Source organism: Lacerta agilis, chromosome 5 (assembly GCF_009819535.1).
Source record: "Lacerta agilis isolate rLacAgi1 chromosome 5, rLacAgi1.pri, whole genome shotgun sequence".
Classification (NCBI taxonomy): Eukaryota; Metazoa; Chordata; class Lepidosauria; order Squamata; family Lacertidae; genus Lacerta; species Lacerta agilis.
This window is the reverse complement of record NC_046316.1, coordinates 60,798,995-60,865,902: the sequence shown is the minus strand read 5'-3', so window position 1 is coordinate 60,865,902 and position 66,908 is coordinate 60,798,995. Positions and strand designations below refer to the sequence as shown.

At 42.1% G+C, this 66,908-nt stretch overlaps 1 protein-coding gene across 2 annotated transcripts; it reads right to left on the bottom strand.

Annotated features, from left to right (window-relative positions):
- Nucleotides 1-8,099: 8,099 nt before the first annotated feature.
- Nucleotides 8,100-41,377, bottom strand: RYK (receptor like tyrosine kinase). Of its 2 annotated transcripts, none has more exons than XM_033150137.1 (15): nucleotides 40,965-41,377; nucleotides 32,520-32,641; nucleotides 30,384-30,483; nucleotides 28,281-28,415; nucleotides 26,411-26,467; nucleotides 25,375-25,519; nucleotides 23,982-24,082; nucleotides 21,973-22,107; nucleotides 21,026-21,112; nucleotides 19,772-19,841; nucleotides 14,717-14,849; nucleotides 13,582-13,691; nucleotides 12,281-12,440; nucleotides 11,311-11,447; nucleotides 8,100-9,236 (listed from the first exon to the last, which is right to left on the bottom strand). In XM_033150137.1, the coding sequence occupies exons 1-15, from the start codon at nucleotides 41,176-41,178 to the stop codon at nucleotides 9,125-9,127; spliced, it is 1,818 nt and encodes a 605-aa protein (XP_033006028.1). In that variant the 5' UTR covers nucleotides 41,179-41,377; the 3' UTR covers nucleotides 8,100-9,124. The 2 variants fall into 2 exon arrangements, with proteins under 2 accessions (XP_033006028.1, XP_033006029.1); XM_033150138.1 differs by having other exon boundaries at nucleotides 21,973-22,098.
- Nucleotides 41,378-66,908: the final 25,531 nt, after the last annotated feature.

The window sequence follows — 66,908 nt, the reverse complement described above, 5'->3', positions numbered from 1 at the left end:
GCAGCAGCACAACTAAATGTCTTCATCTGCCCCAGCTTTAACAAAGCATGTCTCTTCCACATCGGTCTCTACATCCACAGCTGGCACTGAAACCGCCCACAGCTTGATCTCACCCCCAAATGCACTCTCCTCCATTGTCTCCCGAGACAGACGGATGCCAATGACTTATCCTTCACTGGACCCCAAGGAAGCAGAAAGGAATAAATCGTTATTTATGTTAAAAAATGGAATCCACCAAAGACTAGTATTGAGGTCTGTGCTTTTTAAATAATCTAGTTAGGGATAAGCAGTGAAATTCCCTATTAGCTGATGATGCCCATTCATTCAATGTTGTTAAAATGAAATGGAGTTGTGGGAAGCTCCAAAATGATCTCTCCAAACTGGGTGAACAGCCAGAAAAAATGGCAAATGCAGTTGAATGTAAACAAGAATTAAGTGACGCATATTAAGTGACACATATTGGGATTAAAAAACAACAACCCATCAGCTCCAGCTATCTTGGCCAAGGGTCAGTGATGATGGGAGTTGCAGTCCAACAACTTTTGGAAGGCCCAGATTCCCTAGTCCTGCTGTAGCTTCTCAGCTTTCAGCTACAAAAGGAGCCTGATTGACACCTCATCTCTTAAGCCTTTGTGCAAGCTGTATATTTTACCTGTGACTGTACCAGACTTACTGGTAGTTGCCCATTGGATGTGCACAAACAAGCCCAACGAGCACTAAGTTATGCTGGTTGCATATCCGATTGGCAGCCAACATACATAGTCCATGCCAAAGACAAGTATGATCATAGTGTTAGAACCTATAATGTATCAAGAAGTGATTGTGGTGCCAAGTTATCCCAGGTCACATCATTCCTCTTTAAGCATGTATATTTTGTTGCAGAATGATTTATTCCATTGACGTGCCAGCACAAACCACAGGTGCTTACCACACCACACCACAATGCTATTAAAGCAAGAACTTTGGGTCAGTTCTAGCTACCCAAAGCAACTGTTCCTGCAATGTTGAAAAGCAAATCTTATTCCCCACCCCCTTTCTTTGCACCACTTGCAAAAATATTTACCTCTTAATATTATCTTTCCTTCCCCTGACTAACTTGGCCTCATGATGTCATAATGCGGCCAAAATCTGATTGGCTGAGCATGAAAAGGTCACTTCGTTCATTGTATGATTCCAGGTTTGCTGGGTCATCTACATAAGCAGTTTGGAACTGTTTGGAAGCTACAGCTGTTGCAGAATGGTTCTGCCCAGTTACTGAGTAGTAAGGTAAAGGTAAAGGGACCCCTGACCATTAGGTCCAGTCGTGTCCGACTCTGGGGTTGCAGCGCTCATCTCGCGTTACTGGCAGAGGGAGCCGGCATACAGCTTCCAGGTCATGTGGCCAGCATGACTAAGCCGCTTCTGGCGAACCAGAGCAGCCCAGTAGTGTGTGCAGATACCTGTCCTAAATATACCCATCAATATCATGAGGCAACTTCATTCTAGTATTCAGCTCACCTTCCCCACAGCAGACATTTTACAAACCACCTCCTATACACCTTACATCTTCCATTATAGGGAAGGTATTAGAACACTGATAGTTTGAGACACCATTTTCTGCATCTCTATAGCAGTAGTGCACATGATGTTCCAAATGTAGCAATGCCCTTAAATATGTTCTACTATGGAATTTGTTTTTGACTGTCAACACAGGCAAGCTTTCCTCTGAGCTGTCCACAATCAAAAATTCTTTCTTTTTTCTTCTCTTTCTTCACTGCCATTTCAGACGTCATCAGTGTACACATGGAGTTTGTTTTTTTGACTGCTATCTGAACAGCATTCCATTAATTTATACTGAATTTGAGTTGCTATTTTGTTGCCCATGCATTCAGCCTGGACAGATGTTTTTGGATGCCTTTGCCAGCTACTTGGGTTTTCACCATCCTGAATTTTTTTCCTTGCCAATTGCAAGCTTGATCACCACACAAAGTACCCTTCTCATTCCTATAGGCGGATGCTTCTTGAGAGGCATCCAGTATTTCGTTCCTTTCAAGGTAAGAACTGCTTGCTTACTTTGACCCCCCCCTTTCCTATTGTTTAATCAGTTACGAATCCTAAACACGTCATATTTAATGTATTCTTCCTTAGTATAGCTAATAGTCACAACAGTCACACAGTACCTAAATGAGAACCAAAGACAGAGAGCAATGGCTTTTGAATATTCTGTAGACTAAAGCAATCAATCAGCTGCTACAAATGCTTCCTCTCCTTGAATAGGCTAAAATAATAGCCCTTTCTTTCAGTCAGGCCCTCTGCAATAACAATTTCCTGTGTTAATGCTGTCTAGGAATAAATGGATTTATGGGGTAATTTATCATTGCAAGGAATGTTTTTTTAATTTCAAAAAAGCCCACGTCTTAATTTCCACTTAAAAGAAGAGGACTGCGGGACCCTGATCCTCTTGATAAAAGTAGCAGCGTTAGTTGCCATTGGCATCCTATCCTAAAAAAAGAGAAGGGGCAGTTAACCTCTCCTGTCTCTGAAATAGCTTCCAAGACACGAAAAGGCAAAAGAAAGAAAAAAAGAAAGAAAGAAAGGCTTGTAAGACATCCTGTATGGGGCCAGGTAGAAGTTAACAAATGTTAACCTAGCCTTCTGGACAAGTCAGTTTTCTGCATTGAGAGGTGCGTATTTATTGTACAACGCAGGTGGGGCAGGGTGTGAAAGCCCATCTATGTTCCCATATCTGCTGCCCCACAGGGAAAGTCCCGCACCTTCATGTTGAATAAGGTTTACAGAGGTCTTTTACCCATGTTTGCTTGGTGATGGGTAGAACCTTCTACATGGTCAAGGACCCAGGGTCCTCAACTTTACGTACGATGTGCCCAAAGGGGTTGGGGGCAGGGCTTGCATGCTTGCCCCTGCCACATGTTGAGCCTTTGCCTGTTGAGGCAAACACCTGAACACACCTAGTGATTAGGCTACAGTCCTTGCTCACCTCAACCATGGTTTGCCCACTGGCAGCATGTGACCCTAAAACAGTCTCCTGCCAGTCTACAAAGCTTAACTTGTGATAAATTAAGTTTGGTCTGTTTTACTTCTAAGGGGGGGGGGGGAGGCAAGGAATCTCGATGTATTTGGTAATGTTTTTTTATTCCTGTATCATGCACTCTTTGGGAAGTCAAACAGGCATTACCAATGTGTCTCTTAGGAGCACAGACCTGTGTGAGGAGAAGGGTCACAGCTTAGTGGTTCAGCATCTGCTTTGCATGCAGATGATCCCAAACTCAATCCTTGGGATCTCCTCCAGTTATGGCTTGGAAAGACTTTGCCTGAAACCCCAGTGTGTGTCTGCAAGCAAGTATAGACAATAACTGAGCTACATAGACCATTGACTGTGTACATAATGCAGCTTCCCATGTGTCTTATGCCACATCACACAATTTATCCATTTGGTCCAGTCTTGTCCATTCTGTCTCACCGGAGTTTCAGAACAAATGGCTCTTTTTAAGGGATCTTCCAGGAAGTAATTTGTTGCTGTTCCAGCCTGCCCCCCCCCCCAAACTGATGAAATACCACCCAAGTGCAAAACCTTTACTGTTAAATCATGTCAACTTATCTGTAGAGCCTGGTTATTCCTAAGTGAGTTGGATTTTTCCAGCCCTTAGACTAGAAGCTGCATAATAGAGAGGCCCTCCACAATACTAGGCTAATAACGTCCTCTGTTTTTATTTCAATGTTGTGGGGAAAAGCAGAGATAAGTAAGGCAAGCAGTCACCTTGGTCCATTAATGGCTACTAGTCATGATGGCTATATGGAATGCCATGGATACATTTGGATTTTTGAGAGCCATGGGCATCACTGCCTCTGGCAACTTCCCACCTTTCCTGGATCAGCCACCTGCCTGACAGATATGGGCAAAAAACTGGATCTAGAAGTATTAACCTGAGCCTTGAAAAGCACATAGAGCTGAAAGGGGACATGGGAAAGTGTTGCTCTTTCAACCTCCTCCTTCAGCTCTATGGACTTCTCAAGGGAGAAGAGAGTAACCATCCCCACCACCTCAGGACCAAGGGGGAAGTGAGTGGTGGACAGCTCAATGGCTTTGTGGGTGCCGGGGAAGACCTCAAAGGTGTGGTGGTGCCCACAAGCACCACCTGGCAACCCATGCAATGTGCCAAGGAATACCAATTACTGGGGAGCAACTGCTAAAGGTTATGGTCTTCACATCACATATGGTCTTTTTTCTTTGTGGCATCTGGCTGACTAGCAGAAACAACCTATTAGACTAGATGGGCTGTTGGGCTAACCCAGCATGTCCTTGCAAGAGCCAGGCTACTTGCCACTGGCTGATCAGCCTTGTGTTCATCTGGCTGCCTAGGTGAAGCTGGGCTAACTACACACAAAAAAATCCTTTCCCCATATTTGTCCCGATTCATGCTGTTTTTGCAAAACCCAGCGCTCTGGAGTTCTGAATCCGTTACTGCCAGTGCTGTGGCCTGTGAGTCATCTTTGGAGATAAGGACAGCTTGTTTTTAACAGGCACTCCCTGATTTTTGCTTATTGGTAAGATTTGGAAGTAGCTGTTAATGAGAAATTGGCAGCAGGGAAAATTTAGCCAGGAAACAAGCAGAAAACTGTGTTTTGCTCAAATGACTAAGAAAACAAAAAAACACAAAACCATTCCAAATTGTGCTACGTCACGAGACAAATCTTGAAACAAATCTTCAATACAGAACCAGAACTATGGTGTCTATGTGCCCTACTTTACGACGAGGCTGAGGCTGCAATTTGTTCACATGCTACACTACAACCTACCTGCACAGTTCCACATCCGCACACCTTCTTACTATCTTGTGGGCATCTCAGTAGTATAATGACCACATATCTATCTATCTATCTATCTATCTATCTATCTATCTATCTATCTGAAATGCATCACTGCTCATTTATATGTATAGATGCAATTTTCTATAATTTAAGTAAAAATGCATCCAACTATAGTGGAGATTACAAGTAGGTGACCTGTGAACCTACTAAAGGTACAATATAAATCCCCGGGAGCTGGAGGGAGCTCTGCCAACTTCTGCTGGTATGGAAATCTTTGTGGAAGTGCTACCAACAGAACAATTCTTAGGGAAGCAGGTTGCCTTTATACTAGGTAAAAAATAAGGTATATTATTGCATTTTCAACTCTGCAACAAATCATCCCCTATAGAGTACCATAATATTCTCAACTCACTAAGAATTGATTGCAATCTAAACAAAACTCAGGTTGTGGAGAATTTGTACCGCTACTTATCAGTGTAGTACAACCAACACATTAGGCATTGCAGCCTTACTGAGCTGTACATTAATCTGAACACAAAAAGATAACCTTCAGGGGTTTTCTGAAAAGGTATCAATAAAAAGGTAGTTTGAAATGGCCTAAATGTGGGCATCTTAGACTAAGGGAGGAATGGCTGGTGCCGTCTTTTACCCAAGGTCTGCCCCAGAGATAATGAGGCAGTAGTTGGAGTTAAGTGCCCATCTACTTGAGCAACAAAAACACTCTCAAGCTACCTCTCATAAACTCTTAACCCACTTTGTAGCCTCTCCCAACAGCATTTGCCAATTATTTGCCCAATGTTCTAGCACAGAATGCAGTTAAATATTTTTGCTATTTGACAGCTTAATCCAAAGCTAGTCTCACTTGACTTCAATTGTGATATTTCTTTTTTGCTCATCCTTCACATCAGACTTTTGGGATCTCATTTTTCTTTCAGCACCTTTCTGGATGTCTTATTAAAACTAGAATAAACTCTTCTATCATGTTCAGACTGTACCAGCCAATTTGCTTCAGGTATTAAAATCAAAGGCATAAATCAACAATGAGAGGAGTTTACCAATTACAGATTGGACTTCTCATTTAAGTTGACTGGATGCCATTGTGTGAACTGCCAGAAATGGATTGTGCAATTTTCATGTACATAATTCATTCTCAAGAAGCATTGCTGCCCTGGAGCTAGAACTAACCACGTAGGATGGAATTTTTCAGAAGTGCTTAATGTTGGCCTAGGTCCATTTCTATTAAAGGCAATAGAAAAATATGTTGACTAGAGCTTTAGATGAGCATTCATTACTCTGGAAAACCACAAATTGCAAATGCTCTCAGATGTATTAGGCTTCTAAAGCACAAACTCACTCAATACAGCTTCTGATCTGGATCCTTATTCATAGTACATGAAGTAAACCATTATAGATCTATGTGCTCCATCTCTCTTCTCCCGTTCATTGAATTTTGTTCTACAACTCTGCTATACCACAACAAATGTACAAAATCAGAATATATTCCCTATTGCAATTACAAAGTATAGGACTCCTCATCTTTCTGATTCAAGGATTCCAAAAAGAGAGACTGCTTCCTTCAGATGAAGGAAACGTTTGGGCCTAGGAGGTGAATTTGCCCCCTCCTGAAGGGGACTTTTGTTCTGCTCTGTGGTTCTTTGGCACATGCTGCATATCAGGACAAAGGATTAAGAGAGAAGATGTTGATCAGGCTCCTGTTCCAGTTGAAAGCCAATAAGAAGCTACAGCAGGACTTGGGAATCTGTGGACCCTCCAGTTTTTGTTGGACAACTTCCATCACTCCAAAGTGCTTTGTTGCTGTGTATAAGCATAGTCCATATGTAGCCTAGGTTCTGTGCTATTGGACTTGTCTGGTTGCAAGTTTGAGTTTCCAAAGCAGGTGTTCTTGTAGCTCTCAACTCTGTTTCAATTTCAGTTGCCAGAGCTTCTTTCAATTTTCTGATGAGGTCTGAAATGACTGAATTATTTTGCTGCTGTTCTTTGTTGTGTTTTATCAGCATAAGATCCCTCAGTTTGTTGCTGCTACTGTATTGTAGTATTAGAAAGTAAACCATCTTGTTGATGCAATATAGTTACGGGCTCATCCACAGGTCAAGGGACAGGTCCCTGTGCACAAGTCCAGGTGGTTTTTCATCTGCCCAGCTGCTTTGGCCAGGAAAACCACGTTTACTGCTGAATTATAACAAATGTCACTCAGGTTGTCTGCAGATTGACATTTGTTCCGATTCAGCAGTTAACAGTGAGTTTTCTTGGCGAAAGCGATGGACCAAATGAAAACAAAAAAGAACCCCAGACCTCTGCCTAGAAATCATGAGCCAAACAGAATAAAACACTGACCAAACCAAAGTGTGGATGAGCCCTGTATCTTGTTTAATGGTGCTGTATTTTGCTGGTGTAATACTGATCTTCAGCCAGTATTCTAGCATGGGCACCACTAATAAAGTCGTACCTTGGAAGTAAAATGGAATCCGTTCCAGAGGTCCGTTCGACTTCCAAAATGTTTGGAACTCAAAGCGTGGTTTCTGGTTGGCTGTAGGAGACTCCTGCAGCCAATCGGAAGCCACTGAATCCCTGTCGGACGTTTGGCTTCTGATCCGGCAGTCATTTCTGGGTTTGCAGCGCTCAATAGCCAAAACGTTTGAGACCTAAGCTGTTCAAAAACCAAGGTATGACTGTATAGGAAATTTGAAAGAAAGGTTAACTGAAGATGATTCAGCAAGTAAACACTCTGACAGTTAGACACTGGGGGAAAAGTAAACGTGCATAAGATGAGGGCGGAACAGCAGGACAATACCAGATATAAGCCTGTCTCTGCTAGTTCTTCAAGCTTTTCTGTGCACAGTGGCACAGCACAGACTGAACAGTTTGACCAGCCTCATTTGGGTAGCTGTTTCACAATAGCGATGATTTATCCGTAATAGTCTACAGTTTTAGAGTTTGTCCATTTGTGCCATGTGACTGCAAGTCTTTCAAACAAAAGGCAGAGCAGTTATTTATATAGGGGGGGGGGAATACTTGAGTCAGCAATCAGCATACATTAACTCTGTAGGCATAATCAATCAGTATAGGATCAGAGAAATAACATTACTCATTATCTGTGATGGCTTCTATGCTCAAGAGATGATCAAGTGCCTTTACAGCCATCCCCAGAATTTGCATCAAGTGCTGATTAATGCATATCACATGGTAAGCTTGATACAACCCCACAGTATCAGGGATGAAGTTTCTCATTAACTCATAATATACAGATATTTTTACTCTTCAAATGCGGATTTACAAATATATTTATATATTTATATCCTTTTCAGGTCATAAAAAATCCTAAACACATAAACCAGTACCTTTTTAACAAGAAAATCTGCATTCTACAGTTCGAGGTGAAAGGCTCCTAATAGAGGGCTGCTTTGGCACTTCTCTGAAGGCCTCTAGCACTTTTTATTTTTTCCATAAAATTTATATACCGCTTGATTACAGAAAAAAACCTCTAAGCGGTTTTAGCCTTGCAACATGAGGCTCCATTTTACTCTTGAGGTAAACTGGAAACAGCTTTGCAGAACCGTCTGTCACTTTTAAAAGGGGAATAATGCATCTTGGAGGTAAGCTCCCCCCCCCCCCCCAGAAACCATTGTTTAAGATTGGGATTAAAACATAATAAAAAGGCCACTTGTGGTTCCAACCATATTGTGCTGTCGTCTTTAAAGAAAAGCAATTGATACTGTACTTTAAAAAAAGGCTATTCCAACTACAAACCTGAACACCAAAACCAGTCAAGTCATTTTAAATAGTTTAAGCTGCAGCACACGTAAGTCTTTTTTGGGGTGTGGGGGAAGTAGGAATTATTTTTGCCACTTTAGATTTTTACACAAATGCCCCTATACTTCAGTTCAAGCACCTATGAAATTAGGTTTGCATCTTCTTTAACAGTGCCAAAAATCCATCCAATTCACGTTCCAGTCTCTTATACTTACATTTCAGGTTGTGAAATTAAAATGTCTTATTTCCACTTAAGTGACACGTAGAATAAAACCTAACCTTACAAAAAACGCCAGACTGCTTTATTAAGGCACAGTGATTTTGGAAGAAGGCAATCTTCTAGTTAGTGTCTCTGCTTCACACACGGGCTCCCTGATCCTACTCGCATTATGTGAAAAATCCACTGAAATCAGTGAAGCCTACTTCCAAGTAATGTGTTTTAGACAGACGTTATAGTGTATATAAATAGATGCAAACGCCACGTTTCACTGTTGCATGGACACAGCGTCCCTTTCCAAGTAGAGCAGAGTGTGTATGCCTGGCATCAGACATAGGCTCCCAGTGCTGCATGGAATTCGGTGAGGCACTGTACCAGCTGCTGGAATTTAGGTCTCTCCTCGGGGTCCAGTGCCCAGCAGCAAGCCATCACAGCAAATCTGCACAATAAAAAAGCAAACGAAGGTAAGTAAGCTTGACACAAGTGGTAAGCCACAGGTTTAATAATAGAGTAATAGTTCCTTATTTATATGCCACCCATCTGACTGGGTTACCCACAGCCACTCTGGGCAGCTTCCAACAAATTAACACACAGTAAGTAAAGGTATTGGGACGCGGGTGGCGCTGTGGGTTAAACCACTGAGCCTAGGGCTTGCCGATCAGAAGGTCGGCGGTTTGAATCCGCGCAACGGGGTGAGCTCCCATTGGCTCGGTCCCTGCTCCTGCTAACCTAGCAAGTAGATAAATAGGTACTACTCCGGTGGGAAAGTAAACGGCGTTTCTGTGCGCTGCTCTGGTTTGCCAGAAGCAGCTTAGTCATGATGGCCACATGACCCGGAAGCTGTACGCCGGCTCCCTCAGCCAATAAAGCGAGATGAGCGCTGCAACCCCAGAGTTGTCCGAGACTGGACATAATGGTCAGGGGTCCCTTTACCTTTAAGTCAGGGCTCAGCAAACTTTTTCAGCCATGGGCCAGTCCACTGTCCCTCAGACCTTGTGGGGGGCTGGACTATATTTTGAAAAAAAATCTGAACAAATTCCTATGCCCCACAAATAACCCAGAGATGCATTTTAAATAAAAGCACACATTCTACTCATGTAAAAACACCAGGCAGGCCCTACAACCCAGAGATGCATTTTAAATAAAAGGACACATTCTACTCATGTAAAAACATGCTGATTCCCGGACCATCCGCGGGCCGCATTTAGAAGGCCGCACCTGGCCCCCGGGCCTTTGTTTGGGGACCCCTGCTTTAGGTAAAGGTATTAAAAGTGTGATTATTTCCACCCCCTGCCACACACTTTTAATGTGTGGTAAATACTGGAGACTTTAGCAATGTGGAAAGTATTTCACATTTTCACCTGGGTGAAAATTAGAAATCTATGGCAAGTGACATCTAGTGAAGATACTCCCCAAGTTAATGTCTCGTAGCTGGTTACCCTTTTAAACAACATGGCTTATCTTCTCTGTTCTTTTCAGATTTCTTTTCTTTTCTTTAAAGTGTTTGCAGTTTTTGCGAGATATTTAACATCCACTTTAAATTTATGTGTTTTGTTAGAAACATCTTTATCAGCAGCTTATAGCAAACTAACTTTAGCACAGCCTTAAAAATGACTGCTTACCTCTGGAATACAGTGGGCAGAAACTGAACCAGGATAGGAGTCTATTGATGAAGTTTTGCTTCAGCGCATAACAGGCTCAAAAATTAAACCTCAAGTGGTCAGATTAGTATAGTTTTTGAGGGTTACTAAGTAAGAAAGTATAATGATTTCTCAGAAAATATAGTGCTGCGTATGTGCATGTATGCATGGGTGATTTTAGAAAATGTAAAATTACATGCAACTTCACAATCTTCCTTTTAAAAGCAGCCCCAACTCCTAACGGAGTAGTCCCAAGGAGTATGATAAAAAAAGAACCTGAAACACCACTATCATCAGTATGCGTCAATTTAAGACTGAGATTAACTGTTTATGTCCCCAAAAGAAGGAACCATGTAGTGACAAAACACTTCAGCAATGAATGGAGGGATAGAACTTTATTCCATAGCAACAGAACAAGTGGAACAGGAACCACAGACTACTACAACGTCAGCCACAGTAATCTGCATCACACATATAACAGGAAATATTCTCTACCTACTCAGATGTTCTCCACATGGTCCTCACTGAGTCAAGAGTATGAGTTGCACTTTACTGCATGTATCTAATATCATTCTTTTGATCGCTTCTGAGGACTTCACTAATCACACCATATTTCCCAGTCTTCAAGACACAGAGGGATAAAAATGCCAACATACAGGCAGCTTCCCATTTATGAGCATCCAATTGATGTGTTACCACGCACACGCACATCGTGCAGAACCCTACTATACCCAAATGAAGTCCAATTAATGTAGAATGTATAATCCTTTCAAACACAGTTCTTATTAGTTCGCATTGACTAATCATAGACATTATTTTCTGCCTACATACAATATCTTAAGAATTACTATGCAACTCTTAACAGTCACTTACAATTCATCAGGACAGTTGATTGGCTGAGCTATCCTGTATCCATCTTTTAGATAGGCTGCCATCTCAAAGGGGTCAATATCTACATATGGGGTTTGTCCCAAAGTCATCAATTCCCATAAGGTTACTCCAAAAGACCACTGAAAAGAGCATCACATATAATAACTGGTTAGATTTTAAGGACGTTTCACATTTCTTTCAAACGAGTATCAGTTTCTTGCAAATAAGGGGCTCAGTCCATCTTTTATTTCAAATAAAGCTTGAAAACAAACAAACGTAAATTGCTGTAGTGTAAAATGGCCTATCAAACCTACTAATAGTTACCAGAGGTATTTGTGTTACTGCCTTTACTCAGGTATGACTCCAAAATACAAAACATGTGTGCTGGATGTCTCAATATGAATTGTACATATTTTTAAAGGATTCAACACTTGTGGTGTGTGTATTGTTTCCTATTATCATGCCACTAAACTCCAGTGGTCATACCTAGAGTAGGCCTACTGATTTCAATGGGTCTACCCTGGGTATGATCAACACTGGATATCACCCCCAGTTCTATTAGCCTCAAATTTCTGTTTCTACAATCTCCTCAACTTAACTTATTAAAATGAATACTAGGATATTCAGTGTGGGTTTGCTGTTTATCCAACGGCTGCTTACCTAACAAGTAAGTTGTTCTGTATGCAGATTTTAACAACTCCCATTTGTTGTTTTAATTCAAAAATCTACTAGAGGAATTCTAAATTGTGCAATTGTTCAATCAAGGCAAGCATTCTGACTTGCAGGACAGAATGATTCCCACATCTCCTTTCCTCACTTGCTGTTCTGGGGTTCTCCTGACTGTCCCAGAGCCAATCTTGGGGGTTGTGGGGAGGGGGGGAGGGAGGAAGCACTGTAGCACAAGCCAAAGCCTGATGGCACTCAATAGCTGATTCCTGCCACGTTTTTGTTCTGTTACTGTATCTTAACTTACCACATCACTAGCACCAGAAAACTCATTGTTAACCAAACTTTCAAGAGCCATCCACCGCACTGGCCTGTTTTCATTGTCTCCGAGGCAATGATAATCCATGGGAAATAGATCTCTGGACAGGGCATTGTCTGTAATCTTCACCTGAAGTGCATCATCAATGCTGTATATTAAAATACACACAGACAACCACTTAGATGGGTAAGTTAAGCTTTTTACAGTCGTATTATGTAATGTTTGCAGCACTACCCAGGTGACACTCAGAAAATGACAAGGCATTTTTAGACATACTCTAGTCTACTATGCCTGGTGCAAAAACAATTTGGAGTAAGACATGTATCAAGAACCTTGATGTCATTTTAAAGTGTTTTTTCTTAAAAAAACAAAAACAAAAAACAAAAAATTCCTGACAAACTGCATATTGGTAGCATGATACCTTTCTATTTCATTGCTCCATTTGTCAGTCAAAATATAGAATGAAAGCATGTGCAGGAATGTATCCTATTGCCAACCATCTACTACTACAAATTCTTAACAAATGATGGATGGATGGACAAAAATGGTATTGCATAAAGGCAACTGTGAACCTTAGCTTTCCCTTTTAAGACAAGGGGGTGGAGTTGGTATACTGGCAAATATTTTGAATTAGTAAGGTGCCTGACATTGGGATGGGTGCAGAGTGAGGGCTTGTAAGTTGCAAGTAGCTCTGGGGGTTCAATCCCCATAGGATTCTTGTCAGTGAGGGCTGGGCCATTCACTGGAGGGGCGGCTCTGCCATCAGTGCAACATCAGCCTCAGGTGGAACTCTTTTATGTTCTCCAGGTGAGTGAATGGTTGGCCACAACCTCTTTCCTGCCTCTAGTGGCCCAATTGCTAAGAATCAAATCACCCCCTGTCTACAATATCTCAAGCATAGATTCTGTTTCTTGTCACATTACATTGAGAGAAAACATTTGGAATTGGCTTTTTATGGAATAATGGCAAACAAAGACAACAATTCATTTGCATATAAAATCTAAAACAACATGGTCATATTTTCCACAAATATGGTAGATGTTGGCCAATACCTACTAAGTTCTTCTAGTCAATTTCAGTGCTGCAGTACCTCGTACTTTGATTTCTGGTGCTCTCTGCAGGCATCTCTTTATTATGCTGCACCTTAAACATAAAACTAGCTGTGCCAGACTATCAGCTTGCAATGGGAAAGAGTGACTTGTACAGCAAATGAACAGAAGACCAGTTAAAGGAGCATTTTACATTGCCCCCAACTGAGCGTCTTTAGCACTTTACACTTCAGTACTTACACACAATTTCTAGCAGCCAGGTCTTTGTGAATGACCTCTCTCCGGGACAAGTAGCTCATTCCACAGGCAATCTGAATAGCCATATGTACAAGATCTTGTTGTGAAATTGCCTATAGAAATAGAGATTACAATTATAAACCTCCTTGAAATGAAAAGGTGGAGCTAATTATTTTAAAAAATAAATATGCCTGAATAAAAATTCCTAATTTAGTCATTATTTGCTTTAAAAAGTACAAGCTTTTCTTACTGTCAATTTTCACTGAAAAACTGGGATCCAAAGAGGTTGTCCTTCCAATAAAATGAAAACTGCTGGTGCTTATCCCAAAACTCAGGGACGCCATATCTAATTTGCTTTCATAGTGGCAAAAACCAGAGTTAACAAAATTTCTGCTGCATTTCCTGGAACAGAACCCTTTGTGTGTTAGGTGCAAGTCACTGTGATCTGCTCAGTTCTAGCTTTGGTAAGGCACAGAAGTCTGATTATATGTACTGGGCACATAATTCAGCATTCTAAGATGCAGGAGTATGTTAACAAGTGCATACTGTGAAGCTCTTCCTGCTAGATGACACCTACTGTGTCACAAGCCTCTTGTGATGGAATTAGTTTGTACAACAACATATGCTGGTGGCCCTCTGGAGAACAATGCGGCCTCTGAAAACACAAATGTTGGCTTTCCTAATCTGGGAAGCAGAAGAGATTAAGACAATTTTGAGAAGCTGCCGTAGCAGGAGTGGGAATATTAGGATTACACCTGCTGTTTCAGTCTTCCCCTTGTTATTACACTACTTTCCTATGTTTGTATTTAAGAAGCAACATGCATTTAAGCAGAGAATGAAACATTAAAGCAAATTGTTTTTAAAATATTGTTACCATGTCTGTTTCCCACGGCTCTACTGATGCAAAACACACCTCTGGGTGTTTTGGACTGCAACTCCCATGAGCCTTGGGCTGGGGTCGATGGGACTGCAGTCAAACACTTCTGGAGGGCACCAGGTTAGCAAAGGCTGTTCTACTGAATGAGTTTTTCATACCTATGAATCCCTTGGAAATTCACCATGATCTCGACAGTTTGAATTTTAATTAAATCTAAATTGGTGACCAACTATTTTATATTCTAGATTAGCCACTTCTTACCTGAGGATTGTTAGCTTCTACCAGTTTGCACTGTCGCAAAAACAGCTTGAGATTCCCCCAGTTCATATAAGGCAACATTACCATTGGTTTTTCTCCTTCCTCTATACAAACATGAGTAATGGGGAGCAGATTTCTGAAAGAAATATAGTTCTGGTTGGTTCTGGTGGTGGTGGAGATTTCATTAGCTGTTCAACCAATAGTCCCACAATTGTACAGTGGACCCTTGGGTTATGTTACCTTTGGATAAAGTAACTTTCAGGTTGCGAACGCGGCAAACCCGGAAGTCTATACTTCCGGGTTTCACCACGCGCGCATACGCAGAAGTGCTCTATCGCGCCGTACGGAGAAGCGGCGCCTCTAGATGCAGACTTTTCGGGGTAAATACGGACCCCCGGAATGAATTAGGTTCGTGTCCGGAGGGTCCACTGCACTGCACAATTACCACCATGTATCCCATTTCCTTGATTTATAATTTAGGAAAACGTATACCCCCTTTTTAAAGTACAAACACTGCTCACAATCATAGCCAAATAGCTTTTCGCAATTGCATTATAGGCCAAATTCATTATTTGAGAATTCTTGAATGAAGCATATGCAAAGTACACTTCAATTCCAGTCACCTTCAAGTTTGCACTTTGCCCGACTGAAGATGGTTCACATGAAGACTGAAACTGAAGTCTAGTGAAGTGTTTTTGCAGAATAAGTATCTAATAATTAATAACTGTTTTCAATAGGCTGTTGTGAAACTAAACCTTAGGTAATAAGCCATTTTTTTTTTTAGAGTTCTTTTATTAATTACATAAAAGGAGAATAAAGATAGAGTTATAGTCATGTCGTTGAAATGTGTCTCATGGAACGTAAACGGTCTAAACAGTAAGTTAAAGAGGAATAGGGTGGAATGTATATTGAAAAAGCGAAAATGGGACATCATTTGCTTACAAGAAACCCATATTTCCCAAATTCATACAAGGGTCTTAAAGAATGTAAGGTTGGGAAAGGAATTTATAGCAGCGGGGGTAGAGAAAAAAAGAGGCGTAGTGATGTATATTAATCCAGGGTTACAACCTCAGTTATTATTTAAAGATGAGGAAGGAAGAATATTAATTGTAGAGATACAATCGGAAGCTGGAAAAATTGTGTTGGTCGGTTTCTACGCTCCCAATAATAGGAAAGAGGAATTTTACAGGAACCTGGAGGAAAAACTCTGGGATTTTGCAGGGGAGGATATAATATTTATGGGAGATCAGAACGGTGTAATATCTAATGACCTGGACAGAACGGACAGGGAGAAAATAACCAACTCTGGTAAACTTCCACTATCTTTTTTTAATTTGGTAACTAATTTAAATTTACATGATACCTGGAGAACCAAAAACCCATGTGCCAGAGATATCACCTTCTACTCGGAAGCACATAAATCTGGAGGGAGGATTGACGCTATCTGGGTCTCAAAAAAATTAATGTTGAATGTGGGAAAAACTGAAATTTTAAATAAATCCATCTCCGATCATAATCCAGTCTCGATAGAGATGAAATTTAGGAAACGTACAAGTGGGAGATGGAGGATGAATGAAGAACTTTGGCGGGAGGAGGCAAGAGTGAATAAAGCAAAAGAGACATTAAAGGAATTTTTTGCAATAAATGAAAACCAAATAACGGATAATATGGTGATTTGGGACACCAGTAAAGCTTACATGAGGGGATTTGGGATTCAACAGATGAAAGAAATCAGGAAAGAGAAGAATAACAACTTTATAGAAATGAATAAGCAAATAAGAGACAAGGAATTGGAATTGGTTAAAAATCCGAAGAGTGAAGAATTAAGATCGAGCATCAGGAATTTGCAATCTCACCTCTCAGATTTGATAAATAAAGAGGTAGAAAGGAAGATTCTCTGGACTAAACAAAGATATTTCGAACAGGCTAATAAACCAGGGAGAATGTTATCATGGTTAGCGAAAGAAAGACAAGTAAATAGGGTGATAAATAAAATATTGGATGGAGAGGTGGAGTTAACAGACCCGGAACAAATTAAGACAAAATTCTGGAGGTATTATAAAAATTTATATCAGGACAAAGGGGAGGAAGAAAGGGAAATGCAAAACTATCTACAGGGGAAAGAATTGCCAGAAATTAAGGATGAGGAATATAACATGTTAAATGCAGAAATCGGGATAGAAGAGATAGAGGAGGTAATAAATAAAATGGAAACAGGAAAATCTCCCGGCCCGGACGGAATTCCAGTAATATATTACAAAAGATTTAAAGAGATAATAATACCAAAGTTAAAGGTTATATTGGATGAGATCTTGCAAAAAAAGAAGATTCCTAATTCCTGGCAAGAAGCCTTGATAACTTTAATTCCTAAGCAAGGCGCGGATTTGAAATTAACAAAAAACTTCAGACCGATATCGCTGCTAAATATAGACTACAAAATCTTTACAGGGGTATTGGCAAACAGATTAAAAAGATTATTAAAAAGGGTGATAGATAAAGATCAAGTAGGCTTCCTCCCCGAGAGACAAATTAAAGATAATACCAGAACAATAATCAATCTATGGGAATATGCAGAGTTAAACCCTAGTAAAAAAATTGCAATGCTGTTGGTGGACGCCGAGAAAGCTTTTGACAGCATTTCCTGGAATTTTATGGTGAAAAATCTGGAAAGGTGGAAAATTGGAGAAAAATTTTTGAACGGGATAAAGAGTATTTACAACAAACAAACAGCCAGATTAATCATAAACAATGAGCTATCGGAAGGCTTTGAAATTGAGAGAGGTGTCAGGCAAGGTTGCCCCCTTTCCCCATTGTTATTTATTATAACCCTGGAAATTCTCCTCAACACATTAAGAGATGACACGAAAATTGAAGGGATAAAAGTGGGTAATTATAATTATAAGGTGAAAGCTTACGCAGATGATGTAATCATTACAGTGGAATCCCCGATAGAAAGTCTGCAAGAAGCATTAGTGAAAATTAATGAATTCGGGAAGAACTCAGGTTTCAAGCTAAATAAAGAAAAGTCTAAATTATTAACAAAAAATATGGGGGAATGGGAGAAAAAAAGACTGGAAGAAGTAACGGGATTAAAAATTGAAACTAAAGCTAAATACTTAGGTCTGTGGATATCTAACAAAAATACAAATTTATTTAAGGACAACTATATCAGACTCTGGAAAGATGTTAAAGAAACACTTAAAAAATGGCAGAAACTACAGCTATCTTTATTAGGACGGGTTTCAATGATAAAAATGATGGTACTTCCCAAAATCCTATTCCTCTTTCAAATAGCACCGGTAATCGTGGGGACGAGGTACTTAAAGAATTGCCAAAAAGATCTGGCGGACTTTATTTGGCAGGGAAAAAAAGCGAGAATAAAACAAGAAATTATGTTAAGCGAGAAAGAAGTAGGCGGCTTCGGGGTTCCGGATTTATTAACTTATTATGATGCAGCTGGGTGGATCTGGATCAAAGATTGGATTACATTAGAAAATAAAGAAACATTAGAATTGGAAGGCTGGGACAAGCTCTACGGCTGGCACGGGTACCTTTTTTATGAGAAATTAAAAATGCATAGAAGATTCAATAATCATTTGGTAAGGAAAGCGCTGATTGAAATTTGGGAAAGAATTAAAACAAAAATAGTGAAAAAAACACCCTGGTGTATCTCACCGGTGGAGGCCACCTCAACTTTTAAGAACACGACTAAAAGGAGATGGCCTATCTATAAGGAATTAGTGGAAGAGCAGAAAGAAAATCCAAAATTAAGAAATTATGCAGACTTGAGACCTACTGGCATAAGCTGGCTAGAGTATCTTCAATTGAGAGCGATATTTCAACAGGATTTAAAAAATAGAGGGTTCGAAAATAAAGAAACAAGAATAGATGAAATAATTGTTTGCAAACAGAAAATATTATCCAAAGTATATAGATTAATAAAAAGTGAACAGCAGACCTCAGATACAAAAAATAGCAACATGATAAAGTGGGAAAAAGATTTTGGGCATGAAATTGAATATGATAAATGGAAGCAATTCTGGACGAAAAATATTAAATTTACAGCCTCTTACCAAATAAAAGAAAATCTCATGAAGGTACACCATAGATGGTATCTAACACCAGAAAGAACAGCCAAGATAAGTAACTCCAAGAACAATAAGTGCTGGAGATGTAGAGACCAGATTGGGACGTTGTTCCATATCTGGTGGACTTGCCCCAAAATTAAAGAATTTTGGACGATGATCCACGAAGAGGTGCAAAAGCTGATCAAAATATCGTATACTAAAAAACCAGAGCTATACTTACTGGGAATAATTACCAATGAAATACCAAGAGATAGAATAAATATTTTTCTATACGTGACAACCGCCGCAAGAACGCTCGTGGCTAAATATTGGAAAGGAGATCAGTTACCATCAAAAGACGAATGGGTCAGTAAAACTGTAGAATACCTGGAGCTAGCGAAGCTGACGAATTACATTAGAGGTGCCTCTAAAGAAATAATTAAAAATCAATGGAAATATATAAATGAATATTTGGGGAAACAAGATAAGAATAGAAGATATTGGTTGTGTCTAGAATAATGAAAGGAATTAAAGTTAGTAAAGTTTGTGAAGCGATGTTTGGAAGATTTATAAAATTTGTGAAGTATGTACAAACGACAGATAGAACAAGGTAATTTATTTAAAATATGAAGCGTTGTTAAAGCAGTGGAAGTTCTTTTTGTGTGTGAAGCTTAACCATGTATGTCAGTTGGAGTTTCTCTACTCCCCCTCTGACTTCTTTCTTTTCTTTTTTCTCCTTTCTTTTTTCTTTCTTGTTTCCTTTTCCTTTTTTTTTTTTTCTTTCTTTTTTCTCCTTTTTTTCTCTCTTCTTTGGACAATGAATGTAGACATATGTTTTGGAATGTGTTTTCTTTTTTTGTATATATTCATTCACATATGTGAGTTATGTAAGAATATTTTTAAAGAACAATAAAATTTATTAAAAAAAAAAAAAAACAAATTCCCAAACACAAATGAAAACAACTTTGCATTCATTTTAAAGAGCGCTGACCTGTGATGAAGACCTCTGAGTTTACAGCTTTCTGTTAACATCATTGTCACTTGAACTTCTGAGGCCTGATCTAAAAAGCCAAAAGCTTGTTAGAGCAAATTTGCTTGTTAGAGCAAAAAGAGCTAACAGACAAACATAAAATTCAAAATCCTCAAATAGCAAAATCACATACTAAAATATTAAATATTCTTGATGAACAGGATCCAGACCAAGTTAATTGCATTAAAAATCCTATTGAAATAAATGGGATTTAAGTTAGACTTTGTGAACTAGGTCCCACTACTTTCAATAGGACTTAAGCATGAGTCACATAGCTTAAGATGAAATTGACAAAATGTTGCAGTGTGGTGAGTAAAAAGGAAAAGGCTGTCACAGTCCCTTTTAAGAGATTGTGGGGAGAGATCACAGAGAGGAACATATGAAGCTGCCTTATACTGGGTTAGAACAACAATCCAACTAGCTCACAAACTCTTCATTATGGCCAGTAGTACCTCTCCAAGGTCAGTCTTGATACCCCAAATCTTTTAAAGAGATGCCAGAATCTGGACTTGGGGAACTTGCGTTCTGCCACTGTCTGTGGTCACTAAATCTTTATAATAAACTTAAGACAGTGGCTTGCCTTCCTTGTCCTTCCACAAAACTTCTGAGGGGACTGAGATGAGGGGCCATGAGATGAAAGCTTCATGTGAAAAAGGACCAGTGAATTCTGGCAATCAGCTGAGGATTGAAAATAGTTCACTCATTTTTAGATGCTGGAACCTATAACTTCCTCTCTCCTCAGGGCTATGAGCTTCACATTCCACACTAGACAAAATTAGCTAGTGCTACGGTCCCTCTTTACTTACCATACAGGCCTTTTTTTAATCCTGTGTCCCCTTTTATCTCCCAAGCTGCAGAGCTAACCTACTAGACTATGGAGTAGTCTTCCCCCAACCATATATTTCCCCAAGGCTCAATGGAAGCCAGCCATCTCCCAAGTATGTACTAGCTCACCAAACCAGCCCCTCTCTACTTCTTAGGGGGTCTCCATGTTTGGTTCAAAATACATACCTGAAATATACACACCCAATTCAATAAACTGAAGCCAGAGACAGAACAATTACTAGAACGCGACCTGTTGGAATTCTACGATTGTGGAAGAGGTTTTGCCCCAACATTCATTTTTCAATACCTCTAAGAAAGAACTATTTTGCAGAAGCAATGACTATCCTATAACCTGCCTAACGCTGAACAAAAGTCATGCTGAAAGCCTACCTTTTACTGTTTTTACAAACATCTGCTTTTCTTTAGTAGGGTCTTTTTCTTCTATTAGCATTCCATGGAAAATTCGACCAAATGTGCCTGAGGATGAGAGCAATGAACGAAGAAAATGAGGTCAACAGAAATTTGAACACACATTCAATAAATCAACAGTGAAGGGAAATCAAGGTTAGCAGTGGACTCTCCTCTTGTGAAACTTCACATCCATCCATGGCCTCTTTGTTCAGCATTTCATCAACCTTTTTGTAGTTGGCACTTGAACCATTATTTGCCAATCTAATTTAGAGGAGTTCAAAGGGAGATTGCCAACATAAGCAACAGAAGTTTTAACATTTTCGTGAAACCCTCTTTTGCTAACATTGTAGATTAGTAAGCTTACCTGCAAAAATTTAGCTCATAGATTAGTAGAGAAACAGATCAAACCTTAAAAAACATGCTAGTTTACAAGACTGACCAGAAGATTAGGAAAAAATAAAACGAGGCACTGTTTCCCCCAGTTTGGTTTCATTAAGCACCTTACGAAGATTTCAGAGCAATAAGATGTATTGTCAGAAATGTTTTGAGATATATTTGCCCAATTCAATTTCCCCATAATATCCCCTATACCCAGGATAGCTAAACAGCAATGAAAATGGTATTCTTTTCAAAAACAGTATGGATAAAATCATTATGTACAAAACATAATCCTCAACACCGAACCTCTTAAAAATGGAATTGCACACTTATCAGACACATTAGTCTAGATTAGATATAATGGCCGTTAGGCATCATTGTTAGAAACATGTCCATATTTTTTGTTGTCTATTTAAACAATCCACCCTACTTATAACTACCACTAGTCATTTGAGGTATCAACAATCCACAGAAAAGGCCAAGAAAAATGAAAAGCCTATCATCTGATGGATTGCATATTGACACATATGCAGAACTTTTACTCGTACCTTCTTGAAGAACATCTTTTAATGTTATCCTCTCTCTGGAGATTGCTATGTCCTTTACTTTAGCCTTTGCCTCCATCAATGTTACACTTTTAAGGTCATTCTTCTCTATTCGTAAAGTAGGATAACCTGAGGAGCCAGCAGATCCAAACAATACCAATATAAATACCAAATGTAAATAGGAGTATTCATCATTTTCTAGAGATGAAAGCATGCTGCAAATAAAACATGCAGGAAAAGAAACCTATGGCCCTGGATAGTACCTTTTAAGTATATTTAATGTTTTGCCACAGGATGCAATGCAGAATAATTATCTTCTGGTTAATTACTGAATATCATACACATTACAAGATTGAAACAAACAAGAAAGCAAACACATTGCCCTCTTCTGGGCTTTAGAAGACATTGCTACATGCAAGGTGAATCCTGTGTTTAGAATTTCTAAAAAAATGGATAAAGCATCTCAAAATTATTTTGGTTTCTAGTAAGAAATGTTCCAACGCCTTTCACAAGGACTTTTGTTTATGTAGACTGGGTGAAGCTTTGTGCAGTTGGTCAATCTGGAGTATTCACAGCAGCAAGATGAGGTATCTGCAGCAGGAGGAAAGGTTACATAAACGAAATAAACTCTCCTGCCCCAATTCTTCCCAGTGTCTCAAAGAGCTGCAGTTGCAGAGACTGAACCTTTACTTCCAAGAACCCTTTCTTGCTGGTATTCCTTTCTAGTCTAATGGGCTCAGACGAGCTAGACACTCATAGATATTACCATTTTTCGAAACCTCCTTGAGGTTTTTTTAGAATCAAGCGTTATCCTAATTGTATGAAATTGCTATAGCATTGTCCTTTCAAACAGTTTCTGATCCAGCACATCTTAATGGTTACCTTGCTGCCCCATAATAGGGAAGTGTCAAAGAGAAACTACTAACAGCAGTACAGTCTAAGGAACCGTTGCCCCAAGAACAGCAGCATAGAATATTTGGCCACACTGTCTGGGGATGACGGAGGCTATAGCCCAACACCACCTGGAGACCCACAAACAGAACACAAGTGAAACAGTAATCTCCCCGTCTGTGATTTCCTGCAATTGGCATTGCATACTGCCTCTAACAATGAAGTTAGAACACAGCCAAATCCACTGATAAGAAAGCTCCCTATTACTTACACAAGCAGTGATGATGGATGCTATCATTCAACCCACTTTGAGACCATTTGTAGTATTGTGCTACATTCTGGGAACCTCTTGAAATTGTGGGATGGGCACCCAGAGTGTAATGGGACAGGAAACATTTCTTTTCCCCCTACGCCCAAACCCACATCATTCAGGGGGAATCCCCCAGTCTTTTTGCAGGAATACGGATGGGGGCAACAAATTGTCCTTTGTGAGCTTACTGAAGTTAACTTATTTTAGGATCCAAGTCAATTGATTCAACCAATTTAAAAGTATGGTGAAAATTAACAATTATGCATTCTAGTCCTTAGATATACAGAGAAAAGTTTGAACACATGGCAACAGTGTCTGCTGCAGTCTCACAAAGGGCATGGACATGTCAATAATCTGAGGCAGCACAGAAGAACACACAGAAAAAAATGATTTGAAGGTCATCATCCTACCCTTACACATTAACTGTTTTGCCAGCAGTCTGAAAATAAGTGCAGGCTGAGATCTAACAATGAAACAGACACTCCAGGAAGAGCTACATGCACTTGGCAAAAGCATGTCATCTCTGTGTTAGCTCCTTCAGGGGGATTGAACATTTATATAGGAGAATCAAGGAGGAGCCTTTGAAGAAAGTCAGGGTGCCCTATGGGTTGAGAATCCTATGTTTCTCATATAATGTGCAGTATTGTGATCTTGCAGCCCAGGGAAACAAAGGTCACTAGGATGCCAACTCTAGACTTTTCACACATTTTCCTGCTAGTCAACGACAGTATGATCTCTTAGATCACTATGACTAACACTCATACATAGAAAGTTGAGGTGTGTGGGTATCTGTAATTAGATTAACACTTACTAGTAATTGGTGTTGCATTGTTTGGTGTGTCAGCTCTCAGGTACTGTGTTGTTTGCGTTGACGGCTGAGACAAGCCTTGAGAACTACTGCTGTCACTAATGCTGTTTTGGAAAAGAAAACACAATCATTTTGTAATTTTCAACCATTTAACTTTTGCTGAGGCTAAGATACTACTTCAGTTGTGCAGCTAAAAAAATATTAACGAAACCAGACCTCTCCAAAACTCAACTTGAATATAGCAAAAATGTCAAAAGCTTGTAATACTTCAAATGAATATCAGAACATGAAAATGCAATCAAATAGCATTTTGATTATTAACGTTTTCAATCAAATCAACCGCAACTTAAGCAATTCCACCTTTAACTACTGCAAATCTTGCTGAAAAGGAAAGCAAAATCTGTAGCATAGTGGGGAAAGTCCAAACTTTTAAGTTTGTAGATTGAGTTCTGATGTGTTATAGGTTTCAAATAAATTAGAGCAGATGTAAGGGAAACTATACTAGGCCAAGCATTTTTCCAGAACTTAGCTGGTAATATGTACAACAGAACTCAGAATGTTCTTGTTCACGTCCCCAACACAGAAAAGGGGTTGGACTGTGCATATATAGCACTTGGGGGGCGACACACCTCTACTGAGTATTTGCACCTAACTGTCTTTGTAAATTGACTATGACCACAATAAAGAAATGCATCCGTTTTCAAAAAATGAGTAACAGCCATACATTTTAAAACATATTTTCAAGTATTATTCAGTGATGTTAGAGGATCTCTCCCCCCCAAAAAAATAAATCATCCCTTGCTCCAAGAATCTTCACTTTCAGTCCAACTGTTGGGGATGTGCAGATTGTAAGCAGGGAAATGAAGTTTAAGAATATTATTTAAATGGAGAGAATCTAGGGGTGGGAGAATCCCAAGAACTATCAGCATTCCTTAACCAGTGCTATTTGGAACCTATCATGGTTAATCTTAACTCTATTTCACAGAATATGCCAGTGCCTTAGAGCAGCCCCACTAGCTAAGGCTCAACACCCATGTAGCTTCCAGTCTGTTCTCACAGAGGCCAGCCAGATGGCTATGTGAAGTCTACAAACAGGAGGACATGAATGCAATCGTACTCTCCCACTTGTGTTCCCCTGCAACTGGTATTCAGAGACATACTGCCTTTGAAACTTGAGTAGTATTAAGCCAACATGGCTAGCAGCCTGATAACTTAGCAAGTCTTGTATTGCATTATCTGGGAACATTGAAAAATAAGTTATATACTGCACTGATGTTAAGTTCTCAGTGTCAACTCTGTCAAAGCCTAGGAGCTACCTTTAGTGCATCAAGAAGTCCATATAACGTCTCAAACATGAAAACTGGAAAGAAAATTGAAGTCCATGTTTTTTCTTTACCTGTCTTCCAATTCTATTCTCTTCATACTGTGAAGATGCAGAACAGCTAGGATTATTGCTACCAGGAATATGACTGCACAGCAAACTCCTACACTGATATAAAACACACGCGTAGAAGTGGTGGGAGCTGCATTTACAGGATCAACTGAAATGGAAGAGCAAAGCATTAATGCAACAAAATGGATATAACATTTGCCAGTTTCAGCTAAGTTCACATACAAATGAATAAGTAACATGTTTATTTTTATTTTCCTATTACACTGTAGTATATAATTTAAGCTTATGGTGAAGGGAAAAAGTGACTTCCAATATTAGTTTTAGAAGTCTAAATTTAAAATATTGAAAACAGTCACTAAGAGATGCCTAGAAAAACTAAATATCATAGCCTTTAGATACAAAACCTCTACATTAAAGTCTTCTCTAAGCCTTGTTTTCCTTGAAGTACAAAAAGAGAAGACTCTGATGAGTACCAAGGACAGAGAGATGCCCTCCACTACAAAGAACTCATTAGCTAATTATGCTAATAACTTGACATCAAAAAATTATGAAACTGCTTCCACCAAAAGGCCAATGGAGTTTTTGTAATATAATATCTTCACTAGCAAGTTGCCTTCTCTCTATTTACTGTTCACAGGAATTCAATTCATATACCAAAATATGCAGCCATGTAACATGCAAATTCAAAAATACATTATATAAAAAGGCTGACAGCAAAACTAATCTCTTACAGATCCACTTGGTGGAGTACCCGGTTCACACATGATAATCAATAAAAGCATGAAATACAAAAATGCAAAAGTACAAGCTGCTGGGGATTTATCCTTTTTAATTTCCATTAATGAACAAAAAGTCTGTCTCTTTAAAAATCTGACCAATTTTCCTTATCTAACAGCAGAAGGGGAAAAAATGTGTTTGAATTATGTAGACTGATAATTTTTAAAGAAAATGACAAAGATCCTCAACTTCTCCTGTATGCTGCATACGAATAATGCTTTCAGGTGTCTTCCATTTAAAAATATGAATCATATTCACTTACAAATAGCTTTACTGTTATTTTTGTCCAATACTGGTGGTTTTACTTCTAGCTCAGGTTCTAAAGACAAAAGGGGTAAAAAAGGACATTTGATATCACTTTTCCTGTGAGTTTTACTTTTCATACCAAGACAATGAACAGAAGAACACTTTATTCCATCTTCTATCAATACTAAGTAAAGAAGAAAAAAAATCTATCATGATCTGGCAAACCCAATATTCAATGTAGTTCACCTACTATAAGGAGGAAGTAACATACCACATAGTAACACCAACCACAAGATTTCAGTAGCATGGAGACTGGTCCTTTTACTTGCCTTGAAATAAAAACAAATACAATGCTAACCGCCAATGGTTGACCCTTGTTTAAACATGTGCCCATGAAAGAACATAAGCTGAACTTTCAGATGTAAAACCCCAAGAAAAGAACGGGGGTAGATTTAGCACATGAATACATTTGTATTGCATCCTTTGTGTTTCATGGGAACACAATATTTAACTTTCAAGCTTTCCTGTAATCATTGCAACTATTCATATCCATGAGTAGATGCTATCTAGAAGAAATTTATTTAGTGTATTTCAAATCCACCCTGCAACCCAAACTTTCTCAGGACATGTAAATGTAGCCAATTATGTTAACCCTTCCCTAGGTCTCCTATTGGTTATAGGTAGCTTCTGTTTCCAGTCATGCGTCTTGGTTTAAATATTGATTTCCTGCATTCCCAATGTTAGTAATGATCCTTTCTGGTTAACAATACCCCTTTTACTGAGATAATGCTGCAAAGTTTTAGTACTGGTAAGCAAAGCCCTAAAATCACCTGCTCTCCTTAAAGGCCAGCCAGTGTACCAAGATTGCCTGGGCTTGGTAAATTTACTGAGGTTTGGCTGGAAGTGCAGCAGGGAGAGCCTTCTTGGTGGTGGCATCTCAGCTTTGGTATTGCCTTCCCTCTGAAATGCAACTGGCACACACATTGTTGGAAGCTCGACACCATGTAGAGCCTTGGTTATTTGCCCAGACCTTTGCGGAAATGTATTTTCAGATTGCATTGGTTTGGAAATGCCATGGCTTCATGTTGGTATTTATGCTGTTTTATGAATATGGAATTGCTTTTTGCAATGAAGAACAGGATAAAAAGGGTTTAAATAAATAATGTTGCCAACATCTTTACAAACATACAATAAGCCAACAAGTTTAAACATTGTATCACAATATACAAAAGAATTCCTTTAAAATTCAACAAAAATAGTATACAAGTTGCAGTTGAAGAAGAAAATACTGGAACTTCATAATATATTAAATCAATTACGTTAGTATTGAGCATTTATCAATGTTTTCAAAAATCAATAAACAGTAGCCAAGCCTTTTCAAAAGTTTGCGCTTTTCTTTCAACCCCTTAATAGGCCAATATTACTAAGTTTGCAGCAAAACTCCTGTGTTTATAGAGTACGGCGTTTAGAGACAATTACAGTCTTTACTGCAGTTATTGGGTATTATATTTTCTTTCATCTGCACTTTCCTTCAGCTTCGTAGAAATTCTTTTGTCCACATTTATTGGAAGCTATTGTTGACACATCCTCTGCTCCAGTACACCCCTGACCCCAACAGCCCTCACCTCACACTGCTCAAACAGGTCTGTCCGGGTACTCTCACAACCAATCCAAACAGATCTGAAAAGTCTGCTTCCAACTAGGCAAATTACAGATCCCAACACTGGTGGCAGCTCCTACACACTTGCTTTCTCTGGGGTTGGGTGGAAAGAGAAAGAAGAGGAAAAGGGTGGTGGTGGAGGGACTCTAGCTGTGTGCAATGCAAGTGAAAAAATTACAAAGCTGTATTACCCCTTTAATACGAACAATGAATAAAAATGTCTTACTTTTGTAGCACATTTTCCTTCGTTTGAAATTTAAGACTGTGATATTTTTGGAAGCATTAACTGTCATGTTGAGCTGCATTAGTACCGTAACATCAGAGTCTAATCTGCCTGTGCAAGACAGTTCCACCCGAAACACTGTAAATAGAAAAGCCACATACATACATGTTTTTAAAAGATAAAATGAAAAACCACACATTTTAAATCAGCACTGCAAAACTGCCTTAACTCTGGAGTATTTTTAATTCCTTTATTACAGCTTGTTTTTTGTTTTTTTTTATTTAAGGCATTTATACCTTTAGCCAAAAATGCTCTCAGGGTAACTTTTAAAACTAATTTTAAAAACTGGCATGATTTCTTGATTCCTCCTTTCATGTTCCTTATGAAAGTTAAGAATAACCCTGCAAATGAGACCAAAGTCCTTTCTAGTCTGGTATCCTGGTTCCCACAGTGGCCAACCAGATGCCCGTGAGAGGCCACAAGCAGGACATGAGTGCAACAGCCTTCACTCGCTCTTGCTTTCCAGTGGCTGGTATTCAGCTGCTGCCACTAACACTAACACTGATATTGGAGACAGTATATAACCAGCAGAATTAGGAGCTATTGACAGTTGTATTTTCCATGAATTTGGCTTGAATTTAGACAAACCGCACTTCTGCTGAACAAACTATGGCTTATATTCAAATCATCCTTTTCTCTAATCCACCTTTCAAATTAATTTTATTGTACAAAATAGTGATATACAGACCACCTTCAGTATATGAATATGTAAATGCCACCCCCCCAACACACATGTATAACACATCGACTTTATAAACATTGTATTCATGAAACTAGGAATTACAAAATTGGCACATGGTCAATAACTTACCTATCCACATAAAACACAGAATTCTTTTCAAAGATTAAGAAAACAAGATTTGAAACTTGACAAAGGCTTATATAGGGTTTCAGCTAACATACTCAAAGCAGACGCACTAAAAGTTTATTTTTATTTTAAATTTTTTCCAAACAGCTTAATGCTTAAAATCGCTAAGCAAATCTCTAAAATACACACTTGAAAACAGGTAAGAGAAATCTTGGAAAAACAGGGTCCTGTTCTACAAGTCAGGGAAAGCCTGATTTTACAACACATCTGAAAAAACTAATGGGATGGTGCTTCACATACAGTGGACCCTCGGGTTATGTTACCTTCGGGTAACGTAACTTTCAGGTTGCGAACAAGGCAAACCCGGAAGTGTATACTTCTAGGTTTCGACACGTGCGCATGCACAGAAGCGCTCTATCGCGCTGCATGTGTGCGCAGAATCGGCCCACTAGATGCGGACTTTTCGGGGTATGTACGGACCCCCGGAACGAATTAAGTTCGTATCTGGAGGGTCCACTGTATTTCAGAAGGAAGGGCATTCCATGGTGCATGTGCAATGGGTGGAGGAAATGTCCATTTTGGGGCCACCGCCTTGTGATATTCTGTAGGGTTTGGTGCCACAAGTAAAATTTCCCCATGCAATCTAAGTGAACTTACAGTTCTATACATGGGCAGGCAATCCATCAAGTAAACCTGGACCTGAGTTGTCCAGGGATTTATTTTAATTTTATTACAGACTTTACATTCATTCTTCCAAGGATCATATGCTAATAGCAGACCTTGAGCACACCCTAGTAGCTAACTGGCAGCCAGAGCAATTCCCTCAGCATGTGAGTCATAGCTGCACATCCAGGTACTTCACTCCACAACTGGGTCACAGTGCACTGCGCCAGCTGCAGTGTGCAGATCAATCCCAAAGGAAAAACCACATGAAGCACATTACAGTAGAAAATTCTTTCCAGCAGCACCTTAGAGACCAACTGAGTTTGTTCTTGGTATGAGCTTTCGTGTGCATGCACACGAAAGCTCATACCAAGAACAAACTCAGTTGGTCTCTAAGGTGCTACTGGAAAGAATTTTCTATTCTGTTTCGACTATGGCAGACCAACACGGCTACCCACCTGTAACTAACACATTACAGTAGTTCAACTGTGAGGTTGCCAGCACATGAATCATGGCAGTGAAGGTATTCCCATCAGCACATAGCATTACAGTTTGTGTAATGAAAGACTACTTACCTGATAACGTACGAGGGACTTCTCCTTGTTCAGAAATATTTGCTTGTGGCATATCCATAGCCAATAGATTATCAACTTGAAACCCCAGTTTATATTCAATCTGTAATGATATGCAGAACAAGCCAAAAAGAAAATATGCTCAATAAAAGGGTATGTATTTGCACTGATAAATTAAGAACCAAATTATCAGAAGCGTGTTGCTAAGTGTCCAACAAAAATGAACAAGGTAAATTCAGAGGATGAAATCAAACATTCCCTTAATCTATGTGCATCTCAACCAAGCAATTATTAGGGGGGAGTGTAGAATCCTGGATCAAAACCAGAAAAAGTGATCTGTAAGCAGAACAGATACTAAAACATACCAAGATGTGGAGATGACCAATACAAAGTGACAGGCAGGAATCACTTTCTGCCAGAAAAACACATTTCCTTTTTTAAAAATATCATCATCATTATTATTATTTTATATATAAATACATTGAAAAACTATCACATTTATATTTTCATTCATTTAACATTTTGGCCTTTTAGGGCCATGACTTCCCTCAAACTCTCCACATGGTTTTCTAATATCTATTGCTTTATACTACAGTGGTGCCCCGCTAGACGAATGTCTCACTAGACGAAAAACTTGCTAGACGTACGGCATTCGCTAGCGGAAGGCTGCCCTGCAAGATGAAAATGTCAATGGGGCTGCCTCGCAAGACGGAAAAAAAAAATTTTTTTGGCGTGAAAACCTCCGCGCTGCATTGCCGCTTCGCTAGACACTCGTAGAACGAATTATTTTTGTCTAGCGGGGCACCACTGAATACTTCTTAACTCAATCATTGCTTTAAATCATCATATCCAACTTAATCACTATAATTTCATATTTACAACAACATACCCAAGGACCTAGTTTTCCACATAGCCAGAACAGTTAATATTTCAGCTTTATTAAGCTGGATGCCAAAATATCACTGTTTTAATCATATACTGTTTTAATTATATTTAAATAATCAAACCAAAGCCAGCTGTCCTTTTAAATGTCAAATAACGTTTCTGACTCATGTGTGCACTGATAAAATTTACGGTAATACATGTTGTATGGTTTCCAATCCTGTTTACAGATATCTGAATTGGGCAAACTATAGCTACTGAGAAATGGGGGACGGGGGGGACGGGACTCTTGTGTATTTAAAGATGAAGCAGCACACAAGCCTAAAGCTCATTCATGAAAACTAAACTGTGTTTAGGACAAGTCATTTGAATCAAGCCTATGAGATGAAGAGAAAAGCCTTCTCACACACTATACTTTTTAAGTGCAATCCTAGTGAGAGCTGGACCATAAAGAAGGCTGATCGCCGAAGAATTGATGCTTTTGAATTATGGTGCTGGAGGAGACTCTTGAGAGTCCCATGGACTGCAAGAAGATCAAACCTATCCATTCTGAAGGAAATCAGCCCTGAGTGCTCACTGGACGGACAGATCCTGAAGCTGAGGGTCTAATACTTTGGCCACCTCATGAGAAGAGAAGACTCCCTGGAAAAGACCCTGATGTTGGGAAAGATTGAGGGCACAAGGAGAAGGGGACGACAGAGGACGAGATGGTTGGACAGTGTTTTCGAAGCTCCCAACATGTGTCTGACCAAACTGTAGGATGCAGTGGAAGACAGGAGTACCTGGCGTGCTTTGGTCCATGGGATCACTAAGAGTCGGACACGACTAAACGACTAAACAACAACAAAGTGCATATCTAATAAGAAATAAATCCCACTGTGTTCAATAATACTTTCTCATTGGTAAGTGTACACTGGGGTTTTACGGATGCAATGGAGTTTACTTCCAAATGGACAATACTTAAGAATGGGCTGTTGATCATGGACACACACTGCACAAGTTCATGGACTTCTGCTTCCTTCCCCCAGCTTCATGCTTGGAGTTGATGATGGGGTGGATAGAATCCATGCAACTGCTCCAGGCAGCAAAGGGTCTCAAAACCCCACCACAACTGCTACAAAGCAGCAGTGTGTTATACCAGCTGTAGCACACCTTACACATGTAGTCTTAGGTTACCCACCCTGGTTAAGCCCTCCAATGCCACACAATGAATACTGTTGCTTAACTCATCCACATAAAATAGTAGTTGGTGCTTACCTTGGCCTTGGAATGCCAACTGAAATGGAGGCTGTTTGTCTCACTTGGTACCAGCAGATTAAAGGACAGAGCGTAGTGATTGATAAGGTCATTTCTCACATAATAAAGTTCTGCATCAATACCTAAAACATGTTTAAAACAAAGAGGGGGGTGGAAATGAAGTTAAATGCTAAGCTACAGCCACAGGCAATTTAGTAAACAAGAAATAAAGATTACTTGTTTAAGAGGAAGAAAACTAACATTTAGTGCCAGTTAAGCCAGTTTCACCCAATTCACCTTCAACATTTAAAGAAATGTTTAAAATCAACTACAGTTTTTTTTCTCTCTCTCTCTCTCTCACACACACACACACAAACCAACACACAGCTCCTTCTCTACTCCTTAATGGGGGAGGAAACAAGCCAGAGCCTGGCTTGTTGTGGCATGGGAGCATGGGCTTGTGGTTTGTTTTCACAAAACCAACTCTGAGCAATAAGCCTAGAATAAACCTTTATTATAAACTATGAATTAATACAGCATGCAAAACAGGCTTTGGAATTGATAAAATCTCAGGTAGAATAGATTAATGAGTCCTTAGCATCAATGGAAACTTTCCTCCTATTGTGTATAGCTGGTGCAGTCTCCCCCAATCCCACATCAATTCCAATCAGGACCACAGCAGGAGCAAAGGACTAAAGCATCCCTCTTCCCCACAGTTCTGATGAGGCTAAGGGGTGTGTGTCAATGTTTGGTTGTTGTTGTTTTTGTTGTTGTTGTTTTAAAAAGCTGCTATGAAATACCTGACTATGGGCTAAGTCATGTCTAGTATGGAAAAAGTATGGAAGGAGATAAGGAATACACTACAAAAAGTTATGAATGTCCAAGGAAACGTGTACATAGACTCTTTAATTGCAGACAAAACAACAGAATAATAATTGAATAACTTACGGTATTTAACTGGCATAAAGAAAAACTTTTATGGAATCAACTAAACAAATCTACTTTAAAACTCTTCTGACTTGCAGACCCCATTAAGCAAGCTCATATATAGAAAGCTTAAGGCTCAAGGATCTAGTTTCTTGTTACTGGATCTTACCTAATTTAAAGCAAACCACATGACAAGGCCTGGTTTTTTGTGTTTTTTTTCCTTTAGATTTTAAGAGGAAACACTGTTTTGCACAGGCAAACCCTAAATCACATTAACATATATCTTTGTGCTCCACACTTGGACATAAACCAGAGAGAATAAATTAAATCAAGCATAGAACAAGAAGGTAGGCTTATGCCATACCACAGAAATACAAGGTCATTCTTTAAAGATTTTAACATAACACATTATGAAGCAGACAAGGAGAGGCAGAGATTTTATTCTTAGAATGAAGGATGCTGAGGAACCCTTGTATTCATTACAAAAATGGATCATGTCACTCTAGAAGTCTTAACAAAACCGTGGCTTTTTCAAGGGGCTGTTGCATAAAAGAGCTTTAAATCTTTGCAGTTTTAGAAAATACAAAAAGCTCTCCTCAATTAGCATGGGAAAGTGATTTTTGTTTATTTAAGAGGGGCTCTTGTGAGAACTCCCCCCCCCTTGAGGAGCAAGACAGACAAACAATAGGTGGGTTTCATTTTCTAAACGTTCAACAGAGTTTGAATTACTAGAAGCAATTTTAGTATTATCTTCATCTTTATAGCTTATGTTCCTTGTGTCTCCTGTAAATTAAAACAATTTCTATGTGCCAGTTTGCCTTTCTTTTTAGCAAGTGGGTAGCTTTTTAAAAGTTAGAATGCTTTATCAGAAATTTCAGCTATCATCCATAATCATTCAGATGGGACTTTTCTAAGAAAGCCTTTGTATGTGGACTTGGAAGCATGCAATACAAGTTTTCCTCTTAACCAAGTGTGCACAAAATCACATTATTACATTAATCACATTCCTCTGACTTACATATTCTGCTACATTTAACATCTTACCAACAACCATGCATAGCAAAAGCTAATATCCACTGAATGACCTGCAGGAACTGGCATGATCCTACAGTTCACAATTCTATTCAGTCTCATGGAGCAGAAGATATTTCCAACTTCTATTTTGCAATCCAGTTCATGTGTGCACCTTATGATATGAGAAGGTGGAAACTGCACAAATATGTCCCTTTCCTCTCTCACTTGATGCTGTGCAAGGCCAGCAGGCCAAGTGATTTCTCAGTTTTGTTCCCTTGGGGCTTACATCATCATGAAAATTTATGCTGCTCCCAACCAATTGATTTTGTTTGAGCTTCACCAAGTTTCATAGTTGAGACATAAATGTAACAAGAGATTTGAGAACTTCTGGCACAAACTAAGAAGAAACACAACAAATGTAAATTCTCATGGATACTATTGAATACACAAAACATAGGAACAAAAATCCTAATGTAGCTAAAATTCATGCCTTCAGTTGCCACAGTAGTGCCAAAGGGACCCTTCAGAATGTCTTTGTTTCTCTTCCCATTCACCATAATGCAATTCATGACTGAATAAATTTGTTTACTATGAGGTATTAGGGCAGGATTGTTAATTGTGCCTGCTACAACAAATCATGCTAAATAGAAGACATTCTACATCATTTAGGCTGTGCACCATACATTTAAAGCAGATTTCTCATCTCCAAAGAATCTTGGGAACTGTAGTTTACCTTGAAAACATTGCAATTCTCAGCCCCCTTCACTATAGTTCCCAGGATTCTTTTTTGGGGGGAGGGAGATTAAAGTTTGAATGTATGGTATGTACACAGCCTTTCATAGCTAATTAAAGGAAGCTAAGGAAGAGATCCTGGATCGAAGAACTAGATAACTCTGACTAATTTCATGTTGCTTTTTGCATCTTTTAAAAATGGGCAAGCATGCCTATAGGCACATACTTCACTTTTCAAGCAATCCGGATAAAAGTCAAGTAGAATTAATCGGAACCATTAAAAACACAGAGCTGAAAGAGGAAGTGAGAAAGTGCACCTATTACAACTTCCTTCTTCAGCTCTATGTACTTTTTCAAAAGAGAAAAAGGGGGCAGTGAGCGGTAGGCTTAGAGCAGGGGTTCCCAGACTAAGGCCTGCAAGCTGGAGGAGGCCTGAGGGGCTCATTTATCCGGTCCCAGGCGACCCCCACAGCCCGCTCTTACCGGCGCAGCTGCCTACTTTCGGGTCAGCGGAGCGACGGAAATAGCTTGTGCGTATGCTTCATTTCCAGCGCACTTCTGGGTCTCCCGAGGCCCATGCGCATGCACACAAGCTATTTCTGGTGTTATGCCGACCTGAAAGTGCGCTGGAAATGACGTGCATGCGCACAAGCAATTTCCGGTGCTCCGTCAACCCGAGAGTGTGATCAGCGCTGGAGGAAGCGGCCCGAGGTCCGGTAAGTCCGGGGACACCTGGCTTAGGCGCTTCATAGGAATCAAGTGAACCTAAAGGACACCACTGTGCACAAAAGCATCATGCTAGTTTTGCTGGGCTATATAGCTAGAATTGTACAGACACCATCTATCTGAAGGCAAAGCATAACAAATTAGTTTCAAACTTTAAAATCTATTATTACAAAGACAACCACTGGACATCTCATAATCAATCAGTTATTCTTCAAATTTTGGGAATTACTAATGAAACTCAAGACAAGGCTTCTCCAACCTAGTGCCCTCCATCTGTACTGGCCTCCAACTCCTATCAGCCCCATAAAGCATGGTCAGGGATGATGACAACTGTAGTCCAAAAGATTAGAGGGCACCAGATTGGGGAATGCTACTCTACACACTTTAGTGGGTTGAACAGTCACCAAGAATGCAAAGGGACCTAGAGACCTCTGCATCTACTACAGTCCTCCAGGAGTAGATTCCCACCCCTACAGTGTCATTCACAGGTCCAGAAGAATATGAACCACTTACTGAAAACACTGCATCCTGTAGGCACCATCACATAGAGTAACTGAGCACACAAAAGGTTATAGAGCCTTGGGGAAGGCCTTAATCACTTAAGAGTCCCTTCTGGAGTCCTGACTTTAAAATCCTGACTTTAAAATCCAATGACTGAGAATTCTGAAGTTTGGCACCAACTCTAAAAGCAATTGTCCACATTATATAAAACATACTCAAAAACAGCACACTGCACTAAAATTTCTGAACCATGAAGGGGGAGAGAAATCACGACAGTGTAATAAACCATCAGCACAGAATTAGTAAAATGATATATTTTATTAGAATACTGAGTGTTTAGATATATAGTAAACATTCATCCTTTCAAAATTCTTTAGGCATGAATATTCAGAGCAAAAGTGTAATAAAGATCTAAAGTTCTTTCAGGTCCTGGTGTGTCATTGCTCATCTCATGACAACAAATACTGCTGCATCAACATACTTTTACATCTAGAGTTAGTGCACATATTTCAAATTTGTGGGCATCAGAATGAAGTTCTGGCCAGCATTAATTTTATTCATGCCCTAACAATTTGGCTCTGGAATTTATCCAGGCACTCTAATCTGCACAAAATGATCTTTATCTAAGCTTGAGTTCCACTCTGCCTAGTGATCCCAGATGGATATAGGCTGCCCCATCTAGAGCAATGGGAAACGTGAAACACATCTGTATCAGCTGTACATGCACAGCTCCTTTGTACAACTGGAAAACATATTCAGCCATTTTAGCATCTGTCTCTACCATCTCAGACTTAGATATTTAATAAGCTGGAGCATCCTCAAAGAAGATACAGACAGCCAACTTAACAAAGTAAGCTCCTTCCTCAAGGTTGTTTTGCCTTCAGTAATTGTTACTGTGTAGTCATCTTTTCTCCCTGAGCACTATGTTAAAGGACAGTTTTCAGCTAAGAAATAATTGTTCTGCAATATATCAGACAACTCCAGGCAGATATATTCAAGTAGGACCATACGACTGATGAGATGGTGACATACAAGAAATCTAAAAAGGTTAAGTACAGTATTCAATAATTTTAACACACCTCAGCCTTATACACTAAAAGCTGCAAGTCTTTCAATATGCGGTATCTTCATATTTTGTTAAGAGAAGCACTTAATTCAAATTAACAGCCATATCCAAATATCAGATCAAAATAGAACAGTAAATATAGATAGTACGTAAGTAGCTCAAATTCAGCAGTTCAAACTTAATGGAAAATAAGACACCTAGCAAGCACTGGCTCTCTTCACACATTAGAATGCTAAACCATTGTTTGGTGCTACACCAACAAATATTCTGTTTCCTCACACACCAATTCAATAAATTAGTCTCTCAACAACTGCAGCACCCTGAAATGCCTTTACACAGGAGAGGCAGGAATGTGGTGCGCAGGTGACTGCCACGGGCTAAGAGAATAGCTGAAAATCAGGTAGAAACAGCTCAACTGAGTGGGAATTTGGATACAATTTATCAGGCAGTGATACAGATGTGAACATCTGCTAGAGCTTTTCTGAGTTTCCCTCCCAGCTTTTGCCCCCCAAAATGCTTTTGAAAAAAGCATTTTATAATCTATTTGGGTATTAGTAATGAAAGCTGCTGAAAGGGAAACTTCAAGTGCTCCAGAAACAACTTTCAGTACCTGTGCATAAATCATTAGATACAGTACCTATATTTAATTATAACTTTACAGTACATTATTACCAGAAGACTCCCCAATACCATCGGAGCAGTAAGTTGCAATGTATCAACTAAGAGATAGGATGGCTTTGAAAATGTTAGGTGAAGAGATGCTACGGCAAGTATAGCAAGAATTACAAAGAAAACAGGCTTTTTCACTTTTTGTTTTATTTCTCTGTGATACAATATTCTCTGCACAAGTCCACAGGAAAGCAGAGTTACAGCTGAAGTAAATAACATAGATATGCAACAGGAAAAGGAAACTGGCGGTGTACAGGCAGAAGTACTACTGGCATGCCTGGACCCCCCAAGCTATTTTTAGAATCTTAAAGGTTCTGGTTTTGTAATGATTTCCATCATCCTTGTTCCGTAGATAAGTTTGAAAAAGTGAAGACAATTATGTTGCTAGGATTATGAAGATGTGAGTAAAGAAGGTCTTGTAAATAATCTTAGTGACCTGCCAGAGAAAATAATGTCCTGCAACCAGTTTGATAGCTTTAAAAGAGAGAAGTTATGAACTTTTGAAGTTGCCACATCAGTCTAACTCAGTGTTTTTCAACCACTGTTCCGCGGCACACTAGTGTGCCGCGAGATGTTGCCTGGTGTGCCGTGGGGAAAATTGAAAAATTCAAGAGAATTACTTTATATATAGTCAATATAGGCACAGAGTTAAATTTTTTAACATTTTCTAATGGTGGTGTGCCTCGTGATTTTTTTCATGAAACAAGTGTGCCTTTGCCCAAAAAAGGTTGAAAAACACTGGTCTAACTGGGAAGTTCTGAAGTACCTTGTGTATACCCACACAAGACTGGAGTGGATTTACACCACTGGATAGCTCAGCTATTCAGAGCATGGTGCTGATAATGCCACGTGGGACAGCTGCATATTCCTGCATTGCAAGAGGTTGGACTAGATGATCCTTTGAGTCATTTCTAACTATGATTCTATGAAGAGTATTTTATCCATTCACAATTGTGAAAACTTTACCACAAGACATTATGTGTACCTAGTCCCAATCCGATGAGTCTGAGATATACACAACCCCATCAAGTTGAACTGCTAGGCAAACATACAGGAACCCATTGTAACACCCCTCTTTCTGCAGTTATACCCATCCTACAAAATTTAAGATGAATCCGTCTTCTGTCAGTTTCTTATTTAATCACGCTTAACACCTTCCTCCACGTAAGGGATTCTTTACTTCCATGACATCCTGGTCAAAACCTATTCTCAGGCCCCCTTGAAACTATAGAAAGCCTCTGTGACCTCAGATAAATTACCTAGTTTAAGGCAGCATCAGGAGAGCAAGCCAGCACATCTAAAGACAAGCATCTGGCTAAAAACTAAATGTTGTTAATAATATAAATTTCCAAGCTATGAAAATAGACTTGTACAGAGAACACTGTTATACTGTAGCAAATTTATAAACAAATTGTGAAAAACTGTTTCTTTGACAGAAGTAAAATCACCTACATCAAACTACTGTACCTTTATGTATTGGCAAATTTCAGTTTTGAAGATTGCTTACTTTAATTATCATTTCTCCCCATCCCAACGTCTAGTTAACCAGAGACTCATAAATATGCACTTGTCTAGTCACCTGTGGCAAGTAAGCATTTCAATGAGAAAACCAGTTATATTTTATTTTTTGTAACGTAGAAGAGACAGGGGGAAGAACATTAATGTATACATGAACAAATGAGTTAATAATAATTATTTTGAGCTGGTAACTTTGGCAGACATATTTGCAGGACTGCTTACTCCTGAGTAAAATATGTCTTTGTAAGTGTCTGTGAAGATTCATTACTGCATGTACAAATCAACAGCTTCAATAATAGGTATTGGATATACAATGTGCCATTCAAATGTTTACAAATTCATTTTTTGAAAATACATACAATATTGGAATAAACTGATGTGTTATGGCATGTAAAATTTTATTTCTGTGACTTGTGTTTCCATTAACAAGGCTTAAGCAGGACTAGGGTGACGAAATGAAGGACATCACTGACCCTTCCATCCAAAAACACATTTACTTAAGAATTTCAGTGTTCACTTTGGAGTGTAGGCAAAATCTGTCATGTTTTGGTACATTTCATAAAGCAGTCAATATGCTAGGAACAAGATAAACAAATTAACATAAGGTATAAAGTGTTTACCCAGTCAGGTCTTAAGGATTTAGTATCTCACAGCATGAACTTCTAGGGCAGAGCTGCATAAAATAATTTATTGTGTATGCACTGTACAAGCAGTACCACAAACAAACCCTTGTAGCACGTAAAGGGGCTTGAGTCTGAACTGAGTGCGACCGTCACTATTTGCAAAACACACCCACCCGCCAAGGAAAGTCTGCTGCTGGCCTTGGTTCTAGGCTTCTCCCGCTCCCTCCTCCTTCACCATGAAGTGGTTTGGGGTGGCCTTTTGGGTGGAGAATGTAAGCGGGCAGTTGCAAAGAGCGGATTTGGGAATTTGCACCGTGAAGCACATTTGAAGCGATTAGGTCCCCCCCTCCCTCCCCCAGCCACGTATTTTGTTTCCACCCCGAAACCCAAACCCAGCCCCCTCTCATAAAGCCCTCGCAAGCAGGCGAGTCGCTGAGCAGCATTAGCAGAGCAAGGCCGTACAAGGAACGAAGGCACGAGCAGGCGGGGAAGGGGGTGCCTGGCCAGAGCCGGGCGGCGAGGCGGCGACGCTCCCCACCCACCGCACGACCCTCTCGGGATCCCCCTCCCCTCCCTCCCTCCCGGAGGAAGCCGAGCCTGGACGGAGACACCGCGGGGTCCCCTCCCCCGCCCCCCTCGCAGGCAGGCGCGCAAGCGGAGAGGCAGCAGCAGCCGCCGCCCCTCACTCACCGATGAGGCGCCGCACCTCCTCCTGGCTCATGTAGACGCTTAGGCCGGGACCGGCGGCGGGAAGGGGCGCCGGCTCGACGGACCCGCCCGGAGCCTCGGAGGCCGCCGCCGACAGCAGGAGCATCAGGGAAGGGAGGAGGAAGGGGCGGAGGCGGCAGGGCAGCCTCGCCTCAGCAGCGCCGCAGCTTCCATCCCCCCGGCCACCCCGCACCATCGCTCGCTTCCCGGCTCCTTCGGCGGGGCGGGGAGGGAACCCGGGCCCCCTCCCCACCCGCGAGCCCCTCACACTCGGCGGCGGCCGCTCATGCTCCGGCCGCGGCGCGCGCCCGCGCTCTCAGGGCCGGGAGTCATGGAGCAGCCTCTTTTCTTTTCCCTTCTCTCTCTCTCTCGCTTTCCCTCCGTGCGCGCGCACGCGCCCCCCCTTTTTTCCGCCCGCCCCTCCGGCGGAGCCGAGTCAGGCGAGCGAGCGAGGCCTAGCCCCCACTCCAAGTGCGCGTGCGCTTAGCGCCGGCGGACACGGCAGCCCGCCTCTCTTTCCTCCCGCGCTTGCGCAAAAGGGCCCACAAGGGGTAGGCGGGCTCCTGCGAACTAGAGGTGCTTTTTTTTTTTTTTTTTTTTTGCCCACCGCGCCCCCTCCCTTCTGTATACCGCGACGTCCCATTTCACTGAACGCTGAGAGCTGGGATCCTGTGCGCAATTTGTAAACGCATATTGGATTGTGCTGTTTACCTCTCTTGTAAGAGTGAGGGCATCTCAGCTGCAAAGCTGGTTTTTAAAATCCTGCGGAGGAACCTGCTCTGTGTAGGAGCAGTGTCGCCTCATCACCGATTTCTGACGTTGCGAAGGGTCGTTTTGCATATATATTAAGTGCTGATAGAATTGTCACTGGCTGCACTTCAGCATTTCATTGCTGTTAACTGGAGAATGACACTCCGTGCACCTGATGAAGTAAGTTCTGGTCCACGGAAAAATGTTATACCATGATAAAATTCGTTAGTCTTTAAGGTGCCGCGGCAAGACTCTTGTTTTTGTTCTACACACCGTTTTGTATGACAGAACCAATGTTTGTATAAAACCATAACAAAAATAAATAAATATGAAAAGAACATGTCTGCTGAATAAAATAGTCAATAAACATAGAGTTCTACTGTCCTCATTGTCATTATTGGAGGTAGCCCACCCCCACCATATTGCTTTTGGGGGTACTGGTGGCCTAGGGAGACTGAGATTTATTAATATTATGAATGGAAACCATGTAACATCGAAATCATCCCATTTCGCTTTACCCTCAATGACTCACCTTTGTTGGATCCAATGTCCAGATAACGCTATGTCTCAAATTGGATTGTACCATCCCTCCTTTGTGGGCACAGAGCCCCCCCCCCAACGACTAGCTAGTTCCAGCTGCACTTCAGCCAGCAGCATTATTACTAGCAGTTCCAGTCCAGTGCTAGAATCAGATCTAAGTACAGGCTCAATCAACTGGCACGTGACTGCATATATGTGCAGCACCAGGAAATAAATAAATACATTCAACTCCTGCAGGGAGAGCTGGAGAGTCCTAGTGGCTTGCAAGGAGACCCTCCCTGGAGCCCAAAGAGGGCATCAGTGAGAGCGGAGGAAGCCCTGAAGAGACTGGAGACACAGCAGGGCTTTGTTTAGGCTGCTCAGCCTCCTCACTTAACAGCTGGCGCGTGGGGTAGCACAGCAGCAGCCGCTTTTCCTCATGTCCTCCAGCCGGCCTCAGAGCTACAATTCTAGTTGTGGATATTTTTGGATACTGTGTTTTTGGCCTAGGTCGGGGGTCAGCAACCTGCGGCTCCGGAGCCGCATGCGGCTCTTTTACACGGCTGCCGCGGCTCCGGGGCGGATACGCCCGCCCACTTCTCCAGCTGGCAGCGACCGCCCTCCAGCTGGCCGGCGGTCTGCCCTCCGGAGGCTGAGGGCGCTTCTCAGGGGCGTACCCAGGATCACCTGGCCTTGAACAGCGGGGCAGCGGGGCTCAGAGGCGGTGGGGACGCAGTAGAGGTGGCACAGCTCAGCCGAGGGAAGAGATGGAGCTGGGCGAGCGGGAGGGGGAACTTTGAAGACCCCGCCTCCGCCTCCGAAGCAGGCGCCCATGGGAGAGGCCGCCCCCGAGCCTGCCTGGCGGGACCAACCCTGCCCAGCTCCGGGAGTCTTCCTAGCGTGGGAGGCGGCCTTGGGGCGGACAGGGGAGCTCCGGGGTCGGCGGGTATGTGGGACCCCGCGGCATCCAGAGGCAGCTGGGAGGCGGGACGGGATGGGGGCAGGAAGGGGGCCTTCAGACGCGTCCCCGCACGGGCACTGGAGGCCAGGACTCCTCGGCTGGGTCGTGGGACCGCGGGGGAGGGCTGGCCGCGGTTCCTCTCAGAAGGCTGCTGGCTGCTGCGTCGAGGCGACGACGAGGTAGGCAGCTGCGGGCTGGGCCAGGGGTGGAGGGTGGCGGGCGAGGGGGGAAGCCCTCTTTTTAAAAATGGTCGAGGAAGTGGCGCCTGTTTCCCTGCCGCTGCCTCCTTCGCTCCTGGTTCCGCTCGCAGCCTCAGACCGCGCTCTTGCGGGCGCGCGTCTCTCTCCGCCCCGGAGCAAGGCCGGGACGTTTTTCAGTTTTTCCTCTGTCCTGAGTGTGTGTTAGGGGAGCCTTGACAAAGCACCTGTTGGCGTGGAAGAGAGGAGTCCTAACTTGGATTTGTGTTCATGTGCAAAATCTATCGCCATTGTCATTAAGGGGGCAGGGAACTCCCCTAAAAAGGTTTGAACACTACGAACTACTACAGCCACCTGTATGCAAGTCAGCACAAACATCACAGGCTTCTCTGGTGCAATTCTGTGCTTTATTTAGCAAGAGAGGAGGTTGGAAGAGGTGAACATAGCCTCTGGTCTGGAATATTAAGGGTAAAAGAGACTAAGATTATTGTAAAAGCCAGCAGTCTTCAATAAGACATGGGACAAACATTTAACACAAGTGTGCAGTTGAGGACTCATTTTTTTAAAACAACAACAACAACAACAACAAATCAAATATTTGTATGCTGTTGCAACCCACCTTGGATCAGGCTGTGACCTGGTAGTGTTCCCCAGGGTGAATAAAAATGAATGATTTTTTTTATTTAAATCGGTTTTTTTTTTAATTTAAATCGGATTTTTTAAAATAAAATGCAGCGTTATATTTGTTTTAAATGTCGCAATGGTTTTGCGGCTCCCAGATTTTTTTTTCCCTTCGGAAACGGGTCCAAGTGGCTCTTTTGGTCTTAAAGGTTGCAGACCCCTGGCCTAGGTAGTAGACAGGGCATTTAAAGGGTGTTTAAAGAGTGCTCCCCCATGTACACAGGAGGACGCCTGCAGAGGGTTTGGCTGGTCATTTTGCCTAGTTCAAAAAATGCCTTCCAAAATTTTTGTTGTTTCATTGCTAATTTTTAAAAGGGCTTAACTGCTGTTTTAAATTGTTTTTATTTTTTGCCTGCTGCCTCATCAGAGCATTTATTCCACAGTATAAATGTTTTAGGGATAATAAAGCAAAATAATGGATTGGGTTTTTCAGCCACTGCCAAGCAGCACTGGTTGCATTTTTCTGAATCAGGCCCACTTAGTGGCTGCAAAAGCAACTTAGCCGTGTATTAAAAGCTCATATTTGGTCAGGTTTCTACCGATCTAATTTATACAATCTACTTTCTCTTAGCAAATTGTCTTTAATGAGCTAGGCGGGAAAGGCAGCTTTCATCAGAGGACAGTTATGCTCTGAACACCTCAGGGCAGAGGGTTATTTATTTATTTATTCAGTAAGCCTGTTTGTTCCCAGAATTTTTTCCAGGATGGATGTGGGGTAGAAAAACTCAAGCATGCAGGCAGTTAGTATTCCACACAGAGCAGATTCTGGAGAAAGCATTCTAGGAACATTAAGAACATTAATTGAAGTCTATAACTGTTACTGCAACTGAATTAAATAAGCAGATGCATGTGGTCTGAAGCTGGAAAAGAGCAGAGCATCTGCACATTATTACAGCCTGTGGTCGGGAGCCTACATACCATTCTTTTGTTTGCCTTATAAGGGGAGCGGTGTGTGGTGTAATGGTGCTAAGCATGAAAGGGATTTTCCTCTGGGATTTTACATGTGGCCATTGCCTATGCGCCTATTTCTGTATGTGTCTGGAATGTTGGCCAGGCTGCAAGGTAGTCTGAATATTAATTCATCCTACATTTCTGAAGCATTTTCATGGTAAATAGATGACAAAGCCATTGATTGTCCCGACTGCTAGCTGAGCATTACGTTTCCAATTACACACATGATTCTGTTTTATGTTTAGCAGACTAGAGCATAATTCAGTGGAAAAGATAAAATGTCTCTTTCTCCCCTGCTCCTTGTCCTCCTCCCTCAAAGGAAAAACAACAACATTGTAGATGAACCGTGCCCTCCAGCATGCTTAGCTCTGCAGCTCAAAATTTGACACGCTCAAAGGCAGGCATAGATTTACATGTCTCCTTTCCTCATATGATCACTAAAAGGGCATTGCTATATCGAGGAGTCAGTGAATATGCTATACTTGTATCCTGTCTGTCCTTCAAGGAGATCAAAGCGGCATTTTAGTTTCACAACAACCCTGCGAGGTAGCTAGGCTTGCCATATGTTCTCTTTTTCCAGGACACAGCCTCTTTTTCATGGGTATGTAAAATGAGAGTTGTCATAGTGGTCCGTAGTTAAAAGTAGAAGTCGGAAAATGTGTCCTCTTTTTTGCTCTTCAAAATATGGCAACCCTAGAACTTCAGTGAACATGTGTCATGTCCTTGGCTAAATTGCTTGATTAGTTCTATCTAACCCAATGCACAAGTCACCGCACCTTGAGTCACTGGCTGTCAGTTGTCACTGCTCATGTGTTTCATATTGCAGAAGAGTTGTTAAGCAGGTGTGTTAATGGTGATGCATGCAGCCATCTGGAAATTGTGTGGAACTGCAGTGTCTGTAAGCAGAGTGACAAGTGTTTTGGCTGCCATGTAATGTGGGAAGCAGTGCTCCTAAAAAAGGAGGTGTGTGTGTGTGGGGAAAGAAACCAGTATGTATGAGCAGTAGTCAATGAAATAGTTACACTAGTGCAAACATTAGCACTAGCACTGTGGGATTCCCCACCCCTGCACACACACTATGCCTGTGGTTCCCGGCCGGTGGTCCACAAACCCCAGGGGGTCTGTGTAACCCACCCAGGGGTTCCATGGCACATACTCATCAACTGTCCAGAATATCCCATTTTGCACGACTGTGCTCTTGCATGGGTCATGTGGCTCACACGGGAGCGTGGCCCAGAAAACAAACGTCCCGGTTTTGCACTGCGACATGTTGAAGGGTATGGTGGTACCATTCACATAACAAAAACTACCACAGAGATATCAGCGTTTTCAAAAGAAGGGGTTCCATGGCCTGGCTTTTCAGAAAAACAGGGGTTTGCAGTATTTAGCCCACTGGGAACCACTGCTCTGTTCCATTCCCACATCTGCCACTTCTGTTTCAGTGTATCTGAAGAAGTGTGCATGCACACGAAAGCTCATACCAAGAACAAACTTAGTTGGTCTCTAAGGTGCTACTGGAAAGAATTTTTTATTTTATTTTGTTTTGACTATGGCAGACCAACACGGCTACCCACCTGTAACTGCTCTGGAGGGTTATGGGGAAACCCAGAACAGATTTAGGGGCCACACAGGGAAAGCAGAGGGGGATATCATTCAATTGCACAGGGAGAAATCCTTGTGCTGACAGAACAATCTGCTTAACACTGCATTGAATACAAGCCTGTATGTCACAAGGCCACACCTTGGCCAGAATATTAATCCTGCTGCCCATACATGGATGGTGGAGAGGAGACCAACACACTCCTTCCAGATGTTACAAAGACATGGGTTTTGTTTTTCCGTTCCTTATTTGCTTTTTAAAGATGGGAACAAGAAAGTTGTGGAAAGCAGCTCCTCGGTTGTAACCCACATTACAGCTCTAATATGCTTAAAACAGAAATTGGCAAACACATGCTTTTGCATTACATTCAAAACAGTGAAAACGTAAGGCTAACATGTTCTGTCTCATCAACAGAGAGGCTCCTTAACAGTCATGTGTCCTGCTGCCACATCAAACAAGAAGGTGCATGTGTCTTGTAATATTTGGTGTCAGCACATCCTGCATGGAGAGGCAGCAGGGAGGGGGAATTGCAATATTCATCCAACGTCTGGGGAAATTTGTCTTGTGAAACTGTGGAGGAAATGGCAATTTTCTCATTGTCTTGACACCCTGATCCAACAAGGGGGATCTGCATGCATTCCAGCTTCTGCAGGCAGGTTCACTTTCTGGGTTCAGAGAACTGTACATATATAAGAACATTTCCAGAGAGCCAGTGTGGTGTAGTGGTTAAGAGTGGTAGACTCATAATCCGGGGGAACCGGGTTCATGTCTCTGCTCCTCCACATGCAGCCGCTGGGTGACCTTGGGCTAGTCGCACTTCTCTGAAGTCTCTCAGCCCCACACACCTCACAGAGTGTTTGTTGTGGGGGAGGAAGGGAAAGGAGAATGTTAGCCGCTTTGTGACTCCTTCGGGGAGTGAAAAGCGAGATATCAAATCCAAACTCTTCTCTTCTCCTTCTTTCTCCACATACTTGAACCAGAAGCTCGGCTTCTGGGAGGGAGGGGACTTCAAGCGGTGGAGCGCAGTGAGGTAAGTTAGGGAAATGACTGGGTTTCGCTCCCATTCCCCATATGCTCTTGTTAAGTCGCGGCTGCAGTGTCTATACGATTTCAGCTCTTCGTGTAAGCAGCTCTGGGTAGTGATTCAGCATGCTAGCAAGGATATGCTAGGAGTCAAGTCTAGCAAGAACAATCTCCATTATTGCAGTAGGAACTTGACTGACTGGAGGGAAAGGGTGAGCTCCTTTTATACTCTCAGGAACAGGAGTTGGGGAAAGGATACATTTAGATTTTGGTGGGACCCAATCAGAGTAAGGATCCAAATTGTGGCAAAAAGTTAACCAATAGCAACTGTCACCGCACCTGTTTGAATCACCCTGGAGTGGGAAAGGTAGTTACAGAACTAGCAGTGAAACTCATATTAAACCAATACATAACACACTCTTTTTGAAATTAAAAAATTAGCTGCCTCATCCCCACTTTATAGCTGAACTAGCAAGCATATTTTTTAGTAATAAACTCAACACATGACTGGTTTAATCCTGTAGGTCCCCCCAGCTGGGATCTCCACCCATATGGCAATTTGTAGGTTTCAATAAACCACCTCATCCATCCCATAATGTACATGTGGATGCACAACTTCAGCTGCTGTCTCAGGTCACGCTTATCTTGGTGTATCGTGGGTGACTACCTGCAGACAAGGATAAGACTGTTTATGTGTGTGTATAATTAAAAGTATATCTAGCAAAGGTGTGAATCGGTTAAATAATTTATTAATCAATTTTAAATGTCTTTAAAATAGGAAACAAACTTCCAGGGCTACTGTCCTCCCACTCAAATCATGCCTGGCATTTTGCAGTTTGCATCCAACTGAAAATCATAACTGTACTTCACTGCCCCCTGCTGTTTTAACAGGGAGTTAAAACTGCGGGAGGCAGTGGAAGACAGGAGTGCCTGGCGTGCTCTGGTCCATGGGGTCACAAAGAGTCGGACATGACTGAACGACTAAACAACAACAACAAAAATTTAAAGCACTACTATCACGTACTTAGCAATTTTAAAATCATCATCATCATCATCATCATCATCATCATCTATTATTTATACCCCACCCATCTGGCTGGGTTTCCCCAGCCATTCTGGGCAGCTCCCAACATAACAACAACAACAACAACAACAACAACAACAACAACAACAACAACAACAACAACAACAAAGCGATAAAATATCAAACATTAAAAACTTCCCTAAACAGCACTGCCTTCAGATGTCTGAAGGCACATATGATCTGCAACAAAAAGTTGTGATGTAGAATTCTGCTCAGGATTCCAGCCATCTACTTTATATCTGCTTCCACAATACTCCCTTCCATTTCCTACCCTACAACAGGGTAGCATTTATATGACAGCCAACTTCATTGGATTGTTTTCTTCCCTGTTACTTATTTGGAGATTTATGAATACTATTTTTTGTAGTTTTCATAGACATTTCATATATATTCTGTATACACACCAGCAACGCCCCCACCACTGGGACACAAAGAAGAGACTCATGCACAGATCTTAGACAGGCTTGTTTGGGTGGAAACAGTCTTTTAGCTACAGGAACACAGGAACCTGCCCTTTACTGAGTCAGACCACGGGTCCATCTAGCTAACTATTGTCTACACTGACTGTCTGAAGTTCTCCAGATTTTCAGGCAGGGTTCTCTCTCTCCCAGTGCAACATGGAGACGCTGGGGATTGAACCTGGGAAGTTCTGCATGCAAGGGAGATGCTTTGCCACCAAGTCATGACCTGGGCCCAAGCCACTTCGGGCTTGGCATGTAATAACCATCACCTTAAGAAATGCCTGGAAGTTAATCAGAAGCCAGCACAACTATTGTAAAATATGTGTCACATCACACGCATGATGCTCTGAAGTAGTACCACCAAAATCCTTAGGGCCACAATGTGGACCAGACAAAGTTTCCCAGAGACTATTCAAAGGAATCCCCATGTAGAGTGGGTTACAGCAATTCAGTGTGCCTCTATCGCCAGTCCTGATCTTCCTAAAAATGGGCTCAGCTGGTGGTCCAGCTTAAAGTGCCATGCTGCTAGCTAGCCCTCCAGAAACAAAGCTGTGTTCTCTTTGGTCACTTCTAAGTTGGGTCCAGAGACCTTGCTGGGAAAGGAGTTCTCTGCAGCATGAGCTGACATGAGATGGGAAAAGTAGGACAGGGGAAATCATACACATGAAGAAATGTAATAATTGCAGGCCCAGGCCGCACACTCCACACACACACCCCGCCCTGCTCAGGTGAGCTGCCAGTAAAGGAAACCACATAGTTGAATAGGATCAAATCAGGCCACAACATTATTGACTACAGATGAAGTGGTTTGGCATAGGCATTGGGTATGCATTCATTTCCAGGCTGCCTACCGGAAATGACATCAGGGTCAACCCAGCAGCGGGGATTTCTATTACTTACCTGTACATCAAATAGGGGGATCCCCGCTGGGATCACTGTCTCTAGGCCCAAGCCTCCCGTCTGGGCAAATGGACAGAAGCAACTTCATCACAGATCCATTTAACGGGATACCCTATTTATTTCTGGAGGGGAGGGTAAGGGTACAACGCTTCCTCCAACCAAGGCTAAGGTTACCCAATGCCTAACCCCCTTGTCTTGTGCTGAACTTGATCCGACAAAGTCCGGCAATCTTGATCTGATGAAGAAGAGCTGGGCGTTGAGGGCTGGCATGGGCCGTTTAAAATCCCCCAGGAGCAGACCTGAGGGAAACCTGATTGTTCCCTCGAGCCCGTCCCTGGACAGCCCAGCCCTCTGTGCCAGCCGGCCATTGGCCAATTTGGCAGGCTGATGCAGAGCAGGATTTCAAGGTGGGAGCATAAGCCGAAGCTCGTGCTCCGGCAGGGATCAGTCCTCGACCCCCATCCCTGCATCGTTGGCAGGAGGGGAGGCGCTGGGGGGGAAGGAGACTTAACTTACAATGTAGCACATTAGTCTTCAGCTGGTAGGTGTGGATCTACTACCAGGTCGCAGCATGATCTAAGGTGGGTCACAACAGCGGCATTGCCACTGTATAAATATATTGTGAAAGAAAGAAAGAAAGAAAGAAAGAAAGAAAGAAAGAAAGAAAGAAAGAAAGAAAGAAAGAAAGAAATGGTTCCCCAAATGCTTGTGAGAGATCAGACTACTGTGTGACATCATAAACTAAATCAAAGCAAGCTCTGGGACCACTAGGTGTCAGTGTTCCCTAAGGCCCCAACACAACAAGGAAAAAAAACCCTTATTAGAATGATAATTAGAATTATCTGAAGAAGTTTGCATGCACACGAAAGCTCATACCAAGAACAAACTTAGTTGGTCTCTAAGGTGCTACTGGAAGGAATTTTTTTATTTTTTATTTTGTTTTGACTATGGCAGACCAACACGGCTACCTACCTGTAACTTATTAGAATCCCATATAAGAAAGCTTGAGTTTTCAGGCAAATTCTCCATCTCCACATGCGCTAATGTTCTATATTTATAACATGGGTGTACTGAATAACGTGGCCCCCATTTTAAGAAGTGAGATCTTCATTTCCTTATTTCTTTGGAGACACCAGAAGAAGCTTCATTTCTTTCATTTCTTTCATTCATGATCAGATGGCTGAGAGAATTCATTGCTGAAGAAGCTGCTGTAAATGACCTCTAGAAAAGCACCACTGCTTTCCATTAGTAAGAAAACATTATGGTTTTGTATACTGTACATCAATGGTGTGCCTGCTGATTCACTAAGATATGCAGCCCTGGTCACTTCATCATTTTCTAAAGGATACGGCAGAACTAGGAAGAGCACCCAAAATTAATTCCTTCCATAGGAGTGAAAAGCCAGCATGATCCAGTCTTTCTGTGTGATCAGTTTTTTTTTATTCAGTCAATGTGCATACTTTCCCTTTAGCTGCACATATTTTGAACAATTCCTTCAAAGTACAATATGTTGTATCTTGGTACAGTAATTCATTTATTGCCATTGTAATTGTTGTGTCGAATATGGTCACAGGCACCTAGTGTATTGTGAGTAATCCTGAGCCACACAATTTCTCTTTCCATACTTAAATCATTTTGTAAACCACTGTCTACTTTAATTTTCTATTTTCTATACTCTTTCTAGTGTACAATCATCGGTTTTTAAGCTTTTCAGAATTTTTGCAATGCAGTTCTCAGCTCAGAAAATGTATCAAAATGCATATAAAAATGCATATCTTTAGTTAAAATGCATACAACAGTGCACATTTTAGGGTGTGTGCAAAGCTGTATATGACAGAATAAAATGCATACAAAACTTAGTATATTTTATAAAAATTCATTAAGAATAATATTTGTGTGTGTGCGTTTTAGATTGATGTGGAGACAGGATGGAACAGATTTATGCCTGTACACATGAGAAAAGGTCACATGCTGGAAACAAGCTGGTCTGTCCATCTCTTGCTCCTGCATAGCAAGAATAACTCCCCACCACCACCCTGGCAATCTATTAGGCACAGGTCACATTATGCCAGCAGCATTTGGGCAAGCTGCTTCAGATACTCTGTCGCATTTGAAAGTGCAAGATTGCTCCTAAAGAAGGAACCTCTCTTGCAAAATGTGTTCTGCTGCAATAAATTTAATGGGCCACAATTAAATAGTTTCTCCTCCTTGCATTCTTTTTAGTTTCTTCGTGTTCCTCCTGTTTGTTATGTGAAAACAGCTGCCAGCTTTAGGGGGAAGCAGATGGGCGATGAATGGCATGATTCAAACAAATTGGTCACATTTATGCGCAGTTCTGTATAGCATCCGAGTTTAAAACAAGAACCAAAAAAGTATCTTTGAGCAGTTGATTTTGCCTGGTTTTAGCCAACTTAGGCTCATTCCTGCTATTGTCAGAGATATTTTTTTTTAGGTTGATATTTAATTAATGTATTATTTGCAGTGGAAGCTGGTCCATTAGGGTGAACGAGGGCACTGCCTCGCCAACCTTGGTTTGCCCTCAACGAGTCCTCATCTGGTTCCTGCTAAGTGTGTGAACCCTGACAGTCAGCCACCTCCCGCTCCCTGGTGTCACTTTTGCCCTTATAGAACTCAGCAGGGAAGAAGATGGGGACAGAGATAGAATCAGTTGGCTCTGGCTGTCTTTTTGCTCTGGCTCCACCTACGATTGGCCTTCCTGCCTCCTACCCTAACAGTTCCAAGGGCACTGCCACCAAAAAGCTTTGGATGCCGTGTCAAGAAGGCAAGGTAAACATAAATCAATCAAAAGAAAAGGGAAGTGACTGTTTCTTCACATGGCTCATAAGTGACCTTTGAAACTCAGCTGCAGGCCAAGGCACATTCCAATAGTATAATTAAGCTTGAGGAAGCATAAAGCCAGATGCAAGGAATATCAGTGGTTAGGGGATCCATCCAATTACTGATGAATCCATGATCTTAGACCGGGGTGGACTGCCTGGGGTGCAGCCTGCGTGCTAATTTCATGTAGTCCACATCCTAATTTCATCTGGGTGGTAAGGAGGGGGGAAGGGGGTGGCAGGGAGAGAAAGGGGTGCCTGCCCACATTTAGCTTCAGCCCTGCCCAGCACGTTCCCCACCCCTCTCTTAGACCATGGGAAGCTGGGTGTGATTAAAAAGGCAGGCATCCCAAAACAAACAGAACAATTAACCATTGTGGGAGAAAGGAGAACTTGGCTAGAAGAATTAGGAAGAAGTTTCTGGTGGTAAGAGTAGAACAGACTCCCTTGGAAGGTGCTGGACTCTCCTTCTTTGCAGGTTGTTGCGCAGAGGTTGGGTGGCCATTTGTAGGGATACTTTAGCTGTAATTCCTGCCTTGCAGAGGATTGGACTAGTTGACCTGTGGGATCCCTTCCAACTCTGCAGTTCTATTTAAAAAAAAAAAAGAATCTGATGTGGGTGAGCTGCTTTGTCCAGCAACACATGCCTCGCTTCTACCTGCCTGTGATTTTCTTCCCTTCCCTTGCTTTCTTGCTGTTTGGCACCATGATTTGCATGACCAATGTTTGATATTCATTCTGAAAAAAAATATGTGGCCGACAGACTGAGGATATCAGTATTTGGGCGAAACTTCCTTATGGCCTAAAACTGGGGTGGGGGGAAGGGGGGTGGAGATGGGTTTGTGGAGGCGAGCATTCCAGCAATTCCCTCTTGATAGTGTGTGTTGTAAACACAAACTGCTCTGTCACAGTTTTCAGCACTAAAACAACAACGACAATTTAATATGTTTTGAAAACACTCTCCTGTGTTTTTAACTGGGAGTTTTTAACTGGGAATCCTCTTCTCCTGCATTCTCTCTAGAGAGGATCTTGGCATTTTTGAGAGCAACATCTTGAAGGAATGTGGCCTCTGGCATCAGAACAGGACCTGACATTCCAGCCTTGCATCCAAGAATGTGGACAGAGTGTTCGCTCCTAGATCCTGGCACACGAGTTCATTCACCTTCTCTGCACTGTGCTAGGAGATGGGAGGGATATTGCTGGATAGGGTAATGGGCTTGAATTGGAGAGACTGGAGGGGTGCTGTAGATTTTTATGTGGATTTGCCTGTTTTTGTCCAGCTATGAGAGAGCACTGGTGATCTGCCAGATATTCAAATCCTTCCTCCACGTCTGGAACTCTTGAACATTTTTCCTAGTGTGGGTTACACACTGGTTGGGAAATTGCTTCCCAACCATCTAACTTGCTCCTATTTACAATTGCATAAAATCTCCCTTGTGTGGCAACGGCAATTGCTACATGGAATGTAATGTTGGGAGGGAAAGCTAAGGGCATTTTCAGTTCTTAAGTGATGGAAACTCAGAGTCTAGTTTATTTATCCATGTCTCTACGTACTTCCATTAAGCTCTCCAGGGAACCACTGGCAGGGTGCAGACCTTAGCGTGACTTCAGATGTATCCTGTTTTAGGATTTCATTCAAAAATGTAACCAGGCCATTTGGGGTAGCTGTATTGCGAAAGCTTTGTGAGAGGTTTCTTCAGAGAGAGGCAAAGCCAACTTTTGGCTTAAATCCTTTCTTTCCTCCAGTGATCTTCTCATCTCGCTGCCACAGCATGCCTCTCATAAGTAGTCGTTTCTCATCATTAGAGAGCCAACTACAAGTGTGAGATAATTACTCTACCTTTCACAACACACCCCTTGGAAATCAGCATATTACAGTATATATTTATTTTTAAAACACTTCACCCATAACTTGAGTTGTGTCGGCATTACAGGATATTCTTGTTGAATTTGGTGCGATTTTGTTTTTACATTCCTTTCTGAACGTTTGCATTCTTGTTGCCTGTTCCTTCCTGTGTTCTTTGTACATGCTGCACATTTTCAGATGGTGAAATCAGCACATAAGAATGACTTTTTGCTGGTTCAGATCAATGGTCTCTCCATCCATCTGGTTCAGCACGACATTTCCAGCAACAATTAGTTATCTGCACCTGGAAAATTCAACAACCAGGTCATGCTGGTGGTAGGCACCTCCTGTTGTTTCTCTCTGGAGCTGGTATGGAGAAGTCCTAGGAACATAAAGATTCCATTTAGTTAACATGGCAAAGAGCTCTTGAAAGACTTGGCGCTCAGAATTTCTTTTAGGATATATATCGGGGGTTTGAAACATTTTTCAGACTGAGGGCCGCCTTCCCAGTCGGCAGAGTCATAGATGTGGCTTCAACCTTTGTACACATTCTCTCCAGGAAAAAGCACTTGAAGATGGTACACAACCGGTGAGGAATGTGGCCTGGGGACAATCCAAAGTGTGGCCTAAGGACAATCCAAAGCCCTGGCTAGAGAGGCCTACATTTGGCCAACAGGCCTCAGTTTCCCCAACCATGATATACCCCACGGGTGGCCAGCATACGACACTAGTGCCAGAGGCACAAATACAGGATGGGTGACACCTGGCTTGAGAGCAGTACATGTGAAAAGGATCTAGGAGTCTTGGTAGACCACAAACTTGACATGAGTCAACAGTGTGATGCAGCAGCTAAAAAAGCCAATGCAATTCTGGGCTGCATCAATAGGAGTATAGCGTCTAGATCAAGGGAGGTAATAGTACCACTATATTCTGCTCTGGTCAGACCTCACCTGGAATACTGTGTCCAGTTCTGGGCACCACAGTTCAAGAAGGATACTGACAAGCTGGAACGTGTCCAGAAGAGGGCAACCAAAATGGTCAAAGGCCTGGAAACGATGCCTTATGAGGAACAGCTTAGGGAGCTGGGTATGTTTAGCCTGGAGAAGAGAAGGTTAAGGGGTGATATGATAGCCATGTTCAAATATATAAAAGGATGTCATATAGAGGAGGGTGAAAGGTTGTTTTCTGCTGCTCCAGAGAAGCGGACACGGGGCAATGGATTCAAACTACAAGAAAGAAGATTCCACCTAGACATTAGGAAGAACTTCCTGACAGTGAGAGCTGTTCGGCAGTGGAATTTGCTACCAAGGAGTGTGGTGGAGTCTCCTTCTTTGGAGGTCTTTAAGCAGAGGCTTGACAGCCATCTGTCAGGAATGCTTTGATGGTGTTTCCTGCTCGGCAGGGGGTTGGACTGGATGGCCCTTGTGGTCTCTTCCAACTCTATGATTCTATGATTCTATAATTCTAGGTATTGATAGCAGCAGTATTTATGGCACTTCCAGACAGGACCGGGAGAAACCTGGCTTTGGACCCTGCCAAGACATAAATGTGCAGGCTGCGCTAGCCAGTGCCTTGCCAACTGTGCTGTGGCCTTCTCTGCAGCTCAGTAAACTAGAAGCAAAAAATGGGTCCACACTCCAAAATGGGGCAGGGGTTGAATATGTACGGTCATGCACACTAGAACAGCATTATCTGTCTTGTGTTTTTTCCATTTGACTTGTGGTATGCACTCTGAGGCCGGCATATAACTGAGAGCATGGGGTCAGCCTTCAGGTAAAAGTCAGGGGCTCTTGAGATGTTGGCTTTCAACCGCCCATCATCCCTGACCATTGACCATGCTGGCTAGGGCTGATGGGAACTGGAATCTAGCAACATCTGGAGGGGGCACAGGTTCCCCATCTATGGGGTACAGAGTTGTCAAGAGGCCTTTGATCCTTTCTGGCCCTTTGAATACTCGACCTAGCCCAAATGACAGCCACCAATTTTTATTTTAAACGATTGCACCCACAGGTGATGAAACGCACCAGCTCTGGACCTTAATGTCTGTAGGAAGTAGATTGACCATTTCCTTAGCATAAATCATACCCCCACCCCCCGCTTTGGAATTCCTAGGCTTCTGCTATGATTCACTAATTCAGCTGAAAACAATGTGAAGCTGGATGCATGGGAAGGTCTAATAAATATGAATTAGAAGTTATTTCAATTCCAAAGAAAGAAAGAAGGAAACCCTCACACTTATTGCAGCCAGGCTGTGCTTGGAGAACAAATTGCTTGGCTGCTTTCTGCATTTCTCAGGCTCAGCCCCAGCTGCAGATGACACACCCCATACTTCTCACAAGTTCCTCATTCCTCTCACCTGATCTGCTTTGTGAGGTAAAGGTTGACACTTGATTGAGTTTCACAGCTTTTTTTTTTAATGCCTTCCCTTTTTAAAAAATTGCACTGGGTGCTGGGATAAAGGTCAGGACTCATTCAGCATTTGCAGCATGGTGTCATCTGAGTTGCCAACTTTTATTACTGGCTTCAGTCCTGTGCCTTTTAAGAAGAACTGTCTGTACAGCCATTAGCAGATTATCGTGCTTAGTATCTCCACGCTTCATCTCCTGATTCCTCCGTGGTCAAACTGCTGTTAGAAGGTGTAAAGGCAGGGAGGAGAAACCTGTGGCCTTTCAGGTGTCACTGAGCTGCCACTCCCACCAGCCCTAGCCAGCAGGACCAGTGGCCAGGGATGATGGGAGTTGTAGTTCAACAGCTTCAGGAAGTCCACAGGTTCCCCACTGCTGGTGCAGGGAAAACCTAGGCCATTTTTCTTGCAGCCAGTTGGCAATTCTACACAGTGTCACTGGTATATGGGACACAATGGCTCCCATTTTCAAAGCGTAAAGAGGAGCTTGAAGTATGGTGCATTTGGGCACATCTACCATGCGGGCATAAGTTGGTTTAAGATTATAGAAGATAATGTATAAACTTGCAACACATGAACAAGTTGAGTATAAACATAGACTTACCATGGACAAATTCAACGCTATTTGAAAATTGTTTGCATATTTCACTGTACAGTATTCGATAAAGTTCAGGATAAGTATAATAACAATCTTGTAAGTGTGTGTGTGCGTGTGTGTGTGTGTGTGTGTGTGTGTGTGAAAGAGAGAGAGAGAGAGAGAAAGAGAGAGATTCATTCTCTCGTTCCCTCTCACTCTCTCCGTGGAATAGTCTTGCTGCATGCAGATCTCTAACAGAGAATTGTCAGCACCCTCACCAAACTATAATACCCAGGATCTTTTGGCAGACTCCAAGGCAGTTAAACTGGTATAAAACTGATACAGGTTTATAGTATAGGTGTTTAGATAAGCCCTTAGGTCCCCCCTGCAAGAGATTGGGCAAGGCTGCAGAGGACTGGAGGTGCAATATTCTGCAAATTGATAAGCACCCTTGGCTGCTTTGTTTAGCTAGTATTGCCTGCTGGACTGGAGAAGACTAATACTCCAAATGCATGCAAAACAAGTGAAAAAGTGATCAAAGTCAGTTTCAGATGTCCAAGGTAGTAGGCCAAAGTGCAAGGGTTCTTGTCCTCTCCTAAAGAGGTCAGCTACCTGAAATCTGGCGAGATGGCAGGCTCTGTTAAGTCAGTGTTTATATAAACGGCATCTGAAGCAGGCCTTAGTCACTATCAACGTGCACAGCACTTTCCAGTGTGGAAGAGGACAGGCTCCTGCTCCAAGGAGCTTACAATCTTTTTTAAAAAGGGAGAGCCACTACCGAAAAGGCTCTCCTTTTATTTGTCACCTTGAAACAAATCTCTGCAGGCTGCAGGGTGACCAGAAGGCAAACATTTGTGTTTTTACAAGACAGTGTACATTTATTCATTTACTGTAATGGATTTATGTCCAGCCTTTCTTCTCCAAGGAACCCAGGGTGACAACAACCAGATACACAGTATAAAAGCAACAATGAAGCAAAAACCATTGCAAAACAAATCCCCACTTGGCCATGAAGCTCACTGGACCTCAGCCATTCACTGCCTCTCAGCCTAACCTACCTCACAGGGTTGTTGAGCTCCTTGGAGAAAAAGGTGAAATATAAATGCAATAAATAAAATTAAATAAATAAATACAGCCTTCTGGTGTAGCGAATGAGCATTAACGGGCCTCTTTATGGGATTCCTGTTTCCATTGGCTTAGAGGTTTGATTTTCAAATGTATTATTTTATTTTGGAAGCGTTTCTTCAAGAATGGGAGCAGGGAGCTGAAAGAAAAAGCTCACCTGCTATTTTTCCAGTTTATTTCATTTTCTCAGAATTTCCCCTCTTGCTTTCTATTCCAACCTCCCCCACCCCCTTTCAGATTCAACATTTTTTGACAGCTGGAAAAAATAACATGTTTCCATTGCCATGGCAATGCACTTCTAAACCTTGGATGGGCTCTGAGGAATGCCAAGAGCTCCAGGCCATTCGGCAGCCTTTCGGGGAGAAGTTATTACAGTTTCCATAAAAGAACATACAGCTTTGTAAGCGGTTTTGGTGTCCACACTTCATCCATGCAGGTGGGCGTTTGTACGCAGGACCCTGACGGCAGCTCCAAAACCACATTATGGGATCATAAGACCGAGCGCCAAAAAGCATGGCATGACTTCACACTGGTTTTTATGCTAAAAGCAAGAACGCATGTTAAGGCAATTAAAATGGTGGGTGGGTATACTCTCCAGTGAGTGTCACTTTCCACACTTGGCATATTACGTTATTTTATGTCCCCAACACCTAACAACCCTCCAGGGTTTTATTGTACTTTTCCACCACCCATGGTTTTGAGCACACCAGGAGGATTGTAATCGAAGCCATGTTGATACAACGGGAGAGCTATTGGAACAAGTGGGCATGTCATTTCTATAGCTATTACCAGTACATCTCAGCACAGGTGTTGGTTTTAACTTGTGAATTCCTAAATGGTCAGGGCCCAGGATTCTGGACATAGGGAGTGATAGTTCCTAGGTGAACCGACCTACGTGAAGATCTGGGTCTTCACCCAAAGCACTGCTTTACAAGTGTCTGCCATCTGATATAAGGCATGTCATGTGGGACAGAGCCTTCTTGGTGCTTGCACCCAACACCTGGAATTCCCTTTCACAAAAAGTCTGCTTGGCCTCTTCGCTTCTTGATTTTCACTGTACTGTCGTTGTTATTTCCAGAGGGTGTTTAAGAGAATGGTCAATTGAGTATGATTTGATGGTGCTAACTCTCCATATGAAGATAGGAATCTCCCTTATATTGGAGTCAGATCATTGCTTTATCTAGTTTAGTACTGCCCACACTAACTGGCAGCAATACTGGAGTGTTTCTCCAGTTCTACCTAAAGATGGTGATGATGATGATGATGATGATAAGTGGCTCCCAATAGAATATTAAAAACATGATATACATCAAACATTAAAAAACTTCCCTAGACAGGGCTGCCTTCAAATGTTTTCTAAAAGTCAGGGTAGTTGTTTAGTTCCTTGACATCTGACGGGAGGGCGTCCCACAGGCAGGCGCCACTACCGAGAGGCCCTGTGCTTGGTTCCCTGTAACCTCACTTCTCTCAGTGAGGGAACTGCCAGAAGGTCCTCGGCGCTGGACCTCAGTGTTTGGGCTGAACAATGGGGGGTGGAGACGCTCCTTCAGGTAGTTGAACCTGCAACCATCTGATCACTCTCTCTTGGCCGCTGAGTTTTCGTTTTTGAGGTTTCATGCTATCGTTTAAACTAATGTGATAGTCTAGTGTCTTGTTTGTGTTTACATGGGGATGTGTTAGCTACTTTTGGGTATCCAGGTGACAGAAAGGAAGGATCTAAAATATTTCCACACCATAAAGGCCTTCAGCTTCAGGAAATGAGACCCACACGCAAGGTCCAACTTTGGATCCAACACCATCTAAAACAAGATGGCCAGAAAGAGCACTTAACTCCTCTTTATTTTGGCAGTTCCATTCATGGCTTTTCCTCCCCAGCTGCAGTGGAGCATTTAGAAAACCAGTCAAGACTGTTTTCATCTTTGAAAGCTGGGAACCAGTTATCCCGTTCCACGCCAGTTATTGCTGGTTTAATTCCCCTGCTGTTGTTAACTCTTTATACAATGAATGCTTTAATTTAATTTTGTGTACGTGTTACTACTATGGTGGTGTCCTCCTTCTCATTTATATTCACGCCACCTTGATGTCCCCAGAAAGAGATCAAAGATGAGGCGCAAGTGTGAAAATGAATAAATAGTGATGTGTGTTTGAAAGCAAGTCCCCTTGCCTCCTGTGAAACTTACTTTTTTAGAATAAAAAATGTTAAGGGGCAGAGGAATCCTATACAGTGGTACCCTCGGAAGTCGAACGGGAAGCTCCTGCAAGCCAATTGGAAGCCGCGGAAGCCGCGCCGGACGTTCAGGTTCCAAAGAACGTTCACAAACCGGAACACCTCGTTTCCAGGCTTGTGGCGTTTGGGACCAAAACATTCAACTCGCAAGACATTCGGGATCCAAGGTACGACTGTACTCACATTGCAGTGTTCCTGGAGATATGCCACTGCCACACGGGGTGAAACGGCCACAAAAATCTGGTGCATGTCAAGCTCAACCCAAGAAGGGGAGGAGACAACAACGAGCTGCCTGGCCTAATGTTCGCAGAGTGAGGCAACTGCCTCAGTCTGCGCCAGCAAAAGTTGGGGGAGTGGAGCGGTGGCAGCAGAGCCCCAACGGCTTCTCCTGAGGCCCTCCCCACCACCCACCCACCACCCCACTTAGAAGTCATTGCATAGAAGACATGGCCTGTGCTGCATCATCTAAGCTCATTTGCTGCCCTCCGAAGGGGCGATGGAAGAGACTGTTCTGTCACCAGTACTGAAGGAAGGTTCATCTGCGAACCCACTCAGCTTCTGTGCATCAAATGCTGGAAGAGTGCAAATGTTTGCCATTTTATCCTTTGCCTTAGGTGGCAAATATTTTGGGCTGGCCCTGGGAAAACAACCCCCCTCCCCCCCCCCAAAGTTGTAAAATGATAGGAATGTCCGCAGCATCCTTGGAAACGCCATCATTGCATGCCAGCCAGAGACTGTGGCAGGGCCGGCGCGTCCATTTAGGCGAACTAGGCAGTTGCTTAGGGCCCAAAATGGAGGGGCGCTGGCCAGCTTGCCCCCCACCGCCCGGTGCCACTCCGCCAGTGGCAGAGTGGCGGGGGACGGGGAGCAGCCTGAAATTGGGCTTCTCCGCAGGGCCGGTGCTAGGGATTGGCTGGGGAGGGTGCCAGAAGGTGATCTCACCTAGGGCACAAAAAACCCTAGCACCGGCCCTGGACTGTGGCACACGCTGAGGCAGACAACGATCTCATGACAACTGGGACACACACCACTGTATCACAATATACAAGGTGACACCACAGTATCCTCACCCTGTTGGCCTTAGAGGCACAGTCCCCTACTGCACGTCCCCAGGCGTCCCATTCCCCACTCAGCAGCGCTACAAATCCCCTCATGCTTCTCTCCAGCCACTGTTTTGTGACCACAGAGCATAAAGGGGAGGAAGGAGAGGCTATAGAACACAATCCTCTCCCAGCTCCCTAGGCAGGACATCTGCAAACATAGCATAGTGCCACCAGAGTTAATGTCTTTCTACAAAAAAAAAAACTCCAGGAAAGATCACTGACCTGGCCACAGACAAAATGTCAATACCATACTTCAGTTAAAGACAAATTGTCCTGTTTTGGTTACAGGTAGGTAGCCGTGTTGGTCTGCCATAGTCAAAAAAAAAGAAAAAAAGAAATTCCTTTCAGGAGCACCTTAGAGACCAACTAAGTTTGTTCTTGGTATGAGCTTTTGTGTGCATGCACACTTCTTCAGATACACAGAAACAGAAGTCACCAGGCCCTTATATATAGTGCCCTTGCCTTTTCCTGTAAGACCAATTGCAGTCATTAACAGTCGTCAACGGGTTTTCCACACCTATCAGCCAATCTCCCATTCCCACCACCCTTCTGAGTAATACCCCTCCCCACTCTCTCACTATATATAAGGGTCTGGAAGGATTTTTTTATTTTATTTTATTTTATTTTGTCCTGTTTTGGGGGATCTGGTGCCATCTCTAGACTTATGAGCATTATGTCTTGAACTAGATGAGCAGAAATCAGTGCAGGATAGGAAAAAATGATGTTGCATTTAAATTATATAACCACCTTTCCGTTATAAATCAAATTTTAAATGTATTTCAAAAGGTTGGGTGTGGTTGTTGTTGTTTTTTTTAAATAGATGTATTGGCCAGAACACAAAATACTCAAGATTGCTTGAAGCTTAGGAAATCTGGCTGCCTGCATGGGCTATTTTGTTTATTGTAAACCTTTCATTAATTCGAAAAGACCTTTAAAAAAACAGTTTGGCTTCTAGCTGCAGATTTGGTCTTGAATCTGAACCTTGCCATATTTTAGAGCAGGTTGGGCATCTAATCTGGTTCTGCCTAGTGTGATGAAGTCTTAAAACTGTGTCACCCTGCCCTTGTGGATGGCAAGTCATTAACCCTTTAAAGGAGTATTCCTGATTCCATGCACACGGAAAGTGCACTTCTCATCTTTTTCCAGGAACGAAACGCTCGGGAATACTATTAACTTTAAAATACAAGTCATGTTAGCTATGCACTGTTTCCATCTTGTCAGACATCCAGTCTCCTAAATCTGCCCACAAAGAGTCATCTGTGTTCCCATTTGATTCCCCACCCATCCTTCTACCTTGTCTGCAACGATATTTGATTTCTAAAACCAGAAGGGGTGAGATTTGTAGGCCTAGAAATCACAAGGTCATGTTATGTGTGTACAGTATCTGATGCGAGGTGCGTGGTGGGTGGGTGGATTGCTTTTGTGGTCATCATTCAGTGATAAGAGAAATGGTAGTTTCCAGGATTGAAAAGAGACATAGTCCTGGCTCAGATGAAGCTCTGCATGGAAATTTGTGAGGGGCAAACTTCCAGAATCTTATTCAGTAGCCTGCAGCTTCTAGAGATAATGCCCCCTATGTGGATATCCTATACCCAGTGGTGTAGCATGGAGGGGGGCCACAGGGGCAGTTGACCCAGGCACAAAATTGTTTGGGGCGCAAAAAATTTAACACTCAATACAACTGCGCTCTTCTGTCGCCTGGGGTCTGTTGAAAACAGCTTCTCCATGTGAAACCAGGAAGTGACCTCTCCCGGTCAGCGGAACGACTCTTGTGATTTCTGTGGATGTGATCTCTTGGGTGACGCAGGACACCGTTAGGCAGTTGAATGCACATGTATACTCTGTCCTATTTCCCTGTCAGCCAGCCAGCCCCACCCCTCCATGTGGCCCAGGCACTGGCAACCCATGCTACACCACTGCCCATACTGTTTGGTGGTGGAGTGGAAAAGTTTGTTAACACCTTACAGACACCATTCGCAGAGATCAGCGACAGTATGAGCCTATCACCAACACACGATGGTGTAAAAGATCATGTACACACTATACCTTTAAGACACATTCAAAGCATATTCTTTCCCTCAAAGAATTCCTGGGCATGTAGGTTACTCCTCACAGAGTTACAATTCCCAGTAAGCCTTAACAAACTACAGCATCCAGATTCTTTGAGGGTGTGTGTGTGTGCTTTAAAGTTATGGTGCATATAAAGCCCAAGATAGAAGTAAAAAGGGGAAAAAAAACTATAGACTGGGAAAAGAGCAAACCTAGCAGTCCCACTCCAAATTTACCAGATTCATAGGTTAGGAAAAGGTTCCAGCATCTTTTGCACCTGGCTGATTCAGGATCTTCATAACATGTATTTTAACTTTTAAAGGTAAAGGTAAAGGGACCTCTGACCATTAGGTCCAGTCGTGTCTGACTCTGGGTGTTTGGAGCTCATCTCGCATTACTGGCCGAGGGGAGCCTGGCGTACAGCTTCCGGGTCGTAGTGGCCAGCAGAACTCCGTGCTTCTGGCAAACCAGAGCAGTGCACGGAAACGCCGTGTTACCTTCCCGCTGGAGCAGGTACCTATTTATCTACTTGTCAATTGATGTGCTTTTGAACTGTTAGGTGGGCAGGAGCAGGGACCGGAGCAATGGGAGCTCAACCCGTCCGGGATTAACTGCGACCTTCTGATCAGCAAGCCCTAGGCTCTGTGGTTAACCCACAGTGCCACCCGCTTTTTAGGAGGTGTTTATTCTAATGATGTTGCCTACAGGATCATCAACCAGTCATATCTGAAAATACATTTTTGAGGCTTGTTGTTTTTGGGAAGAGCCTGGCTGTTTGTGGGTGGGTGACTCTCTGAACACCCCCCTAGAACGATTCTCAGCATCTGTGGAAATACCCAAGAGCAGGTTCCTTTTCTTCCCAGACAAGGTGGGGCCACAAAAGCAGTCACTGCATATTGCTCAATGGACACCAAGCATTCAAAATATTCCAACCATTTTCCAGAGGTTAAGCAAACAGGATTAAACCTGAGCCCAGCCTATGCCAGCACCAGCCTTTATTTAATAGAGGCAAAACAGCAGTGTATCCAGACCAGAGAATGTTCTCTTAACTGCTGAGCAGAGTACAGAGCAGGCAAAAGATGGAGAGGAGAGGAGCAGGGACAGCAAAATATTGGTGAAGGACAGCTTCCCAGACCTGAGGGCAGTTGACAAATATATAGGAAAGCAACCAGCCTCATCCTGTGCATTCCCATGAACATCTGGAAACATAAATTGTTGTTAACAAAAGGTACAGTTAATCACAAGTCTGCTAGTGGATGAGAACTGGAATCCAACAACTTCTAGAATAGTTGTATTATCAGCAGTCTCACAGCTGATTTAAACTAGTTGAGTCAAAGGTGACTGAGATGATTCAGAGACACTACCGAGGTGTCTCTCTCGCTGCTTGTTTAGCATATGTGCCACACCATATATTCACTATATTAGCATAGCAAGCTAATAACCTTCCATTAAGAAAAACCCGTTGGCACCTATGCCTTTTCGTGGAATAGATGTTGCCACATACATTATAAAGATATGCTCTGTTTCATTAATGAAATATGTGCAGAAGGCGAGAGCCTTTTAATTATGGACGTCTTCCCCCCACCCCACCCACCAAGTCTCCTACATGTGGGCAGCAAAGGAAAGAGGTTTGTTCCCAGCACATCTCTTGCAATGACTCTACCAAACTTTTCCATCCAGATGGAGACTTATGCACCACATAAGCTTTTTAGACAAGCGCAAATAATTCAAAATTTCTAACCTGACCTGAGGTCCCAAAAGCATATACCTTCAATTCAACATCTCAAAATCCAAAACAAAATAAAAATTCTTTCCAGTTGCACCTTAGAGACCAACTAAGTTTGTTCTTGGTATGAGCTTTCGTGTGCATGCACACTTCTTCAGATACGAAAGCTCATACCAAGAACAAACTTAGTTGATCTCTAAGGTGCTACTGGAAAGAATTTTTATTTTGTTTTGACTATGGCAGACCAACACGGCTACCCACCTGTATCTCAAAATCCAGTTTACAAAAACCACCAGATGCTGATAGCTGATCTCGCATAACTGATATCAAATGTGTTTTCTTGGCAATTTGCTACAAAGCCATAGTCAAGATCAGGATATCCCTTGCAGACACAGCAATCCCAGACTCCTGTAAGCTACGTATAAAGGGAGGGACCTTTCTCATAGCCCTAAAAATAGGGTAAGAGACTCTCCACCTCAGCAAAGACCGACTAACAACTTCCATCTGTGGGAAAGGCATGGTTAGGCCTGGAATGACTTGTATAGCAACTTGGCTCTGGGCAAAGATGGGCTGACTAATTTCTTTGTGTAACAAGTAGAGTTGGCACCTTCCCCCCCACCCCGACGGAGATTTAACAGTTGCATCACAGACAGAAATCTAAAAAAGTATTACTTTGCCATCACTGCAACTCCAAGCCTGGAAAGGTTGTGCAAGTTGTATTATACAGACAATAAAGGCACACTTTCTGTGGTGGAAATAAAGGTTGAAAACCAACTACACTCATACTGTTCTATATTGTTGCATGCCACCCCAATCTCCAAGCGGTGAGAGACTCCAGGGGTTCCCCCAGGGCTTGTGTTTCCTTTGGAATGGTGCATAGCTGAGCCCATGGTGTCTTTATATCA

Bases quoted from the DNA above. Each gene is read 5' to 3' on its own strand.
- RYK (XM_033150137.1), bottom strand. From the start codon at position 41,178: ATGGTGCGGGGTGGCCGGGGGGATGGAAGCTGCGGCGCTGCTGAGGCG. The intron at 21,113-21,972 runs GTACGAGTAAAA...TCTCATCCTCAG, and splicing joins AAAAGATGTTCTTCAAGAAG to GCACATTTGGTCGAATTTTC. The intron at 12,441-13,581 runs GTAAGTACTGAA...TTTAATATACAG, and splicing joins CTGGCTGCTAGAAATTGTGT to CATTGATGATGCACTTCAGG.